Source organism: Euprymna scolopes, chromosome 40, assembly GCF_053919585.1.
Source record: "Euprymna scolopes isolate OS-2025 chromosome 40, ASM5391958v1, whole genome shotgun sequence".
Taxonomy (NCBI): domain Eukaryota; kingdom Metazoa; phylum Mollusca; class Cephalopoda; order Sepiida; family Sepiolidae; genus Euprymna; species Euprymna scolopes.
This window is the reverse complement of record NC_136521.1, coordinates 15,025,237-15,097,325: the sequence shown is the minus strand read 5'-3', so window position 1 is coordinate 15,097,325 and position 72,089 is coordinate 15,025,237. Positions and strand designations below refer to the sequence as shown.

Below are 72,089 nucleotides of genomic sequence, written 5' to 3'. Positions count from 1 at the left end.
GCAAACCGTTTGGAATAGCGATACTTCATCTGGGCTAAATTATTGTACTTTTTTTTATTGCATTAGTTATTGGCACGGATATATTTTATTTCAGAATATACTTATTCCAGCTAAGATAAGTTTTAAGACGATTTTTATAACCCAAGAAAGGATATGTAAACCATGTTAGCATTTACACTCATACTGAATTCTCTCTCTTGATTTGTTTCAAAAATAAATATATATATATATATATATATATATATATATATATATATATATATATATATATATATATATATACCGAATTGTGTATCTCGTCTGATTTTAAGTCAGACGCAAATAGCATTTAAGTTTTAAAAAATAACTTAGCATCCGACTTGCTAATTTTAATTTGCTCTTATTGAACCGTGTGGAGAAATATAGAAGAAGCTAACTTCCTTTTTACTAAATCTCAGGAAATATTCGAGATATGAATAAGAGATTGAACCATCTTGCTGAAACCAAATCTAAGCGACGGGATTAGTGTCTGAAACTCATTCTTGCACACAAAGAATTTCGCTCCCTGTTGATCCAACTCGCTCGACTATCTCAACTGTAAACTACACAGAGGGTTTTGAGCATCGCTTTTCGTCATATACAAATGTAGATAGCTCTGATTGGTTGAATTGTAATCATGTTTAATAGGGACATTTAGAATTACTTTAATAGTTAAAAGTAATATCGAAGTATGTGATTACTGTGCTGCGTTTCAGTTGTTGTAGTTAGATATGTGTTTTACAGGTGGTAGGATCATATATTGAAGCTCAGTCGAGCATTTGTGATTAAAATAAGAGTAAAGCAGAGATAGACTTATGAAATCTCTTCTTTAAGAAAGCGGAAGTCTGGCGGACATAAGCTCATCGTCCATCGTCCACTAGATTTCGAAGTCAGTATTGTATGCTGTCAATGCAGAAAAAGGATCCTCTTAGTAGACTCCTCCCGAGATTTGGTGAGAGTACTCCATTAGGTGAGACACATTATTTGACCTACATTATCGCTTAACTCTAAAACTATATTACTACTGTTATTACTATTACAACTATACTACAACTACAACAATAATTAATTAATGAATTATTCTATAATGTTTTATTAGGCCAAGCTTTTGTGGGTCCAGGAGGATAAATGATCACTCAGTCAGACAGATTTTAACCTTCTAGCATACTATTTAGATCAGAATACATTAAATAGTTCAATAAGAAGCGCCAATATATATTTAAAGAATATATTTTAAAAATTGCAACAATTCTTAAGCTCACAATATATAACACTACATGGGATCTTTTCGTTCAAACTTCCACAACTAAACATTCACAAAGCACCTAAATTGGAACAAATGCATTTTAGGCAGCTGTTAAAAAAGATGGGCTCCCTCCACTGTGCTAGAAAATTACTCACATCAGAGAGTATTTTTTTAGCTCTACAAATCCACCATTCGCTATTCATGGAGTTTTGCAGTCACATCTGTGCTGATGCATCTACACTAATCTTTCACTTCTAGGGTTTAAAAATATCTCCAACCTAATAGGGTTCAACCATGTCCCAACCCTTGTCACATTGTTCGATGTTGCAGTCGTGTGCCTGTTTTACAAGTATTTTAATAGAATGTGCTCTAATGAACGCCTAGCACTGGTACTCCATCGATGAAAATACCCTTGACTATCCCGACAAGTGGCAAAATCTCACCCCTTAACTGTGGAGTTCCCTAAATACCAGAAAGCCTTATAGTCTAGTTGTACCCTTTTTCGCACTGCAAGAATTTTAAATTCCCTTCCGGCCTTATGTAAAAATTTAAGCGTGAGCAGACATCTCCCTGTTCAACTCCCTACATACGGGATGGAATGATAAAAGTGTCGCCCTAAAGAAAATAGCACTACAGTTTTATTTTAAAAAGTTATTTAAAAAATCAATTCAGGTAACTTGATTATGTAGTAGAGCTGACATCTATTCAATGTAGCCGCCTTCAGCCTCAATCATCGCCTAGATACGAGTCCAGAACTGGAAGACTGCCTTTTCCACAAGCGCCGGCGGAAGCTCGGCGAATAGTCGGCGGGTGTTGGTGATCAGGCTGGCTTTGGTGTTGTTAGAGGTCATGTTGGTGATGTTCTCGATTTATGAGCAAACAAAGTAGTCCAGCAGGTTCAGGTCGAGGAAGTAAGGGGTCAGTAAGAGAAGCTGTAGCACTCCGCCTGAAGCCAAGCCTTTGTCTCTTTGGGCTTGTGAGTCGGCGTCAAGTCCTGCTGCCACACCCAGGGTCTGCCAGCAACCACCTAATTGCGACGGGTGATCACCATACTCTTCGGCACATCCATGTACACTTTGGTGTTGACTTTCAAGCCGACTTCGATGTTGTGAGGTGGCATGATGTGGCTCTACTTAAAACCACACCAAAGACCAAACTGAAAACTTTGTTTTCATCACCCTGTGCACGTCCTTGTTATTCGTGGCAATCTAGCGATGTACTTTGAGGGTGCTGGTAATGGTCCTGTTGTCATAACTTGGATTGGTAGAGAGCATGAGTTGTGCAGCGGCGCCTTTCCGATTTCGCCCGTTGAACATTGTGTTACTTTCAGACATGATGGAAGGCTCCTATTGCTCTTAGGATTTGTACACAACTGGCCAACTAGTAGATGGTCTGCAACAAAAAAGAAAACCGTTTTTTATCAAACGGAAATGGAATTATGTCGTCTTTTCTAGAGCTACAAATTTATTGTACATCCTGTAGTGTCTTCATAGATACGATTTCAAATAGTAGCATCTTAAACCTAAGTGGCAATATGTCTTGTTTGGGGTTAATAAGAGTAAAAAGAAAAAGAAAAGAAATATTTCTTTCAACGCCTTTCATTCATTTTTTTCATTTTCATTTTCTTTCAGACATGCCCAGCTTAACCGTTCCTGTCTTGGATATCGATGGCAAAAACAAGATGCCTGAAACCATGGCCATTGCAAGATTTTTGGCTCGCGAATTTGGTAAGACAATCTGTGATGAACATCATTTTAATATACAACGCTATCTTTTTCAATTTTTGAGATGAGGATTGATAATTCATATTATTTCGATTTCTCCGACGACTGTTCTTATCTAGAGTGTTGAAGATCTGTAACATAGCACGGATACGCGTATACAAACGCATGCGAAATGACGTCACTGGTAAGGAAAAATAATGACTTTAAAATCGAAATCACGTTAGAGACGGGAATAACGTTCGAGATCACATGGGGGATATCAGAGTCGTAACAATGAGGAAATAAATGTCATTGTTACAAAGAAAAAAATGAGTTGAAATTCTTTTCTTTTATTTGTGCATTTTGCGACTGAACATACAACGTGTTGGTTCCCGGACAACGTTGCACATCACTTTACGACTAGTTTAGCTGCTTATTATAAATTCTCTTAAAGATCCTATCTTTATATTTAAAAAGAATGATAAAAAAATGTTTTATATAAATAAACTGGAAACTCTTCCGTTTTTCATATTCATCAAATATCGATCCGAAAGATATAATGCTATATATGTCTAATTTTGAAAGTTAGACTGGCTTAGTTTATATATATATATATATATATATATATATATATATATATATATATATATATATGATGGACTCTCCTGTCGATTTCGACGTATGAGCTTCCGCCACTAAGTTGTTTATTGTGGTGAAGGCTTTGTGTAGAACTAACCGTTTTTTGGTATTATTAACTATGTACGTGCCACAGGACAGAATATACATTACACCGCAGGTTTTTACATCAGAATTTTTTTCTCCTATATGCATGTCTTAACGAAGACTGGGGTGCATCTCTCCCAGTTAATCAACCAGATACCAAACTGGGGATTTCTACGACTCGGCGCAGTACATACAGCACCTAGCTTGAAAAATCAATTTAACATTAACATTAACTAATGGTCAGATATTCACGAATTTTTCGATACGTATTAATCTTTAGATAATTTTTATTTTTAAAATATTGTTTTCACAAGATGTATGAGAGTATTTTCGTACGTGGTCCGATATTATATTCAAATGAAATATATTATCTCTATATTAATAAAGTAGCCAAAGAAATTCCCTTCTGGACAAAAGTATCGTGTGTTTGGAACAATAGATGTCACATACAAATTCAATACGTCTAGGCTCATAGCCACTATCTTCTGTAGCTTTTGCACACCATTTTAGACACATTCAGTCCTGATAAAAAATACAAATTTTAATCCATCACAATCGCAACATCTTTAGAGAAAGGATTTCCTATTTTTCTCTCTGCCACTTGTCACCAGGACGAATTCTACGCGTTCCACAGATTCTGTGATTACACCAACCGTAACTAGCTCATACATACATACATAGATCTAATATAATCTTTCCAATTTTCGATTCATAAATGATATAGGCTCTCTCGCCAAATTCCGTAAATTCTGATTAGCTGAGCTCTGAAAAGTCTTATATTCTGGAATCCAGTTCTTCGCTTTATAAACAAACATTTACTAACTTGAAATATGGCGTCATTATTTCGCCCGGCGTCAATGCATAGGTCATTACAATATACACCATCTTCAGAATGTTATATATATATATATATATATATATATATATTGTGTTTTTTCTTGGTAAAATGGAAGAATACAGTTAGTACAGAATCTGCGTGTTGTGTTTCAGCGATTATATTTTCTAATGCCGGAAGTTTTGTAAGAAACGTGTTATTTTTTCTCATGAAGATATTCTATAATCTATTGACTTGCAAAGAAAAAAATTATCAAAAATAATTAAATTTTAAATGAGTACGATAAGTTTAATTCCATTCTTTTCGAAATGTTTAGTTTCAAACAGAATTTTGGGAAAAGGCATCATAATTTTTAAAAACATTTTAATATAAAAATGTTGCCAATTGCGTATTAGGGAAGTCGATATCTATTTTATAAATATATATATTAGACTAGAACCCCGGGATACGGCATTAAAAATTAGTAACAAAATAGAGTACAGTAACCGTAAGACGAGGTAAATACTGTAAACATCGTATTCCACATCGTAACCTGAATAACCGTATCCCGGGACCAACGTATCCCGGCGTTCTTCTGCATTGTAAAGGTATGATTTATTTGTCATTACTGTCTACGTTTATTAGCGGCTTTTAAACACATAAAATATGGGAACCCATTACAGATTAGTCGTTTCAATTCACATATTTATTGTATGATAAAAACTTAGCCAAGTGGTCAAACAAATATTTTTAAATCATAAATTTAATGAATACATTTGCGTAAATCTAACAAGAAAATAGCAAAAATACGTTATTTCAATTATTCATATTTACCGTTTTTTTACGGGGGAGTCAGTACATATCAAGACCCGAAGGCCATTCGAGGTTAAGGGTTAATGAATGTAAGGTGGTAGAGTCGTAATCGTGAATGGTGTGAATTGGGTAGAATTTGATTTGAAGACTACCATATTGTATTCCACTGGGAAGCATGCCAGCGGAACAGTGTTCCACAGGCGGGTGATTCTGGGAAATAAGCTTTATTCATGGAATTCGAGCTTAGATTTAGACACAGATAGAGTGCGTGAAATCGTATATAGTGGTTGCAGCTAGACGAGTGTATTTTCTGAAAGTTTGGCAAGGGAGGCATTGATTGAAGTTTAGTCGAACACTTGCTTTTGATCACTCCTCAATACTGAATGTAAGCACAAACTAATGACGTCACAAATTTTGCGCAGAGAATTGGAGGTGCCTAGTGTCCTGTATAATCATAATATGCCTTTGGTTAACGTGATTAAAATAGTACATGCTTCTCATTTCAGGGTTGTACGGTAAAACCAACATGGACATGTTCAGGATTGACTACATCTGCGACTGTCTCTATGAAATCATGCACGATTACATGAGGTACTTCCACGAAAAGGACGGACGTTTCAGAGTGAGTCAGGTATTTTGTAATGTTTTCTCTACATTGTTGATTAACTTCTTTCAACATTTGTATTATTTGGATTTGGATTATTCCGACTACTGTTCTCATCTTGGGTCGAATTTTCACAACGTTTCGGTTGACGTAACCCCCACTTTCTTTGTCGCACTTATAAATCTATCTATCAGAGTGGGAAATCTGCACAGAATTTCGAACGCAATCCTTTATTGTACCCACCTGAAAACAGAAAAAAGAAAGGCATTATAAAATCTCTTAAATAACATATTTGAAGCTAAAACAAAAATAATTCGAATATCATTTAACTTTTCAAAAACTTATTTTGTAAAAGAAAAAAATGACACTTCTAACAATTACTTAAATCAAAAACTAACATCGATATGTGTTATATTACTTCTATTGATCGGACTACTGTTCTCATCTTGAGTGCTATTTGTGCAACGTTTTGGTCGGATGGTCCTTCGGCCATCTTCAGGCATGTTGGTTGTTGCTTGGAAAAGAAAACCGAAAAGTTACTAGCTCCGTAGATATTTTCGGTTTCTTTGAGTTAGTCTACATTTTATGGTTTTAGTTTCGAATTTGTGAAAAAGTTGGTTAACAAAGGCGAGGCAAAATTTTAAGGGTGTACAATGTTTTTTTTATACTCAGAAACTCTTAAGTGCTATTAAAATCTAGGTTTAGTCTGCTTAGTCATATTGCTTTTTTAGCATATGTGCTGCCTCCTTGAGTCGCCTGAATCTCCACCTAGCATCCTTGTCAATTATTTTGACGTCGTACCATAAAGGGAAGTGAGTCCCTTTTCCGTCCATATGTGATCAGACTTTTCGACCTCTCCCTGTGTCACGGTTTTACGGTGTTTTTCTAGCCTTACCTTTATGGGGCGAATAGTCTCAACTTCGTACAGTTTCCCGCATTTGTATGAAATCTTATATAAACAGTTTTTTTTTTTTTTTGTCAAGAGACTTTCAGTCGGGGGCTTGATTTTTACTAGGTGATTTTGGAGAGTCGAATCACTCCTGAATATTGTTCTGATGTCATATGGATTGCATATGTTTTTAATCTTTTCAGACAGGCTCTTTATGTATGGTGTGTACACTGTGGAAATTTTGGGGTATTGTCTTTTAGTGTTTTCTCTGGGTTTTCTGGAGCCAATGGAACGCTCTCAGAGTAGTCATTTTTGCGAAGGTTTATTCTAAGGTTGTACCAGCATGTGTTGTCGTCGCAACATATTGTTCTGGCACAGTGCTGTAAGTTCCGGACGATTCCTTTTTTTATGTTAAATGAGTGGTGTGAGTTGAAATAATTTAAAAAAGTAAAATCCCGCTAAATAAAAAAAACTCGAAACCAAGGACAGTTAATCCCATACTAACACCCACCAGTAATAGCTATTGTCAATATAAGCAACCGACAGCTACCCCCTTGAAAAATCAGTACTAAACAAAGGTTTCAATTTCGCCACAACCATCCAGCGTGTTCATACTTAGACATAATAGCCCCAATAGAATAAGAATCTACCCAAGAAACAAGGCATGAACTAAGATAGAAAGTGAGATAAGCACTAGAAAAAGCAAAGCCCCCAAAGTTCAACCTCTCAAAAGGAGTAATTATTAGCCATAAGGTCGCTATGTAAACAATCAGCCCTGCTCTCAAAACTTCAGAACTTTAATAGATATAATTTTTTCAATTATATACACATATATAAATAATAAAGTAACATTTCGAAGAGAAACCTTTATTTAATCTACAGGGAAGAAAGATTCCCGCGTTCGACAAGAGATGCTTGAATAAGGCCGATGGCTACATCGACTGAAACTTTGTGAAAACAAAACATCGCTTACTTGCCTTAAATCTCTGTTAATGCGTTCAGAGGAAATATGTCTTCGCTCTAAAAGTTTTCATAGCCGGAATAAGTATATTCAAAATATATTATAATCAAAAATAGTGGAAGGAAAAATAACAATAGGCTAGTCGGAATAAAGTATCGATATGCTTTTATGGTCTTATTTGGAAAATTTGATAGAATGCCGTTATATGATAGATAATGTGCACTTGAAAAATATTTTTACTAGCTTTTGTTCAGAGATATACCTGAAGAAGGTCGGAGATTACATCAAATAGTAAATAGCACCCACAATGAGAACAGTAGTCTGAATAAACTCAATAATACACGTTTGTTATTTAAATATTCAAGGAAAACGTTTAAATTAAGGCGAACTTTTTAATTCAATGATTGCATAAAAAGAGAAAAAAAAACGTTAGATCAGGGTGGGAAAATTTTTCCGTGTAAGGGTCACATTAAAAAAAGACATATTTTAATAGGCTGCATAGTATATTTTCCAATAGTATTGATATCTAAAACAGACAAAATAAAAGGATTTAAAGGGAAAAAAATTCAATGAATTTTCATTTATTAACATTTTAAATTATTATAGAAGATTCACACGGAACGCAGTTATTTGAAAGACACAGTAAGTCAGTTTAACTGTATACTTTGAAGAGACACAATGTTTATTAATATGTATTTTAAGTAGGAGCTTCACATGAAACACGTTTGAAAAACAAAAAAAAACTTGTTTTAAAATAAAGGCAATTATAAGTAACTGTGTTTAAAGAATTTTTTTTTTAATTTATTAATTGGGCTGTGACAACAGCATATTCTTTTCATTGTGTTGACTCTTGCGTATATATCTGTCAATATATTATATGTTTTTTTTATATAGACTGGTGTGTTTCTCAGTTGATTCACTGTGTCTTACTGTGTCGGATATATACTTAAGTCAAAAGAATGAAAAGAATATTCTGTTGTCACAGCACTATTATTAATTTATTTATTTGTTTTTTTCTCTTTTTTGTCATTACTCTTCCGATTTGAAAGAAAAGGCTTATAAATGTTAAATGTAATTCTTGATATTTCTTCCCAAATTTATTAATCGAATCTTACCCCTTTTTTTTTCAAGTTTCTACCTTTTTTTTCTACGTTGGTACGTTTGTCGTTTAATGAATCGAGACGTCGCGTTTAACCAATTGTGAAGGTGAACATTGACGAACAAAAAGATTTTTGCGTTTTATGAATGCCATCTTTAAAGATCGTTTTATATTCCTATTCTTCAAATCCTGCATTTGGTGTCGGATATATACTTAAGAATTAAAAGAATGAAAAGAATATTCTGTTGTCACAGCCCTAGTTATTTATTAATATTTTAGAATAGAAACTTCAAAGGATACAAATATAAAGTAACTCAAAAGACAAAAATGAATTTATATATTAAGGAAGAAACGTCACATGAAGCGCATTTGTTTGAAAACAAAGTAACTTAATTTAAAGAGGAAAAAAATTTTTATTGATATTTTAAAGCAGTAACTTTACATGAACATATTTATTTGAAAAACAAAATTTTTCCTATCATGGTGTCAGTACAAAATATCGGTAAAATAGAATTTTGATTCCACAAATAAAAAGCCAACATCAAACGAAAGAAGAAGGTTTACTCTTGGTTCCAATATATTTTTTATCTTAAAGCAAAATTAAACAAATAAGATACAAACTGGTAAAAAAAAAAAGCGAAAATTCAGTCATTTTTAAGAATTTCACTCAAATTTCAGACTGTTGCCGGTACCTACAGAGAATAGCCATTTTGTCCGTCCTGTACCTCTCAGCCGTAAAAAGTGTATATTCAGTACTTGGAGGGCCACATGCGGCCCGCCGGCTGTAGTTTGCCAATCCCTGCGTTAGATTGTGATTTTGTACAATCGTAATACAAACGAAATGTAAAACGGAATTGTTTTGTTTTTGTTTCTTTTTTTTTTCAGACTGGAACCAGCGGAAATGCAAATCCGAACAATATGACCGTAAGTTGACAAATATATTTAAAATTTGAAATATTAAAGCAAAACCGTTGGAAACCATACCCTGCAAATATATTTTTGTATCATTTAAATCTGTAAAGTCTCTTGTTGCTGTTGTTGTTGTTGTTGTTGTTGCCGTTGCTGTCGTTGTTGTTGTTGTTGTTGTTGCTGTTGTTGTTACCGTTGTTGTCGCCGTTGTTGTTGTTGTTGTTATTGCTGTTGTTGTGGCCGTTATTGCTGTTGTTATTGTTGCTGTTGTTACTGTTGTTGTTGTTGTCGCCGTTGTTGTCGCCGTTGTTGTCGCCGTTGTTGTTGTTGTTGTTGTTGTTGTTGCCGTTGTTGCCGTTGTTGCCGTTGTTGTTGTTGTTGTTGTTGTTGTTACCGTTGTTGTTGTTGTTGTTACCGTTGTTGTTGCCAAACATCATTCATTCATTTCGTATGAATCAAATGATTACTGTTGGCATTCGTTTCCCCGATATCTTTCTGTTACGTTATGCTGTAGTTCTTTAGTTTTTAACCGTATCATCTATTTAATCTGTTAATAGAGTTTCAATTTCTTGACCAATGTATATAAGACAATTAGTTGTTTCACAAAAAAACACTTGACGTAAGTTTATAAAAAAGGAATGAGAATTTATTTTCTGTTCAATTCTTTCTCAATGTGCGATGGAGAGAGATGAGGCGTGGTGGAGTGATGTGGGTGATACACAATGACAACTGGTCGTCTTGGTGCCCTTCTTTCTGACTGATATCTTTTTTGGCTGTCATTTGTTTTTATTTACAAAGGCTTTAGATTGGAATTTCACTTTTCCATGCCGCGTTCCACTAACCTTTATTAAATTCGTCCAAGGCCAATTTTCAATATGACTGTTTTCAAAACTTGTCAGTTGAAGAATGTTGATTTCAAAGTTTCTGCACTCTTCTTTCAATTGTTATGAATTTTGATGACATTTCTTGGTTTGAAGATTTCCACAGTATTTGCGTGTGCGCATCCAGCTCCATTTGCGTGTGAACACGACCAGCGTTAATTTTGGTGTTGCCCGGAATACTATTCAACATTTATAATTAGAGTTCTGCATAAAAAACATCGGATATTTACTGGAGAGACTACACGAAGATAGTTGACATCTCTAAGTGAAAGTGTGGAGCAAACTGGATTCGAACTTGGCACACCTAAGTTGTCAGTCACTGTCGTTAACCACAGTTAGTTACCTGTTGTCCTTTTTGTGGAGAGTAGGAAGTTGAGCTTTGTTTACTTTCGTCAACCTCGTAACTCTAACTTCTTTTACTTTGTTTCTTTAGTCCTCACATTCCATGAGTGAGGTTTCTTTTACTTTGTTTCTTTAGTCCTCACATTCCATGAGTGAGGTTTCTGACAAAGGGGAATGAATCGCTGTTTTCTGCGTCGAAAATCTATCTACCTCACACTTATGTAAGGCTGTTTTATTCATTATAAAGTTGTATTTTTATCTCTTTACATCAAGTGACTTCATGCTTTGTCTCAAGCGATTTCCATTAAAAAAATCTGCAAATTTTCAAAATTAGGAAAACAGTCAATATTCAGGAATGAGACACGTGTATAAGCATTAATTAAAAAGAAATTCATGACTATTTTTTGAAGAATTATTAATATTTAAAATTTCAAATATAAAACATATTTAAAATTCCAAATACAACAGTTTAAAAAAGAATGATTATCAATTTTTTAATTTGATTTTGAATACTTACTGCAGTTTCATGGATTTCCAATTTTTTAAGTCTATTACTACTAGATCATGTTGTCTGAAGATATTGGTTTCCTGGTCTAAAATGCCACGGATATTGATGTTATAGTTTTTGTTTCTTTGCGAAACACCATTTTGTTCTCTAAAATTAGAGACAATTTTCTTTTACAAAACAATCAAACCAAACACCATGAATAAATATATGAAAATATACAAAACTTGAAACTTAATGACTTTTTCAAAAATGACTGGATTCGGCACTAAATAACCCGAAAATGGTTTATATGCCATAAAACAAAACAACCAAACCAAACACCATGATTAAATGTTTAAAGTTATAAATAATTTGAAGCATAAAATTTTTATTAATTTATTTATTGCGGACTATTATCCTCATTTTTCTTAGATGTTGTTTCACGACGTTTCGGCCAACTATTTCTCTGGCCATCGTCAGGTGGGAACCACGATGGCATAGGAACTCCGAATCTTCTACTTGCATTCTCAGCAATTACTGCCATCCATAGTTGTTGTCGTTTCACCACGTTTCGGTCAAGTAAGCCTCTGGCCGGCTTTGGGGCCCGTGGCGCAGTGGATAGAGGCGTTGAATCTCTACGGTTCCAGGTGAGAATTTTCTGAAGATAGCGGTTTCAATCCTACCCAAAGCCGGCCAGAAGCTTAACTGGCCAAAACGTGATGGAATATATTACAAACTCCATTCTAAAAATCAATCGCAATGAGAAATGTGTTTAAAAAATTGGAAGACAGAGAAAGACATTGTACCTGTGCAAGGAACGTACTAGGTTTAAATCGGATTTTCAAGTTAAATTCAAATATTTACTGTATCTTTTCTTTAATAACTTGTTAGATGAAAGTATAGAATAGTCTTATTAGTCCGCGTAAAGAATTTCTTTTCAAAAAATAACGTTATTGTTTCAGTATGGTCCATAAACTGCGAAAGTAGCGAAATATTGTTTTAAATTATTCTGTTATCTTTTCCAGCAGCCAGGCTACGTCGGGGAGCTCGGCTAGCAATAATTAATGCTAAATGCTACATTGTATAACACTAATGACGTTTATTTTTAGGTGGAACTGCATCGTTGCTATATGGACACATGTCGTCGTGTGTTGCCCTTCCTCGAGAGGACCCTGGAATCACGTAACAACGGCAACCAATATTTCATGGGTGACCAGGTTAGTATACCGTATTATTTGGATTATTCGGACTATTGCTCTCACCTTAAGTGTTATTCTCACAACATTTCAGCCAATAAAACTTTCGACCTTCTTTGGGTGTTTGAAGGGAAGAATTAATACAGAATTTCAAACAGAACCCTTTATTTAATTCACGGAGGTAGTATGCTCTTGTTCCGGTAGAAGTCTTAAGCAATTCGCAGTTACATACTTAGTATTGATCGCATTAGGGATTGAATTTTCAGCGTGTGAAACACAATACTGTGCGGTTGCTTCCCAGCCCGTGGTCGTTTTCAAGGCTAATGTAAATAAGTTTTCGCTGAGCCATCCTCTTAAGTAATTAAACCGTAACCAATGCCCACTATTACCAAACATCAATGCATTGTCTCTTCGTCTACTTGCTACTCGTTAACCCTTATCCTCGAGTGGCATCTGGCCTTGGTAAACGATGATCAACAAGTAAAATAAAAAAAATTAAAGATAAAAGAATGTCATTTAGACATGAATTACATTTAATACTTGATTCGTTAGACCACGTGACTTTGCGGATAAAATGAGATTAGTACTTCGATAAATCCAAATTGTCAATCCTTATAAAAAAAAAAATCAAATACTTTTCTGTTAATATATTTTGTTTTCCACTGATTACCGCGCATTGTCTTTTTTTCAGGCCCCTTACAGGATCATAACTATATCATTGAATGTTATAAAGAGTTAAACTTTATTTTGATGCCATTCTTAAAACTGCCTGTAAACTAACTCCAAATATTGACCTCCATTGACCAGTCCTTTTGTCCCTATCACTGCCACCCCTTGATTAACAATCCTAGTTTAGCTTTCTTTTGTGTGCCTTACTTAACAACTTTCTACACATTTGTTTGCTGATAAACTTATTTCCTTTTTCTTTTGTTGTATTTCCTTTTTTTTTTTTTTTTTTTTGCTAAATGTTTTTTTAATCTTTCTTACACATCTTAACACTTGGAGGGGGTGGAGACGTCGATAGCAGCACAAATAGATAAAAATTTGAAGAAAAATTTCTCATATTATCTTTAATTACTATTTTTCTATCTCTGTCACCATTCACGTTTTTCTGCATTGCTTATACTATTTATTATTATTTAATTACATTATTTATGATTATTTAATTACATTATTTATTATTATTTAATTACATTATTTATTATTGTTTATTTACATTATTTATCCCTAATGCTTCCAGCAAACTACTATACCTTTTTCATATTTTATTTTAAATACAGATCATGTTGTGCGATGTGATGTGCTACGCGTTCCTTGAAAATTCCTTCAATGAAAACCAGGCTATGTTCACCAGTTATCCGAAGTTGATGGGACTGAGGACCAAGGTTGCTGCCCACCCGAAAATTAGTGCCTACCTGAAGAAACGTCCCACTTCCAATTGGTAGAAATGGGAATTATCTCCAAAATTGAAAAACAAACATTGATTCATTACGGATTGAACCTACGACCACAAAGCTTGCTTACTGACAAATATGCATACATTTTAACGAGCTAAAAATACCCAACGTGTTTTGTCAATAAATATTAGCTGAATTTAAACAAATTATTGTTTGACTTTTTTTTCTGATTTTTTTTTTAATTATGATTAATGATCATACACGCACCGTCAAGGATGACGGGAAAATACCCTGACGCTGAAACTTCTTAGCATATACAAGGTGTCCAAAAATATACAGGGTGTCCAAAAATATACAAGATGTCTAAAAATATACAGGGTGTCTAAAAATATACAGGGTGTTCAAAAATGTACAAGGTGTTTAAAAATATACAAGGTGTCTAAAGATATACAGGGTGTCTAAAAATATACAAGGTGTTCAAAAATGTACCAGGTTTTAAAAAATATACAGGGTGTCTAAAAATATACAAGGTGTCCAAAAATATACAGGGTGTCTAAAATATACAAGGTGTCTAAAAAATATACAGGGGGTATAAAAATATACAAGGTGTCTAAAAATATACAGGGTGTCCAAAAATATACAATGTTTCTAAAAATATACAAGGTGTCTAAAAATATACAGGGTGTCCAAAAATGTACAAGGTGTTTGAAAACATACAGGGTGTCTAAAAATATACAAGGTGTCTAAAAATATACAGGGTGTCCAAAAATATACAGGGTGTCTAAAAATATACAGGGTGTCTAAAAATATACAGGGTGTCTAAAAATATACAGAGTGTCTAAAATATACAGGGTGTCTAAAAATATACAGGGTGTCCAAAAATATACAGGGGGGTCCAAAAATATACAGGGTGTCTAAAAATATACAAGGTGTCTAAAAATATACAGGGTGTCTAAAAATATACAGGGTGTCCAAAAATATACAGGGTGTCTAAAAATATACAGGGTGTCCAAAAATGTGCTAGGTGTTTAAAAACATACAGGGTATCTAAAAATATACAGGGGGTATAAAAATATAGAGGGTGTCTAAAAATATACAGGGTGTACAAAAATATACAGGGTGTCTAAAAATATGCAGGGTGTCTAAAAATATACAAGGTGTCTAAAAATATACAGGGTGTCCAAAAATGTACAGATGTCAAAAAGATATGCAGGGTGTCTAAAAATATACAAGGTGTCTAAAAATATACAGGGTGTCTAAAAATATACAGGGTGTCCAAAAATGTACAGATGTCAAAAATATGCAGGGTGTCTAAAAATATACAGGGTGTCTAAAAATATACAGGTTGTCTAAAAATATACAGGGTGTCCAAAAATATACAGGGTGTCTAAAAATATGCAGGGTGTCTAAAAATATACAATGTTTCTAAAAATATACAGGGTGTCAAAAAATATACAGGGTGTCCAAAAATATACAGGGTGTCTAAAAATATGCAGGGTGTCTAAAAATATACAAGGTGTCCAAAAATATACAGGGTGTCAAAAAATATGCAGGGTGTCTAAAAATATACAATGTTTCTAAAAATATACAGGGTGTCTAAAAATATACAGGGTGTCCAAAAATATACAGGGTGTCTAAAAATATACAGGGTGTCCAAAAATATACAGGGTGTCAAAAAATATGCAGGGTGTCTAAAAATATACAATGTTTCTAAAAATATACAGGGTGTCTAAAAATATACAGGGTGTCTAAAAATATACAAGGTGTCTAAAAATATACAAGGTGTCTAAAAATATACAAGGTGTCTAAAAATATACAAGGTTTCTAAAATATACAAGGTGTCTAAAAATATACAAGGTGTCTAAAAATATACAAGGTGTCTACAAAGTCACTGAATTATTTTTCTTTCTATTTCAGATATATTACAGATAATACTTTGGAAATAAATCATGGATATGCATAGCATCGAACAATGTATTTAAGTTGTGAATTGTTTTATCAAACTCAAGCAATGTTTTGGCGACAATATCTCTCGCTATTGCAATGTCAAATGGCCACCACGTTCCCCAAACTTGACTAGCCGCGACTTTTTCTTGTGGGAATATCTTAAAAAAAGAGTCTATGTTAACAAACCCCAAAATCTGCAAGAATTGAAGGAAAGCATCAAGCACGTAATAAGAGAATTAAATCGCAATTCAGAGATTCTGCAATTTGTCATGAATAATGTTTTGGAAAGAGCATACATATGCGAAGCTGAAAATGGGCAACATTTAAAAGATATTGTTTTTCATAAATAAAGATTGTTGGAATTTTGCATTTTTTTTTTTTAAATTTTCCAATGTCTTAGTAAGACTCTAGTTAAAATCACAGAAAGATATCATCAAAAATAAAGAATCTATTTCAGTTCAATACAATTCAGTGACTTTTTGGATACGCTATACTCATCGAATCTTTTTGGAGTTCATATACAACGTGGTGCAAAAGTCGCTGATTTTTTTTGTTGTACTTATAGCTGGAAAATCGGAACATAATATAGAGAAAATATGAAAGATTTATTTGCATAGGTAAAAAATGATTACAGCAGATTTTACTCATGAAAAATCACATCTTTTAGATGATGTCCATTTTGCGCTTGGCACATGTCTGTCCTTCCAAACAAAGTGTTCATGACTCTATGAAGAATCTGCGGGTTTGGGTTTTTAATTCTTCAATTTGATTTCTGATGCTCTCTTTCAATTCCTGAATATTTTTAGGCTTATTTACATACACTTCTCTTAAGAATAGTTCCATAAAAAGAAGTCTGGATTGATAAGTCTGGCGAACTAGCTTGCCAATTTACATTGCTGTAGTGAGAGATGATCCGCTTTCGAAAGGACTGCTTCAGTAACTGCATGCTTTCTATTGTCGGATGAGCAGTTGCTTCATTTTGCTGGAACCACAAATCCTCTATCTTGACTGGCAGGACTCAAAAAAGTTTGAATCGTGGCCCGATAGCGTTCCTATCTGTAACAGCATTCCGATTTCTGTCCTCAAAAGAATAAAGTCTGATTATTTCATCTGCTATCGTGGCACATCATACATTGCATTTTATGGAATGTAATTCCGTTTGAATCAATACTCTCAGATTTTCAAATATCCCAAACGAAAATTTTGCTTGTTTGTGAAGATGAAAATGAGCTTTAACAGGCATGATCAATTTGCCTACAAAATCTGCATAATCCTGGGACAATTCTTGGGATTTTTTATAGCGAAAATTGAAGTCTGCGATCATAATCCTCTTGATTCAACTGCTGAACCATTTGTACTTTATAACGGAAAAGTTTCAGGTGGTGGAGAAGTCTTTAAAAGGACCTTCGTGATATCGCAAGTTGTTGAGAACGTCTTTGAATTGAGATTGAACGCTTTTTCTTCGACATTCTCTTCCATACTCTGCTTGTTCTCATTGGTTGTTTGTGCGATGCCTACCGGCTCATCAAAGGTAACTCACTCATTCTTGGTTTGCAAAATTTCCAATCATATTCCTAATTACGTTTTCACTTGGTGCAATTCTTATTTGAACATGACGTCGTTGTGTTTTAATAATTTATCTCTGATTTTGATCAAATAATTTTACCACTTCAGTCCACTGTGGGATTCTCCATAATGAATTTTCAAAATCTATGTAATCTCACGTAGCTTTCGTCTACGATCGGCCAAAATAAGTTTGTGAACGTATTCTAAAACTAGCTTGGGTGTGCGGCGTTGCCAGGGTGTTTAGAGGTGTGTCTTGTGCAATTTTTTTTCCTAATTGTAGTATGCAGGCAGGATTGAGCCTGTGACGTGAAGGCGGAAAAGAAAGTGGAGGTGTGTGTAAGGATGCTGGTTGAGCAAAAAAATAGGGGGGGGGAATTGCGAGCGCAAAAAAAAATAGGAGTAGTAAGCAAGCTCGAACCCGTAACGCGCCAGAGGGAAAAGAGGGAAAAAAAAGTTTTACCGATGTTCTTACCGCGGTTTTGACGTTACGGGCGGTCGAAATAACGTCTTTTATGCAACGTCGTGGAAGCAAGGGCTGAATGACTTGCAAAAAATATAAGCGAAAAAACCGACCCTCCATGTAGAAAACTGCCCGGCTTAGGGTGAAGGAATTAATGATTTGGACCAATTTTTCGATATTTGTCATCAGAATGATGCCGATTTGGGGAAAATTCGTCGCCTCTGTCGAAAGTTTTTCCGAGACATACAAACAAAAAAACATACAAACATATATACCTTCATACATACATACGATCATACATACATACATTTAAACAGACAGGTGAAATTTATATATTTTTGCTAGACATACATACATACATACATACATTTAAACAGATAGGTGAGATTTATATATTTTGCGAGACCCGGTGATGATTGCAACGTCTTGTCAGACGAGTGCCACTCCCCCAGGCACTGAAAGTCCATAAGCCGAAAATGACTTTAGTCCTGCTGGCAAAATTCACACGCTCAAACAGACATGACACTGAAGACGGTCACTAGTATACATGCATATATATATACATGCACGCATACATATATACACATACATACACACACACATACATATAACACACATTTATGCATGCATGCATACACAATACATAATACACATACATATACATACATAAATATACACAAGTCAATGCCATACATATATATAAATGCAAATATACATATATACACATGCGCACATACATATCTGTAAACATACACACATATATACATACAAAATGCATAATACACATACATACATATACATACACACACGCATACATACACATATACACACATATAAATACACACATATACAAATATATACACATATACATACATATACACATATGTACACATATGCACATATATATATACATACACTTACCTACATATACATACACATACATAAATATACACTCATACACAAACATGCACATACAGACATACACATATACATGCATACATATACATACACACATGCATATATATACATACACATGCATATATGAAGATACACATACATGCATATATAGACATACATACAAACAATATATATACGTATATACATACACACACATACATATATACATCCATATACACATATACATACATATACACATAGATATACACACATATACATACACCTGTACATGAACATACATATACCTATACATACATATATACATATAATGATGGCAGATCAATTATTACATGCTTCCAGCGTTTCAGGCCTACACGTGTCACAATTTTTCCATGGCTAAGGGAGTATCTATACACAGATGATTTTACAGAGTTTTAGCTTTGTACGACAGCTAAATCTCTCTCTTGGTTCAAAATGTTGACATCCAGCAACAAGCAAGAGCAAGATAGCCAGCGACAAGTCAAACTGCAGACCAGCTTAATGCGGGTACTGGTCTCCCGCTTTATGTTTTTTTCTTTTCTAAATCTAAGATTTGCTTCTCCTAGAGGGGTTGCCTTCGCCACGGCTTACGGGAGCCCTCTCCACCCCTCATACACATGATAATACACACATGCTTACATACAGATGTACACCAACATACGTATGCATGCACACACACATGAAACCATAATCATGTAGAGGCACACATATACACACACACACATACATATGCCTATACATACGTACACACACATATACATGTAAAATACACATGAAGGAACATTCCAAAAGTAATACATAATAAGTGATCAGCGGCTTGGCCGTTTTTGTCCGCTTTCCTTCCTGATCTTTTTCCGCCTTCCTTTTTTTTTAAATAAAAAGTTTGTTTTAGATTCACACTTATGCAGTACATGATAATGATGATGATGATGATGGTGTTGACAAATTCACACATAATTTTCCAAATAACTCAACGTATGAATCGACGAAAAACAACAGTCCAATTGATATGAAATTGCAGACGCTTGGATTTTTTTTTAAATAAAAAGTTTGTTTTAGACTCACACATATGCAGTACATGATAATGATGACGACGACGACGACGACAACGATGATGATGATGATGATGACAAATTAACACATAATTTTCCAAATAACTCAACGTACGAATCGACGAAAACAACAGTCCAATTGATATGAAATTACAGACGCTTGGATTTATTTTTTGTTTTTGTTTTTAAATAAAAAGTTTGTTTTAGACTCACATATATGCAGTAACATAATAATGATGATGATGTTGACAAATTCACATTTAATTTTCCAAATAACTCAACGTACGAATCGACGAAAAACAACAGATTGCGAGACATACATACATACATACATTTAAACAGACAGGTGAGATTTATATATTTTTGCGAGAAATACATACATACATACATACATACATACATACATACATTTAAATAGACACGTGAGATTTATATCATAGATGTATTCCGGGACAGCTGCTGAATTTGGACGATCCAAGAGTTCTCCTTTATTTGGATTGTTACGACCATGTTTAAATCATACTCAATCGTGGAACATATAGATGTCGTTACTAATAAAATATTTATGACTTATCTATAAAGTACTAACCTTCAAATAAAATGTCTAAAAATTACAGTATAATCGGATTATTAATTTACAAATTAGTTATTTAAGCTAAGCTATTGAGGAAAATTTTCAAGCAATGTAAAACTCTGAAATCTATTATGTACATCTATAGAAGTGGGAAATTGTGTGTAAGGACGCTTCTCAACCTATATACTCAACGAATTTTTAATCTTATTTGGTATATAGGATATTCAGACACGTGGAAAACTTTTTAATCTGTTTTCATCTGGAAAAAAAGGGGTGCTAAGGGGTAAAAATTGAAAAATAGGTACGTGGCGGTTGTCGGATTTTTAACTGTTTGTCAACTGTTTCACAACCGCGCATGCGTGAATACTTTACATTACAGATTACGTATGTTAAGAATAGGTAGTTTGAAAACACCGTTTGAAGAACGTGTCACGCTGGTCTAATGGTTATCGTATTTGACTCATTGTTTTAAGATCTTGGTTTCAATCTCAGCTCGAGTATTTTTCCTTATTTTTTTTTTTTTTTTGCTTAAAGAGGTGAACGGTTTAGAAAAAAAAAACATAATACTTGCATGCACATGTCTCAGTTTCTTTTGGGGGGATGTATTAATTAAAATATAATATTTGTGCGTATTCTATGACCGGGAGGCCTGCTAGTATGATAAAATATTGCTTTCTGATGGTGAAACATACTGTTCAAGCAAAGTAATGGCTTAATAATAACTAACAAAACCCGTTGACATTCAATAGAATAAAAATATATTAAATCAACAAATAAGTTTAAAAAGCTGATATTTTATAGAGATAACGCAATTGTTTTTGACAGATAAAACAATAATACGCAACAAATATTAGTTTATTTTCATTTTTGTGAATATACTGTCAAGTGTATTTAAATATAGAACTGACTTAAATGAGATAAGTAATATTGTGATACATAGTTCAATACAAATAAAATCTCATTATAAGAGACACTTTTTTATTTACTCCTTTAGTCCAGCACTACTAGGAACACAATGTTTTTTTGCCCTGTTGCTTTCGAATGTCCCTTTTTTACATAACGTTTCATTGACTTTTTTATTCGATGAAGAATCACTCCACGTCGAACTTACTACGAGTTTCTTTCTCACACCATTACAACAATAATCATATATTATTAGAATGATATCCGAAAATGAGGCTACATCAAAGGAATTCAGTCTAATATTTTTGTCCAAGGTTGAAGCTTGGCCTTTTTTCAAGCTAAATTATAGGAATTTGGCTATTTTTTTAAAGCAGTTTGCCTTCCAAAATTGTAGTTGGCCTTTTTCAAAGCGTAACGTAGGTATAACGTAGTCGTTAATATGTAGAGACCCTACACGTTGTAGATTCTGATGCAAAGGAGACAAATACAAAGAATGAGAAGGAAGTTAAACTCGCTGTTTCACGTTTAAATAACAGACATTCATTTCTACCAATTTAACGTGATCGTGATCTTCACACGATCCTTAATATTATCTATACACACGTTCTTCTTTTTATAATCTTTTCCTTTTTCCTTGCTGTCACGTCACTTTGCACACAGCTCTATCATTTGCATACAGTTGCCATATACGCGTGCGCACTCCGATAGGGTGGGGACTAACTAAGGAAAGAATAAGTATTGTATACTGGGAGTATATATATATATATATATATATATATATATATATATATATATATATATATATAGTCATCCACATACAGTACTGTTTCGCTGTATCACAGCACATCAGTGCGGCTAGACTAGACCCGATCCCTAGCCTGAGATAAAACCTACAACCATCTAGTTAGTAGTCGGCAGTTCTGATGGTAGTGAATCTGATGATTAGAAAAAGAAGACTAATATAGGGGTAAATAAACGTGTTCTTTTTCTGAGAGGTTTCGGCCTATGTAACCTACAGACCTCTTCAATAATATCATATCGAACTCAGGAACCTGAAGAGAAACCTTTATTTGATCCATCGAAAGGGGGCGAAGCGTGCCATTACCCCATCTACAATAACCTGTTAGAAGTAAATAATATGCAATTGTATTCCGGTAATGGTGAATAAAAGGAGAGGCTAGCTTTCAAACACACCGGAAGTTGGCATTGGCGTCTCTAAATTCAGGTATGGAAACACAGAGTCGATAAAATTTCCAAATATATTTTATGTTTATTTTTTTCACCCCATTATAATAAAAATATATAAAAATACGTAAAAAAAATTTATCAATTATTTTTTAATCGCAGGCATAAATATATATATATATATATATATATATATATATATATATATATATATATATATATATATATATATATAACATATTAACTTAATTAAACATAGTTTAAACTGAAAAAAATATGACACATTCATAGTTTTTTTCATGTTTCTGTAAATAAATATATTTTTAAAATAGCTAAATAGTTTGACAAAATATATAATATATTAACTTAAGTAAACATAGTTATTTTAAAAGATATACGATTAAAAAATTAAAAATAATTTATTAAAAAAAGTTTACGTACTTTATATATTTTTATTCGAAAGGCGTGAAAAAAATTAAACATAAAATATAATGTAAAATTGTATCGATTCTGTGCTTCCATACTTCAATTGAGAGATGCGGGTGCTCGAAAGTTAGGATCTACCTTTATTCCTAATGTGGCCTGTACTGAGGATTGGCCCGTGGCGTAACGGATGAAGTACTAAGTGAAATTCAGTTATAAGTGACACTGTTCTGAAAGTTGAGGGTTCAATCTTCAGTGCGGGTAATACTGAGAATACAATGGAGAGTTGTTTAAGACTTCTACTCGGTTGTGGCTGACAGAACGAAGGCCCCGTAGATTAAATAGATAGTTCTATTCCAAATTTCGTGCAGATTCCCGAGTTTGGCGACCAAGATTCTCAAGTTCAACAAGATACGCCTAAATAAGGTCAGAGGTTACATCAATCGAAACGTTGTGACAATAACATTAATGAGAACAAAAAATGAAAAGAAAAAGTTAAAATCTTGTCTTTTTTTTGCACTCTGTCCGAGAGGAATAGGGTTAGAGTTCGTGGCAGCAATACTCAATGAATGAACAAATGGTGTCTCAGCAGAAGTATATGATACTAACATGTTTTCTAGCCTGGTAAACGGAGACTACCTTCTTCACCGACTCGGTAACCAGTATTATTATTTATACTTTAATTTCATTCCTGATTTCATGAATTGTGCCATAATTTACAAATGCATTTCTGTACACACCAAAAACACATATGTAAATTAGATGGTAAAAAATAAATTTATCTCTATCATTCGGAATGAACTCTAACCCTATTCCTGTCGGACAGAGTGCAAAAAAAAAAGACAAGATTTTAACTTTTTTTTTTTCATTTTCTTCCTTTGAAGATAGCAATGCTGGGTATGGGGTAGCCAAACCAGCTGCCAACATTTCCCTGCTTTTTATTAAAACCAACCGAGAGCTCTTTTTAGTATCCCTGTTGTTTCCTAAGTGCAATTGTCTGGATTTCTTTTGCACTTGGTTCACCAGGAATATTAGTTAGATAGGACTTCAGGTTCTTCTTCATAAGCCCCGTGGCACCTATGATAACTGGTATGGTTGATATCTCCCTAAGATTCCAGTTTCTTTTCATCTCATACATGAGACCTTGATATTTGGTCTGTTTTTCTCTTTCAGCTCTGGTCAGACCTCCATTCGGGACACTCACTTCAACCAAGGTTGCCACTCTCTCTGACTTATTCTATAGAACTATGTCAGGTTGCAAAGCAGCATTTTCAAGGTAGGTGGCTGTAGGGATTACATGGTCGTAATGTATGGTATATAAGTCATTTCCAACTGTTCTTTCAGGTTGATGTTCTCAGGACTTGCTGCTAGACCATAATAGGTTCCGTAATATCTACAACGCTCCATTCCCTGTCGCATCATCGTAGTATTGTATCCCTGTGTTTGTTTGACAAGTAATTCTACGAAACTTGCTCTGATGAACCTACTGCCCCCAACCCATTCGACATGTAGCAAAATTGCATCTTTCCCCGAAGATATAACTTGTGCCGATGAATTTTCTACTCTAAAGGCTGTTATTTCCTCAGACTGCTTGCCTTTGGAATTTCCTTTCATGCTTCCTGTTTCCTCGGTCTGATTATTGTACTGAAATATAAATGTAATGTGAACAAATATCTATTTTGTATAACTCCATACTTAGAATACCCATTGTATTATATTTGGCCTCCTTATCACAGCAAGCTCTTACGCTTCAGTGACAGATGTCTTGTTTTGGGTGTTTTTTAACGAGCTAAGTTACAGCTTATCAATGCCTATAGGCCACCCGAGGATAAGACTTAAGATATGTGTGTGTTTGTTGAGACACAACACTGGTGATAGGTAATGGTAGAAATGTTGGTGAATTTTATTATTATAAAGGCGGGTTCAACAAGAACTTTAAATCGGACTTGAAGGGGACTATGTCGTAGTCATCTGGCAAGCAGACTCACGGTATTGTCTTCCACAGACAAGCAGTTCTAGAAAAGAACCTCTGCTCATGAAATGTTTGCTTAGTTTTAGGTACAAATAGAGAGTAGAGGAAATTATTGGTAGTGGTTGTAACTAGACGAGTGTTTGTTGGGAATGCTGTATAGGGGGATCATAGATTGAAGCCCAGTCGAGCATCTTCCATGGAAATCACGATACAAAAGTAAAAACAAAAATAAAGCAATAAAATAGATACACATTAGATACTACATTATGTGCGTTTTAAATGTCAGTTTTTTTTTCAGTTGAACATAATACACAGGGGAAGTAACTCGTGTATTTAAAATGAATTAATCCTGAGTTGCTTCCCTTACATCGTTTCTGTTTAAGTGTTTGATTATCTAAAATATTTTAGAATAACACATAATAATTTAACTAGCGGTGAAGGACGAATTTAGGTTAAAATGGCACGGTAAAAATGGCACGGTAAAAATGGCAAGAGTGGATAAATAAGAAAAAAATAGCACGAGAGAAAGATATAGATGAAAATCTCATAATCAGTTTCTCCAAATCTTGAATACAATAAGTGCAAGTGCGCGTGTACAAGCGGCGCCCGGCGGCGGTACTAACTCCACTACACTTATATTTTATTTATTTATTTATTTATTTATTTATTTATTTATTTATTTTGCTTTCTTTCAATTTTTTTCAGCAGATTATTATCGAATAGACATTAATCTATTAGATTATGAAAGAAAATGTTAAAAATACGTGAATATTTCAATATATTTAAGGTGCTTAGTTTCTAATGCAACGTTTTAGTAAATAGATCACATAACCACTTGACGTTTTCAAGCAAAATTTTACGAATTTAGCATTGGGAGGGGGGTAAGCAGTTTGGTTCCTTTTTTTTTTTTTTTTTTTTGGTAAGCAGTTTGGCTCCTTTTTCTTTTTTTTTTTTTTTGGTCAGCAGTTTGGCTCCTTTTTCCTTTTTTTTTTTTTTTTGTAAGCAGTTTGGCTCCTTTTTCTTTTTTTTTAGTAAGCAGTTTGGCTCCTTTTTCTTTTTTTTTGGTCAGCAGTTTGGCTCCTTTTTCCTTTTTTTTTTTTTTTGGTAAGCAGTTTGGCTCCTTTTTCTTTTTTTTTGGTAAGCAGTTTGGCTCCTTTTTCTTTTTTTTTTGGTAAGCAGTTTGGCTCCTTTTTTTTTTTTTTTTGGTAAGCAGTTTGGCTCCTTTTTCTTTTTTTTTTGGTAAGCAGTTTGGCTCCTTTTTGTTTTTTTGTTTTTTTTGGTAAGCAGTTTGGCTCCTTTTTCTTTTTTTTTTGGTAAGCAGTTTGGCTCCTTTTTTTGGTAAGCAGTTTGGCTCCTTTTTTTGGTAAGCAGTTTGGCTCCTTTTTTGGTAAGCAGTTTGGCTCCTTTTTTTGGTAAGCAGTTTGGCTCCTTTTTTTATTGGTAAGCAGTTTGGCTCCTTTTTTTTTGGTAAGCAGTTTGGCTCCTTTTTTTGTAAGCAGTTTGGCTCCTTTTTTTATTGGTAAGCAGTTTGGCTCCTTTTTTTTGGTAAGCAGTTTGGCTCCTTTTTTTGGTAAGCAGTTTGGCTCCTTTTTTTGGTAAGCAGTTTGCCTCGTTTTTTTGGTAAGCAGTTAGGCTCCTTTTTTTATTGGTAAGCAGTTTGGCTCCTTTTTTTGGTAAGCAGTTTGGCTCCTTTTTTGGTAAGCAGTTTGGCTCCTTTTTTTTGGTTAGCAGTTTGGCTCCTTTTTTTTTGGTAAGCAGTTTGGCTCCTTTTTTTTGGTAAGCAGTTTGGCTCCTTTTTGGGGGGGAGCAGTTTGGCTCCTTTTTTTTTTTTTTTTTTTTTTTTCGTTTGAATTTTGCCCTTTTCCGATGATTTTATGTGCGTATTTATATTTTCTTCAAGTTTCGCCACCTGACATTTACAAAGATTTTGGCCGGGGGATTTTTTTTTTTTTTTTTTTTTTTTTGTCAAATTTTACAAATATTTAAATATTGACCCCCCCCCCCTCATTTTTATGATTATCTGTTAGATTAGTGTCCATTCGATAATAATCCACTGAAAATGAAAAAAAATTTTTTTTTTTTATAACGAATAAGAAATATATAGAGGTGGAGAGTACCGCTCGTAAATGTGAACAAAAAAAAAAACGAATTAAAAAGTTTGTCGCATTAAAAATAAATTATATTTACATTTAAAAGCAGCTGAGGATAATTTTCCGTCAGGGTCAAAGTCAAAAGAGGCTAAATAATTTTTTTAATGATTTAGCCCCCCCCTCCCCCGTTTACTGTGATATGTTGCTGATCCGATCTAGTTCTAGGATGACCACCACTTTATCTTCATTCTTTAAGAAGGGGTGAGTTTATTGCTAATCGACCGACGCATCGCTACCGGGGAATACTGATGCGGCTGCCTGGGCATTTTTTCAGACCAGAGTTCTTCTTCTCTGGAGCGCCGGCTTTTTAATCCCCTTTTTTTCCGAACCTTGTATCATACCTTTCCGCCGTGGGAGGGAGATAAATGTCGAGAAAGCTTTGCTAACCCCCACCCATCAACAAAAATGAGATTCTACATTTTGTAGGTGATTATGTGTAATCCTCCCCCAACAAGGGTGGGGTTTTATTTATTTATTTATTTATTTATTTATTTATTTATTTTTAGAATTTAACGTGTGTGATTCGTTTAACATATAAATTTAATCTAAAATAATACCATTTTTTCGTAACTGTCATTTCTTAGAGCAGTTATTTAAATTTTTATCACTAATCTTAAGTTCTACTGGCAATATCGTCTTGAAAGTAAAACGCACATAGAAAAAAGAAAAGAAAGAGAAAATGATTAACACTCCTGAAACGTTATAATGCTAAATTGAGCAGCACCTATTATTGCCTGCTATTGCCCACCAATAGAGAATTTGTTTGTTTTTTTTTTTTTTGTCTGTCGTGAATATTTATAAAATGAAAATCACCTTTTATGATTAAAATATTTGCAGATTTTACAATCTTTTTACAATTTTACCTTTTTATTTTATTTTATTTTATTACTACCTCCGGTCAGAAATAGTTGGTGCAGAATTAAAACTGTCCGCATTTTAGGTTTTGTCACACACCATTTCAATGTTTTAGTGCGTAACTGTTAGTACTTTAGAGCGTGCTTAATTGAAAAGGAACAGTTTTCGTTCTAAAAGTCATTTAGAGTTTAATCTATGCACATTACTTTGTTGACTGCAATATAATCTATTTTTTAAAAATACCCGCAGTGGCTATATAAATATGGAACATGTAGTTGATGCCAATGTGGAAGGTAAAAACAGAAGTGATAAGAGAGAATTGACAAATTCAAGACGAACAGCAGTTCTGCAAGCGTTGCTACAAAGATCTAAAGGGCGCATCCTAGAACGAGGTGCAATCAAAGATGTTGTCACAAAATTCGATATAGGAAGAAATACTGTAGGCAGAATTTGGTCACGAACACTAAACATTTCGTCCGATATATCGGTGCAAATGGATTCTTTGAGTCGTAAGTTTCTCTGTGGCCGAAAAAAGTACTATAGTTCACAGTTGGCAAAAATAAACACCATTCCCTTGAGAAAAAGAACCACTTTGAGGTCTGCTGCTCAAGCATGTGGAATACCTAAGACAATGTTGATTGCAAGAATGAAAGATGGCGACATTCGGGCACATTCAAATGCTGTAAAACCGCTTCTCACGATAGAAAACATGAAATGTCGCGTTGATTTTTGCCGTTCGCAGTTGGATTTAAATCGAGGAACTTTTAGAGAAATGTTTGATGACATACATATTGATGAGAAATGGTTTTACATGACGCAAAATGCAAGGAAATTTTATTTAGACAAATACGAACATGACCCTTTAAGAACCACTAGAAGCAAGCGTTTCATTACAAAGGTAATGTTTCTTGCTGCCGTGGCTTGACCTCGTTGGGATCCACATCGCAAATGTTACTTTGACGGGAAGATTGGAATTTGGCCATTTGTCAAACAAGAGGCGGCTAAACGCAACAGCAGAAACAGACCTGTGGAACAATATTAAGTAAAGTCATCGATACAATCACGAAAATTCAGATTCGTGAATTCCTTGTTGAAAAGGTTCTTGTTCCCACACGGAACAAATTGCCAAGTGGATCCATTGCACAACGAATCATAATTCAACAAAACAATGCTAATCCATACGTACATCCAATGGACCCGGTGTTCACACAAGAATCGGAGCGATTAAGGCTGAACATTGAAATGGTTAACCAGCCTACAAACAGTCCGGATCTGAATGTGCTTGACCTAGGTTACTTCAATACAATACAATCCATTCAACACCAAAAAGGCTCCAAAAAATATTGATGAATTAATTGAAGCAGTTGAAACCAACTTTCAAGAATTAGAAAAATCAAAGTTTAACAAAATTTTCCTGACATTGCAGGAGACAATAGAACAAATCATTTTGGTTGATGGTGGCAACAATTTCAGGCTTCAGCATATGCCAAAAGCACAGCTAGAAAGAAAAGGAAAACTTTCCACTTCAATTTTGATATCAGAATTGAAAAGTAAATTAACAAAATTGAATAAATAGATGGTTTAGCTTTTTACATTATTTTTTTGTATATTTATTTAATCATACATTTTAAGAATGTACGTACAACCAATTGTCAATTTAATTCAGAATAATTATTTGGTTAATTTCCTTTCGAAAGTACTGCCTTATAAAACTTGAAACTTGTATGCACCAAGTATTTCCGAGCAAACTGAAAATTTTTGTGCACCAACTATTTCCGACCGGAGATAGTATTATTTTTTTAACTTTTCAAAATAGAATTGACATTAAAGTGGTTGGGAACACGATTAAAAATTGTGACGATAATAATTATTTTGAAGATTATGACATTATGAACATTGTTGTGTTAAAATAATTAAGTTTTACAAAGTAAAAAAAAAATTATACTGTTTTGCGAAAACCCGATCATGAGCAATATAAAAAAAAAAAAAACTTGAACAAAACTGAGTAAATTATGAAAAATAATTTATTTCAAAAATTAAGAATTTAAAATATTTTCATAAATATTTAATTTAAATTATTTTTTATATGTGAGTAAAAGTGTTTCCTTCGTTTCAACGAATTACATTGCGCTTTTTACCCATATCCGTTCAATCGCTCCGCCATCTTGGAAGTCTGTCAATTATACTAAAATATTTACTTATTTAAAGTTTGTTTGTTTTTTCTTCGGATTTCATGCATAATACTGTGTTGATACTAATACTCCAAAGTGTTTATCATATGATAACCGTAGAAAATGAAAACTAATTTTTCGCTAATAAATATTTTTATTGCATTCTATTCCCGACGCGAATCTCAACTTTTTTTTTTTTTTTTACATTTTCACCCCAAACAAGGAACATTGCCACTGTGGTGTAGGGGGCTACTATCAGAGGCCGCAACTACTGGGGCACTATCTTGGGATTTGGGCAGCAAGATGTCGGTTCACGTTACACTTGAACTTCTGCATGTCAGTACAGTTGGGGACGTATGGCCCTGGAATGGAATGCCAGAGTCTAGCGGTTCTGTGGAAGAAACTATTGGAGTAGAAAGATCTTTTACATCTAGGGATCTCTACTGTGTGGGGGTGGGATTTAGCTGCCTGCCAGGTTTGTCGAGGGTGTCTACATCGTGGGCGCACCAGTGTCTGCAGTTCATCAGAGCATTCACCATTAAAATACTTGTAGAACAGGCAGAGGGATGCAACGTTTTGTCGATGGGACATAGGCTGAAGCTTAGATGCCAGTTTAGGGCCTATCAAATTGGCGACTCTATTTTGAACCTTGTCTAGGAGCGAGAGACTAGCAGCAGATGCACCAGCACAAATGTGACAGCAACACTCCATACATGGACGAATGGTGGCCTTATAGAGGTACAGGATACTTTCAGGTGTCAGTAGTTTTCTAGCACGGTAGAGAGAGCCTACCTTCTTCGCAGCGGCCCTGGCAATGTTTTCAATATAGTTGTTCCAACTCATGTTTCCTGCGAACGTTAGGCCAAGCAGTTTGAAAGATGTACTCTCAAATAGGGAGTCACTGGCCATTGCTAGTGGTGGCAGAGAAGGTTTCTTGTAATTATTGAAGGAAACCAGTTTAGTATTGGCAGCATTGAATGTGACCATCCATTTTGTCCCCATTCCACTACAGATCGGAGGTCATCCTCTAGTGTTTTTGCCATTTCTTTAGATATGTGTTCATTTGTTTTCCTTTCATGCCTGTTATAGAGTGTGGTGTCATCAGCATATATACCCATCTCAGAGGTAGTTTTGTCGGGGAGGTCATTAATGAATATTAGGAACAATAGACGTCCAAGGATAGAACCCTGAGGTACTACCGCATTTATATCATATTGTTTAGATGTACGACCGTCGAGGATAACCTGGATTTTTCTCTTATCTAAGAAGGATTTAATTATGTTAAGTATTCTACCAGTGATACCGTATGATTTAATTTTCCTGAGGAGACCCTCATGCCATACCCTGTCAAAAGCCTTAGATATATCTAGAGCTATCGCTCTACCCTCTCCCGCTTTGTCCAGTGAGTGGTATATACGTTCAGAGATTACAGTGAGGATGTCTGCTGTGGAACGGGCTTGTCTAAAGCCATATTGTTTGTCAGTCAGAAGTTTAGCATCTGTAAGGTGACTGACTAGAGCATGGTTAATTATAGTCTCAAATATTTTGGCGAAAAGTGGGAGGAGGCTAATGGGGCGATAATTTGCTGGGTCATTTCTTTCACCAGAATTCTTGAATACTGGTACCATAGAAGCAGTTTTCCAACAGCCCGGAAAGCATGATTCATTAAGGCATTTGTTGTAGAGTTTGGAGAGAACTGGAGCTACTTCGGCTGGGCACTTTTTTAATAGCATAGCTGGGATGAGATCGGGTCCATATGCTTTTGAAGTATCAAGGATTTTTATGATAGCATGCACCCGAGCAAGGGTGATTTATAGATCGTCTAGCGTGGCATCTGTCCGCAAAGGAAAGTTAGGTAGGAGGTGGTTGGAAGGGTCCAGTGTGGAGTTTGAGGCAAACCGGCTGGTAAGCATATTAGCCTTGTCGGTTGCTGAGCAAACAACCTCATGATTGTTGGATAGTAGGGGAATTGTTGATTGCTCATTATTTACTACACTGTTGTAGATTTTCCAGAAGTCACGAGTTCCTAATTTTGGTGCTTCGGTACGTTTTTTAGTGGTTTCAGTAAATTTTCTCTTAGTTATCGCTATTTCTTTCTTAACGTTTACCTTAAATATAGCATCTGTTCTAAAAATATACATTATTTCTTTTGTCCTTGATCAATGAAAAAAAATATTTCTAAAGAGAGGAAATTTTCATTTTTTCCCCAATCTAGTGCCATTTTGGGACAGCTGAATTTAGGGAAGTAAGTAGTCGTCGTCGTCGGCATGCATTCGTGGCCGATCCTCAATTCTTCAAAGACACTGAAGGAACAGGATTATTTGAGATCATCAGCAGAGCAGCTATCAGAGCTAAAAACTACCTTGGACACGATTCAACTTTCAGAAAAACAAACTCCAACAACTGTGTTGACGCTGCTACTAACAATCATGCTAATAAGACTATGGAAACGGATCAGAGAGAGAATACGTCGGATGGCGGACCGAGTAGCGGTTGGCAGGGAACGTCCATCAACGGAAGCCTCCCACTAGAGGGGGGAATGGGTTCAGAGAGGTAATCATCAAAATGCGATTAAAAAACATGATGATGACCACGGACATGAACAGCATGCAGGGTAGTTTCATGAAAATGGGAAGCGGCGATTGTGGGGGGAACTTCGCGCAGTGTGGAAAAGCATGGGATGTACGATAGACAACATCATATGCGGCGAATGGTTAACCAAAAAACAACGAGGAAGTGTTTTTACCAAACAGAAAACCCTACATATATGCATCGACAATAAACAAAATAGATACATATTGTTTTATATATATATATATATATATATATATATATATATATATATATATATATATATATATATATATATATTGGCTGAAGAGAGCTCGATAAGGATACCTTAAACGGGCCTTATTATCGGGCTTGAAACCGACGGTACCAATGACCTGTCTCAACTAACAACTTTCTGTACACAAAATATATATATATATATATATATATATATATATATATATATATATATATATATATTTAAATAAATGTTTAGATGTACAGAATTTATATATAGTTTTAAAAATAATAGGCGAAGTTTTACGAAAACAAAAGCACAAGAACAAATATTTGAAAAATTTTTGTAGCCGGGGGCTGGTCGACCGATAGGTTTTGTGCAAGACGCAAGCTCCCCAAACAGAAGGTCTTTAGGGATTCGTCTATCATCCATCCGGCTTTACAATAAATTATATGGACCGACTATATTACAGATGGAGTTCTTAAGCAGTAGTGAAAGCGATAGCTCTAGAGAAAGGGAGGTACACTATTCTTAAAACAAACACAAAGGAGTAAGCCTATTGGCTTTGTACGGCTATGTTCTGGTTATTTAATGCCGAATCTAGTTATTTGGAGGAACGATTTTTAATGGAATATATTTGTTTTTTTTTTTTAGTCAGATTCTATTTAACCCATAGTTGGGACCCTTACAGGTACTACCACTCCGGGTCAGAGTGGACCTGGGAGCAATGGCAATTAAATGGTGGCTCCACACTCCCCAAGGCCCACAAGGTGAGGTCTCACCATCGGATATAGTTTTAGGTCATATCCAGGACCACAGCTATATTCCAATGAGGAAATCTCGAGATATATATATATATATATATATATATATATATATATATATATATATATATATATCCTCTACTACAATATACAATAAACTTTGTGTGTGGCTGTGTGCGTCAGTGTGAGTTCGTTTCCAAGAATTCTGGTGAAGGAACTGACCCACTAAATTAGCATCCTCCCGCTTTTCGCCAAATATATTTGAGTCCTTAGTTAATCAAGCCCTAGTCCAGCACCTAACAGCTGCTAAACTCCTGACTGACAAACAATATGGATTCAGCCAAGCCCGTTCAACAGCAGATATCTTAATTGTAGTTTCTGAACGTATATACCGTTCATTGGACAAAACAGGGGAGGGTAGAGCGGTAGCCCTTGATATATCTAAGGCTTTTGACAGGGTAAGGCACGATGGTCTTCTAAGGAAAATTAGATCATATGGAATCACTGGAAGAATTCATAATGTAATTAAATCCTTCTTAAGTAAGAGAAAAGTCCAAGCTGTCCTCGACGGTCGTATATCTAAACAATATGACATAAATGCGGTAGTACCTCAGGGTTCTATCCTTGGACCTCTATTATTCCTGATATTCATAAATGACCTCCCTGATAAAATTGTTTCGGAGATGGGTATATTTGCCGATGACACCACTCTCTATAACAGATATGATGGGAAAACAAATGAACACATATCTAAGGAAATGGCAGAAACACTAGAGGATGACCTCCAATCTGTAGTGGAATGAAGACAAAAATGGATGGTCACATTCAATGCTGCTAAAACTAAGCTTGTTTCCTTCAATGACTACAGGAAACCTTCTCTACCACCAATAGAAATATTCAAGAACACATTGCCTGAAAGTACTTTTAAACTCCTCGGCGTAACGTTTACAGGGAATATGGACTGGAATAGATACATTGAGAGCATTGCCAAGGCTGCTGCAAGGAAGGTTGGCTCCCTCTACCGTGCCAGAAAACTACTTACGTCTGACAGTATCCTGTACCTCTATTAGGCCACCATTGGCCCATGTATGGGAGTACTGTTGTAACATCTGGGCTGGTGCATCTGCTGCTTGCCTCTCGCTCCTGGACAGGGTTCAAAAGAGAGTCGCCAACCTGATAGGTCCTGAAGTGTCATCTAGGCTTCAGCCTCTGTCCCATCGACGAGATGTTGCATCTCTCTGCCTGTTCTACAAATACTTCAATGGTGAATGCTCTGACGAACTGCAAACACTTGTACCTCCCCGACGTAACTACCCCCGACAAACCCGACAAGCTACTAAGTCTCATCCCTTTACAGTAGATATCTCTAGGTGCAAGAAAGCCTTTTACTCCAATAGTTTCTTCCCCAGAACTGCAGGTCTTTGGAACTCCCTTCCAGGATTCTGCTTTCCCGACTGTACTGATATGCAGAAGTTCAAGTGTAATGTGAACAAACATCTTTCTACTCATCTCCCTTCATAATGCCCCTGCTAATTAAGTCCCTGATAGTAGCCCCCTGCTTCAAAGTTGCACTGTGTCTTGTTTGGGGTGAAAATTGAATTTAAAAAAAAAATCGAAAATGGCACGGCCGATTTTTATTAAATTTAATATGAAGGTACTTTATGTGCTGGCGGTGTTATTAGATAGATTTTTCATTGGAATGTCTTCGATAAGTATTAATAATCGGTAATCGAAATAATCCGACGAAAGAAGAAACAAACGATTTGGAGCAAAGTTAAAACTTTACACAGCCTTACGTGACGAATGCATTAGAGAAATTTTATTACCACACAAGCCGAAAGGCCTGACATGTAAAATCAACAGTAGGTTCTTTGATATGACAGGCGCGCGTTCGAAATAAATATATATATATAGTGTGTGTGTGAGAGAGAGAGAGAGAGAGAGAGAGAGAGAGAGAGAGATCTACTATTATATAAAAGGAAATTTTTGTGTGTGAGAGAGTTCGTTCCCTATGTACTCGATAATGGCAGGGTTGATTTTTATGAAATTTCACAAAAAGGTACTTTATGTGCCTGGCAGTGTTCTTAGATAGGGTTTGTATCGGAATGTCTTTGATAAGTATTAATAATCGATAATTGAAATAATCAGCTGAAAGAAGAAACAGGCAATAATGACAAGCATCTTACAGTCTTACATCACAAGTGCATTTGAAAAGATTTCATACCACACAAGCTGAAAGGTTTAATGTATAAAATCAACAGTAGTGTGTTTCATATGACAGCGGCACGCGCAAAGGGAATGTTTCTGTTTAAAGCACGATTGCACTATGATTCTTGACTTTTTCATTTTAAATTTAAATTAAAGCAATTATCACTGCACAAGCAGTAAAGCCAGGCATACAAAATCAACAGTAGGTTCTTTGATATGTCCGAGGCGTGTTCGAGATAGATGTTTCTTTTTAGAGCGCAAGTGAACCATGATAATTAACTTTTGCATTTTAAATTTTAATTCAAGTCATTATATATAAAAAAGAATTTTATAAAATCAACAGTAAGTTCTCTACAGTGCAATGTAGCCTACAATGTATTTTATACTATGTTACTACAGTGAAGTATGTGAAGCTTTATCCAGGTACACCGCGATTGGTCCCTAACTATAACAGACAATGAATCGATTTAATTGAAAAATGGGCGATTTTATCGATTTCGATGACAATAAAAATATGGGAGTGTGAAACATTCGTCGGTCGATCATCCTTCAATTCCATGCAACGTCAGTTCACCCGGCTAATATATATATATATATATATATATATATATATATATATATATATATATATATATATATATATTATAAGGGCCGCTTTAGGTATCGATATCAAGCTCTCTTCAGCCAATACTCATCTAAGAGATGAGTCCTAATTATCGGGTTTGAAACCGACGGTACCAATGACTTGTCTCATCTAAAAACGTCTGTAAACAAAATATAAATACGCTCTTATTTTCGGATTTTCCTTATAATTGAGCACTTTGCTGGATTTCTTTAAAAAAAACTATATATATATATATATATATATAGTAGAAATAGTAATTAATAAAAACTGAAGAAAGTGCTCAATACTGTTGTAGAGCAAATATGCGTATTACCGTATCTTTCTGTTAAGTTACATTATTATTTCAGCTACCCGTCCGTTTTTGGTTTTTTTTTTGCCATCTGTAGCTTCCTCAGACTTTCTGTAAAAGTCTGAGGAAGCAACAGACGGCCAAAAAACGGCCAGGTAGCTGAAAGAATAATGTAACTTAACAGAAAGATACGGTAATAAAAAATAAAACGCATATATATATATATATATATATATATATATATATAGAGAGAGAGAGAGAGAGAGAGAGAGAGAGAGAGAAATAACTTTATTATGCAATCATTTACATATCAGAAGCGAATTCTGACCTACAAAAATGCATGAGCAGCCCCGTCGACATTCTTGTGGTAGGAGTACCTTAAGCAATTTGCAATAAAGTAAATATAAAGCTTTGGAAGGCGGACTTCATAGAGGTAAACAAGACCATACTTCAGTCCGACAGCGACAAATAAAAAGCACACATTAGTTCGAGATAGAATTACCTGGGTACGAAACCGAGTCAACGAATTTATAATACGCACACAGCATTACCGGCTACTTATCGTTCAAACAAGCGCTGCACGTTAAATTGCATATAAACGTAGACAAGTCCAATTACTGTGTAGTTTCATTAATTACAATGCACGATTTTCTTATATGTTTACTGTTTGCTGCACTGGTATTTTTTTTTTTAAATGACGGTCCGGCTTCAAACCGCCGACCCAGATGTGTCATATGCAATTTCTTTTGCTATTACACCGTATCAATCCGCAAATTGTAACAATTATTCGACGTGCAACTGCAAATTTAATTCTCCCGAAAAGCTTGCACCGATTAGAACACGTTGACGGGCAACTAGTTAATTGCGCTGAGTCACGGATCTTTGTATAAAAAAGGCCGGGCCTGTTTTCTTTTTTCATACCTGCTGTAGACGCAATCACATAAGATTTTACGACAGCAAGCAGAACCCAAACACGCAACCATGCCTTCGTATACTCTGTACTACTTCAATGGCCGTGGCAGGGCTGAGATTCTTCGCATGATCTTCAACGCCGCCGGAGTCCAATTTACGGACAAGAGGTTCGAATTTAACGAATGGGACAAATACAGGACAGGTAAGTGATATATTTGTTTAGAAGAATATCAGGGATACCTGGCGTTTTCTGTAATTAAATGTAGAACCTTATGATATTTTGCGCTCAGAATATAATACCGTATATTACATTGAGGACATTGCCAAGTTTGCTGCAAGAGCTATGACAACAGCATATTCTTTTCATTGTTTTGACTCTCGAGTATATATCCAACATAGTTAGACACAATTAATCAACCACAAAGTACATCACTCTACATAAAACATATAAGATATCAATGGATATATACCTGAGAATCAAAGCAAGAAAAAGAATATGCTGTTGTCATAGCACTATATATCACTCTACTTTGAAAGAAAATTACTCAGGCTGGAGAGTATCCTATATTTCTACAAAGCCACCACTCGCCCATAAATGGAGTATTCTTGCAACATGTGGACTGGTGTATCTAATGCTTATAGACAGGCTCCTAAAAAGAGTCTCAAATAAAATAGGTCCGGCACTATCGGCCAATACGTATCCTCTCTATTATCACCGCCATGCCGCATCATTATGTTTTACAGGTACTTTAACGGACTTAGCTTTGATAAACTCATAACACTTGCGCTCCTTCGACATACATAGTCCCGACTAACTCGGCAAACAGCAAAATCCCATCCCGTCACTGTTGAAATCATTAGATGTCAAAAACCGTTCTACTCTAACAGTTTCTCCGCCCCACCCCGGACTCCTAAATTTTGGAATTCCCTTCCTGATTCCTGCTTTCCTGACTGTACAAACATACAGAAATTTTAATGTAACGTAAATAGACATCTCGGTGCTCAACTTCCCACAGTCCTCTGCAAAACACGATGTCAAATAGTATCTCCTTCCAAGTGAAAATACGTTTTGGTTACGATTTAAAAAAAAAAAAACGATTTTTGGCCGATGTAACCTCCGACTTTCTTTTTTTGCTTTTCACATATACTCAGTATTAGACTAAAAGTATTTCGGTAAGGACATTTATTGAACTAATTTTATAGAAATGTGATAGAATGTTGTCCCATCTTTGGTCTGCTGTATAACAGTTTAATTTCTTCTCACTGGTCTTAATGCTATATAATGAAAGGTAAAGTCTGGGAAGGCAGACATCGTAGAAGTCTACAGGACCATACAGTATTCCCTCGAATATCACGGTAGGTAATGATGGAGATCACCTGTGATATTCAAAAATCCTTGAAATAGGACAAAACCATGATTTGTTACCTTATTTAATTGTTTACAGGTTGTTTAAAACAACCACTATAATGTTTATAACCTACCCTTTAATATATACATATAAAAAGATTGTAACACTTTTAGATTGTACAGTACACTATTACAGTTCAGTACTGTACAGAAATTGATTCACGGTGGAAATCCGCGATATTATTAAATTGAAAACCCGTCAAGTAGCGAATCCGTGATAATCGAACCGCGAAGTAGCGAGGGGTTACTGTACTTCAAACCGACTGCAACAAAGCCATTGTCAAACTAGAAAAAAATATATTTCTTTGTATTAGTTTTTTTTTTTTTTTTTCAGACTACTATTCTCATCTGGAGTGTTATCTTCACAACATTTTGGCCGATGTAACCTCCGACTTTCTTCAGATGCATATTTTGAGATAAGGATTAATAGGTTTTATTTAGAATATTAAGAATAGGTTTTATTTAGAATATTAAGGATACTATTCTCACATTCATTGTTATTCTCACAATGTTTCGGTTGATAAAACCTCCGACCATCTTCAGGTGTATCAATATTTCTGTTGAATGCGGAAATCTGCACAGAATTTCGCACGGAACCATTTCTTTAAACCACGAGGGTAGCATGTTCTCGTTCCCCCAGCAAGGACCGGGTTTCTTAAATAAGAACCCGTTGTGTAACGGATAAAGTACTGTGTTAAAGGTTTAAGGTTCAATCCTCTGCGTAGGCGATACGAACAAAGAACAATTCGCATTACTGAAGACCTCTAACTATGACATTTACGTTCAGAGAACAATACTGGACTAAAATTTCTATTCGTGTTATTTTACATTTTGTAATGTTCAATTCTGTGGATGGGGTTCAAATATATCTTCATGTGATCAGTGTTTGGTAAAAAGTGTGTAAGAAATGGCATTTGTTAAAATATGTATTTTTTTTTAATTTGATAATTTTTTATCATACATCTTTCGTTTGCTGTGTGTTTCTGTTTTGGTTATAATCGTATATCTTCACTCTGAACTTGGTGTCAGTTCATCGTACTGAGGATAAGACCTGATATCAATACAAACACTTATTGTCTCAGAAACTATCGTACACAAGATTATATAATTATTATTTCATGTATATCTAATATAATTATATTATTACGTATATACTTATTATTTCCATGTATTTACATGAACTGTTATTAGCAGATATAACATTTTAGTTATCGATTTTCAGTATTTACGTATTCCACCGTGTTGCACAGTTTCCGGTACATGGCTAGAGCTACATAGTAAGCTATGAAAAATATAGAATAATTAAAACAGAATCTCCAGCATTTCACCCCCGTAGGAAAGTGTCAGGCATTTTAGCCTGAGGATTCCCTCTGAGAATGAGACGGGAAAGATCTTGTATAGCTTAATTGCCATATATTTTCATAACTTACTATATATATATATATATATATATATATATATATATATATATATATATATATGGTAAGAATGGAGTTTTGAAAATATGTATGGCAATTAAGTTACACAAAATTTCTGTGTTAATATCCTCGTGAGGATTCGCCAGGCTGAAATAAATCCACAAAATAGATACATAATTGTTTATGTTGATATGATATATATATATATATATATATATATATATATATATATATATATATATATATATATATATATATACTAGCAAAAGTACCCGTCATTGACTGGGTTCAAAAACAGCCTAAAGAAAATGGACTCTGATTTATGAAAGTATGATAGGTTATGAAAAGGAAGGGTTGTAAAGAGATAGCTTCGAATTTGGGGGTATCAAAACCAAAGCAAAATATGATGAAAGTAAAAAAATAATAAATAAACTTCATAATTTATTATACCATACCTGTTTACACTGGAACACTTATCGCAATATTCAGTGGATCTATATTAAAAAACCTTGTTAAACTTTGTGACATATTTCCATTCTATGGAGGTCAGGCGCGAACGAACACCCCATAATTTTATTATACCATATTTCTTCAAACTGAAACATAATTATCAAAGTATACTTACGCAGATAGATATGAAAAGTCTTTATTAAAGTGTGTCCCTATTTCCATTCTATGGAGGCCAGGCGCGAACGCAGACCCCACAATTTTTTTATACCATCCCTATTTAAGTTAAAACATACTTATCAAAGTATTCTTATGAACATCTATATCAAAAACACTTGTAAACGTTTTTTTTTTTAATTTTTAAATTTTTTATTTCCATACTTTGTGGACCAGGCGATAATGCAGACCCCACAATTTTAATGAACCACCGTTCTGCCAGATCAAACATACCCATTCCTGTGTCTCGATACATCTTCTATCATTATGTAATCAGTTTTTTAAAATAGTCAACCATATTGGAGCCTATTCGTGACCAGACACCCACGCACACAGACATTCAGCTTTATATATATATATATATATATATATATATATATATATATATATATATATATATACATACTAAGTTTTTCCCCCAACTATCCTGACTATATCAATATCAAAACAGTTTGTGCATATTTTATTTTCTGATAAAACCTTCTATGTTGTAATACCGTTCAATACCTCCGTTCAGTCTCGAAAGACAAAGGATACCCCCAGTAGGGGCAGCTGCGCGTGTAATTGTGGGGCAAGGGTTGCGCAATCACCAACCACGCCTCTTTTGAATCGGCACTGTTTGAGTTCAGTGGCAAAGAGAAGTCCAGGACTACTGGAAACAGTGGTGAGATAAGCAGAGAGCACATACCGCACCTGGAAGTCCCAAATGGTCACCCATTTATTACGGACGAGGTTAAAACGTTGCTTAACTTCAATGATTCAGCGAGAACCGGTATGTGAACGTGATTATGCCGCATACATCATAGTTAATTATAAATTCCAAAAAAACAACTTAAGATGTTCTTAATTTGCATATTTATTGTAGAAAACAGGTGCTAATTAATTAATGTTATGTAATATATAGTTGGAATTTGGCATTTCTCTCTCTCTCTCTCTCTCTCTCTCTCTCTCTCTATATATATATATATATATATATATATATATATATATATATATATATATATATATATAGCGAAACATCAGATGTCGCTAACTTATCGAGAACAGATGCTATACTTTGATCTTAGCCAAAAGGTAAATTAATTTAGACAAAAATTAAAGATTTCAATAAAAATCCGAATTAATTATTGCTTTATTAGACATGACGTCATATTTGTTTTTTAATGAAGAGAACGATAGAACGTTCTTTTGACATTAAAAAGCTTTTGCTTTGCAATCATTCAATAGTTTTAATCCTGGTTTAAATTTACCCTGGTTTCAAGATTTTATTTAGAAAAATCTATAATATAAAAGGTTATATATCTGTCAGTCTGTCTAAAAGTCTCAGAGAAGCGCTGGAGGCCTCAAATTATTGGATTTTTGGTGGGCCGTTCTTTTATTGGTCTTTAGCCTATTAAAGTTGTTTTTAAATGAGTCAAAAATTGAAAAAAATCGTTAAACATTTTGTACATTTATCTTAGTTTATTTTTAATTTTTAATCAGTTTATATGTGTGCCACGTTGGTGCAGTGGTAACGTTACTATCTTTGAATGCTACGGTTTCAGTTTTGGTGGCACCTACATACTTTTTTTATTTTTGATGTCACGACTCTATAATAATATATTCGAAATCTGGACAAATTAAAATATCATATTTAAGCGTATTTTACACTCGGGCAAAGCTAGGCGCCCCCTCCCCCGCTAGTAAATATATATTTATAATGATGAAGAATGATACGACCTAAAAAAACAAGAAAGTTATTTTCAAAACTAAAAAAATGTTTATGAAACAGTAATTTTCTTCTAACCCTTTATTAAGTGTCACATCGCCCATTGTATTCCGGTCAACCGAAAAAAGTAGGTTAGTCTCTAAGTGAGAATGGTAGCTAAGAGAGAGATAAAAATTAAAAAAAAAAAAACTCAAGATGAAATATGCACTCCTGCATTTATATCACACTGTTTAGATGTACGATCGCCGAGGACAACATGGATTTTTCTCTTATCTAAGAAGGATTTAATTATGTTAAGTATTCTACCAGTGATACCGTATGATCTAATTTTCCTGAGGAGACCCTTATGCCATACCTTGTCAAAAGTCTTAGATATATCTAGAGCTATCGCTCTGCCCTCTCCCGCTTTGTCCAGTGAATGGTATATACGTTCAGAGATTACAGTGAGGATGTCAGCTGTGGAACGGGCTTGTCTAAATCCATATTGTTTGTCAGTCAGAAGTTTAGCATCTGTAAGGTGCCGGACTAGAGCATGGTTAATTTATGTCTCAAATATTTTGGCGAAAAGTGGGAGGAGGCTAATGGGGCGATAATTTGCTGGGTAAGTTCTTTCGCCAGAATTCTTGAATACTGGTCCCACAGAAGCAGTTTTCCAACAGCCCGGAAAGCATGGGAAATATGAGAACTAAGCATTTTTGGGGGCCCTCTTGTAAGACCCCAACAAAAAACAACATGACCAGGATTCACTCATTCTACTAGTTGTTTTCTTAGTTTGAAAAAGTTGTGGGTTTTATAGAGATCAGAACCGCGCATGCTATTCTTATGCAGGGGATATAAGCTCGTACTCGACTCCTCGACGGATGCGTAACTAGTGCCGTTCATCCACGCCTATTGAAATCCATGTAATATCATATTTTCCAATCGCATTCGATCGTCACTTTAAACTTATTGTAACGTACACGTTTACACACGAGACCCACACGTTGTATGCAACCTCCGTCGCAAAGGAACATGAGATAAGTAATAACTTGACAGCTTTTTTTTTGTAACAACGAAATTTATTTCCTAATTCTCCCGTCACGCGTGACTTCTCGGTACGACTGTGACGTCACCCACGTTTCTAACGTTATCATCCTCTCTAACTGCCTCTTTCTCCTTTTTATAGTTTGTCTTTTTCCTTGCCGTTACGTCATTTCGCACACGGCTCGGAATTAGCATCTAGCCGCCATACGCACTCCGTTACATCATGTTTAAACAACCAGATTCCGATCGTAAACAGGCCCAACCCCACAAACTGAATAAGTCACGTCACTTATCTTGCTATGGCTAGGACAACCAGATTTTTTTTTCTTCATAGACCACAACGGTGCTGATAACGGATGCTGTATCAAGAATCAATAGCTGCTCAGCGCCGATATGAGCCTCTATTTCTTTGACATACTCCTATACTCGCCAAACCTTGCTGCCAGTGGAGAAAGTATGTTCAGCCGTTTCTTCTTCGTGGTCCTCACAGCGTTTGCATAAATGATCCACAGTTAAACCATATCTACGTAGTTGGACATAGAATGACACTCCGTTCTTCGTTCCGAAACCAATGGACAGGTCAGAGAATACTCAGTGTTGTTGAGATAAACCTGGCCCGGCGTCCAACTCCACAGTAAGCGGACCTCCTCCTCTGACTACCCCAACGTTTTCGCAAGTCGAGCAAACGCGGAACTCACCACTAATTCTTGATATAGTTATCCCTAGGTCGTGCAATGGCCACGGTCCCCAGAAATGTTTTAAACGCGATTTGGCATTCTGGGTTACAACGGAGATGCACGGGTATATGATATTATACACCCGTGACGGTTAGAGTATTAACACTTTTTTTTTAATCAATATACACATATCAGGAAATTACAGTGGATGTTCCGCACATTTGAGAGTCTGAAAGTAAATTCAAGGCATTTCCATGAATCGTGGCGATGAAGACGCTCCCATAAAATCAAAACAATTCTCAGTTTTCGATGCGTTGCGTCATTAACTGTTACAACGACCATCAACAGTTTCCCGCACCCTCTATCTGTGCCTAAATCTAAACGTTAATTCCACGAACAAAGCTTCTTTTCTAGAACTGTCCACCAATGAAACTCTTTTCCGCTGGCTGTTTACTTGCTGACTACAACATGGTCGTTTTCATGTCCAAAGTAAACAAATTTCTTTTTAAATAATTCATTTCTATCACATTTTCATCACTAACTATTAATACGCTGTAATTCCGGTGACCGCTGTACATTCATTAATCCTTATCCTCCTGGGTCTTCTGTCCTTGATAAGTGGTTACTCTCGTGTAAAAAAAATAGGATGTTGAGAAATCCTTGTGTTGTGTGGCCAATCGCTCGATTTATCTACAAGGAGATTGGTTGGAACACACATCTACCGAGAAGATAAGCATATTTTCATTTCTTGCCGTCCTCCGTAAACACTGCTGCATGTCCGGAATGTCGTCACAATTCGCATCCCATAAATGACTTATTATTTACAAAAGAGAAATACCGTTAGGCTATCGAGCTGTTTGCCATTCCCTTCGTTGAAGCCACTTCGTTCGAGGATCGACATAAAGTCACTGATATCTATGGCTCGTTGGATGCTGTCATTGAGAGCTCGGTGTTTAAGGAATGTACCGGGACTCAGTATACATGAAAAAGTGTTAAATTGATACAAGTCGATCTGCTGACCACGAGGTCACCTATGGATGCTACACATTCTCTAACCATTGTGAATCTGCGGCAATTGTCGTTAACTAGTTTGATGTTTTCCGTAATAGTATCAATCTACATTTATGCATACTTAGATGTTTTGTCTAGCACTGGCGCTTCTCTTTACCGTTGCAATTTCATCTAGTAGCTGTTATACAAATAAAGATTATTTTCGCACAGGAAAGACATAAGGAGATGTTCGCTGAGAGGTTTTGAAGGTTTTGTTTTTGGAGATAACTGACTCCGGGGAGAGAAAGGGGGGTTAGGCCGGTGTAATATTTCGCACATAGCGATTATCGAAGTTTTCTATATTTTTTATAAAATGCCTCGGGACATTCATGGAATACTCGCATTATTCGATGTCTCCCTATTCGCTTCCACAGAGAGATTAATTTGAAAACTTTTCTTTTCGCTCGGAAAACATGACGTCATTTGTAATCTTGGCCTTTGTTTTATTAACTGATCTGACATGTTCGTTTGTTTTCATATCAGATCTTAGCCATCGTTGATTCACCCCTAGGATTGATTCTGTTTTATAGATTTAGGTTATAGTCATGCACTTAGTGTGATCCTTGCAAAATCCACACTAGTTTACTTAATCGCCGTTATCAAAAATAATGGGAGCAATAATCGGAAAAAATAAGGAAGAGCTACGAAAGTAATCACAACGTTCACTTATAGTTCATAGCTTTGCTCTATAATTGTGTGAATAAACCTTCATTATCATATATCTATTAAAAAAGGGCTCCCTAAATCCTTGACGAGCTATGGTTACACACGAAGGAGTGCCTGCGCATGAAAGTTTTATTAGCAGCAGGTGCGCAATCTCCAACCACACCTCTTCTGAGTCGACGTTGTTAAATAGTAGTGGCAAGTAAAGTGTATGTATAGGACGACTAGAAACAAATGCCAAGATAAGCGGAGAACACATACAGTGACTAGAATTCACCAAATGGTCACCCATCTAGAACTAACTAGGCTCGTCATTGCTTAACTTCGGTGATCTGATGAGAACCGGTGTGTGAACGCAATTATGCCGTATATTTATATATCTATACTATTGTATAAAAGGAACTTTGTGTGTCTGTGAGTTCATTCACTATGGACTCGAAAACGGCTGGGTCGATTTTTATGAAATTTTACCCGAATGTACTTTACGTGACTGGCAGTGTTCTTAGATAAGTTTTGTATCGGAACGTCTTCAATAAGTATTGATAATCGATAATCGAAATAATCTTATGAAAGAAAGAAGAAGCGATATTGACTTAAGTTAACATCTTACACAGCCTAAGATCACAAGTGCGTTTTAAAAGTTTTAGAAGCACACAAGCCGATAGGTCCAATATATAAAATCAACAGTAGGTTCTTTGATATGACAGGAGCCCGTCCAAAGTGAATGATTTTGTTTAAAAGCACGATTTCACAATGATACTTGATTTTTCAATTTTTAACTTAAATGCAAGCCATTATGACAGCACAACCAGTAATATCAGGAACATAAAATCAATGAGTTGGCAATGAAGGTTTAGAGAACAATTGAACCATGATACTTGACTTTTGCATTTAAAACTTTATTTTAAGCCATTATATATATAAAAAAAAATAATAATCAGCAGTAGGTTCTCTACAGTGCAATGTATACTACAATATATCGCGAAGTTAGTCACTGCGAGAAGCATGTAAAGTTTTCTTCAGATGCTTCGCAATGGATCCCCTAATTAGAGCAGGCAATCAATCGATTTTATTGAAAAATGGGCTATTTCCTCGATTTCGATGACAATAAAAATATGGGAGTTTGAAACATTTGTTGATCATCATTCAATCCCAGGCAACACCAGTGCACCCTGCTAGTATTCTATAATTATTAGGGCTATGAAAACAGCATGTTATTTTCCTTATCGGGTATATATCCATTGCTATCTGATATGTTTTTATGTAGAGTGGTGTGGTTCGCAGGTGATTAATTGTGTCTAAGTGAGTCGGATATATACTCGAGAGTCAAAACAATGAAAATAATATACTGCTGTCATAGCTGTAATAACTACATTATTAAAGGCGAACAATTTCCTCTTTTCAGTAAAGCATTGAATTTCTCGAGTGTTACGAAGCCACGCCCCCTTCTCTTTCAAAATACAAATGCACAAATATATAATAATGCAAGCTTGAAAAAAATGGTTTCTGAATTTCGACTTAATTTAAATTTATTTTTTGATAATAATATTTTTTTTTATTAAAGATATAAACTTTCAGATTGAATATTTCTGGAATAAGTACAAATACCCACATAATGATTTACAATCATTATCAAATTATATCATTTATTTTTTACTCTTTCTATGGGATTCAATAATCCGATTTAGGTAAACGTACAAAAAAGATACCAAATTTTTAAGATGAAAAAATCATTTTCTGTTCATGAGAAGAAAAAAAAACACTTGTATTTTTTAAATGCAGACGACAACTTTTAGACAATTCTTCTGAAATAATACATTTCGTATTGTCAAATTATCAAACATTCGTTTAGACTATTAATGAAAAACAAATTTTAAATCGTTCTTCTTTTTTAAATATGTTTTACTTATATTAGCGTTTTCAAATTTCCAAAGGTAAAAAAGGAGAATTAAATAAAATGCAGTTAAGTTCGTAAAATAAAAACGTGAAAATAAAACGTATTTCCTAATAAATTGTATTAAAAACGTGCTTTAGTGATAATACTTTTAGGATACGAAAAGCAATAAAAATGCTACTGTTAAAAGCACTGTTAATATGGAATGAAATTTTAAATTTAAAAGCCCAAACAAGTGCAGAATTTTTTTTTAAAATATACATGTTTACACGCGGGACTAGCGTCTCTACTGGATCAGACATTTAATCTCTACACTTCGGCAACACCAGAGGTAAAACATGGTAGCAGCATAATCATCGCCATAATAGTACCCAAAAAGAAGATTTTATTATGAATCGAAACATCGAATTTTTTAATAAATAAATATGTTTATATATATTTTCTTAAATCTGCTCTTGTTTGGTCTTTAACCCCGTTAAATTTTGAATTTTAACGAAAGTTTTTTCTTTCCCTTTGTAATAATTATCCTTAAATTGAAGCATTATAATCTTGCTTCTCCTCACTTTAAAAATAGATGATTAAATTCGTTAACGAAGATGTGTGTGCTTCTTTAAAGCATCTATATACATTCAAAAATTAATCATTGATTAACGATTGTTTTTTTAGCCAGAGAAACTAGTTCCCATAATTTGAGCTAGAAATATTGTCAACATTAAACTTATTCTGTTTAATGCCTAAAAAGTGTATTTTAAAGTCGAATTATTTTTTAAAGGACGTTATAAGGTGTATATATATATATATATATATATATATATATATATGTGTGTGTGTGTGTGTGTGTGTGTATGTGTGTGTATATATATGTATGCGTGTGTACGTGTCTATATATATATATATATATATATTTGTGTATATATATGTATGTGTATGTGTGTATATATATGTGTGTGCATATATGTGTGTATATATATGTGTATGTGTGTATATATATATGTGTATGTGTGTATATATATGTGTGTGTATATATATGTGTGTGTGTGTATATATGTGTGCGTGTGTATATATTATATTGTGTATATATATATATATATATATATATATATATATATATATATATATATATAAATGAACGTGTCTCTGAGTGTGGCTGTGTGTGTGTCTGGATACATTTCCCTACGCAATAACTCTGTTAATTTTATGTCTACAGACTCAAAATTTGATATACAGGGTACTGAGATTTGGGACAATCTTTGTGATTGGTTTTCGGCCAGACATTTAGCTGTTAAGGCGTCAAAGTTCTACGATTTGACCTTTGAAAACTCTACCAAACTCCTCCGATAATTATGGGTCTAAACACTTGAAATTTTAGATATAAGCTCCTTGGACATGGATCTTACTTAATAACTGTATTAGAGCCCAAAACAATAAATTTTAAAGGGTCATAATAGGAGTCAAAGTTAAAAAAATTGACCGTTTTTCTGTTATTTTTTTTGGGGGGGGGGGCTCAACATACACCTCCAAACACCCGGGCAACGCTGACCTGAAATGCTAGTATATATATAAAAGCAAGCTAAAAGTGTGAAACATGGGGGCGTTTTCTACTGTCCAAGGGATATGTAAACCACATGAAGTCACACAAAAGAGACCCTTATGCGTTCTTACCTCCACGGCCTGAAGAGACAATCTGGGTGATGTGTGGTAGAAAGTACAAGTCTGCTGCTGGTCTAAAGAGTGGTTCAGTTAACCTGGTGCCGACACTCGACTTCATGTGTTATCTTTGCTTCAGGCCATGTACGTTAGCTGCTAGTTAGTACACTTAGGGGAGCGGGAAACAGGGATGGAATTAACAGTTCTAGGTAACAAAAAAAAAATCTTTAGAGTAGAAGGCTTTTCTGCTTCTAGGCATCTAAACAATGAAGGGGGTGATGGTTTAGGGTTTGTCAGGGTATGTACATCGTGGAATCACAAGTACAATGAGTTCATCAGAACACATTCTCTTGAAGTACTTAAATACAACATTGCGGCGATGGGACAGATGTTGGAGACTAGCCGACAGTAGGGGGGCCATTACATTGAAGCCTTTTTTGAACGCTGTCTAAAAGTAAAAGACTAGTGGTAGATGCACTAGCCCAAATGTGGCAACAATAGTCTATGCATGGACAATGGTTGCGTTGTACATATAGAGGATGCCCCCAAGTGTGCGTAATTTTTTATCACGGCAAATCGATACCACCTTATTTACATCAGCCTTAGCTATGGTACCGATGTATTTGTTCTTATTCACGTTGTCTGCGAATGTTAAGCCGAGGAGTTTTAACGATAACTCCTCAAGTAGAGTGTTATTAGTAGGACTATGACAACATTGTTTTGACTCTCGACTATATATCCGACGCAGTTAGATACAGTTAATCAACCGAAAACCGCATCACTCTATATAAAAGCATATAATCTATCAACGAATACACACTCGATAGTTAAAACAATGAAAAGAATATGCTGTTGTCCTATCCCTAGTTATAGTCATCGCTACGGTTGTGAAAACAGAATATTCCTTTTATTGTTTTGACTCTTGAGTATATATCCATAAATATCTTATATGTTTTTATGTAAACTGATGTGGTTCTCGGTTGATTGACTGTGTCTTACTGTGTCGGATATATACTCGAGAGTCAAAAGAATAAAAGAATACGCTGTTGTCATAGCCCTAGTTAACTAACTTAACTCCTTTATTCAGATATCCGTTACCTTCTTTATGGATCCCTCTTGAACAAGATTAGCAGTGTATGATGTGGCATAATCATGTTAAGGAGTAATGCCCAACACCTTTAAATGTTAACCTGGATCAAAAGAATCGATTGTTTCTTCAACAGATTTAGATAAAGAGGTTCGTTAGTGAAGATGAGCGAAGTTTTTTCATCTGCTGATTTTACAGCAATACAAATTATTACAAAAGTTGGTGTTTTGGTGTTTTTTAATAATTCGCTCATGAAATGAGATGTCTTCTTTAATCACTACATTTTATCTTTTTTAGATATGCCCAGCTTCTCTGTTCCTGTCTTGGAGATTGATGGCAAAAACAAGATGCCCGAAACCATGGCTATTGCTAGGTATTTGGCTCGCGAATATGGTAAGTAATATTCTTCTCTCTCTTTTTCTCTCTCTCCCCCTGTCTTTCTCTCCACACACAGACACATAAACACACAGATATATAATATATATATATATATTTAATTATTATAGTAAAAAAAATAATTATATATATATAAGAGCAAACAGTTAATAAAACATGTTAAAACACTTTGAAAAAGAGTTAAAAACATATTTAATCTGAAAAGGAAACACTTGATAAGTGGATAGTCCTTAATCCGCGGAGTTTCGAAGAAATACTTTCCTTCTCATCAGAGGGTAGGAATTAGCAAAATGCGGGATTGGATTTTGCATACAAAAGTATTTGATGAAACTGCAAATAAGTCAAAGATCTTACTTGATAATATAAAGTGAAGCTGAGGGAATATGGTGAAGAAAAAGGTGATTTCACGTGAATGGATAGTCTGCTGAAAGGTAAATAATCCAATGACGGTAAAATGCAAAAATATAACTCCAAGAAAGTTAATTGAATTTCCATTTGCACAAGTAAAATCCAAGGAAACCATGTAATTGGAACATGGTCAAATATATATATATATATATATATATATATATATATATATATATATATATATATATATATATATATGTACAGATTGTAATAAATATAAACAGTAATTCAATGTGTGATAATCAAAGTCACGTTGACGCGATAATTACATAGATACGTGAAGCTGTCAAATACTATTGTGCATATAGACTTTAATATGATTATGGATGATGAAAAATATTAAAAAAAAGTCCATTACGGAAACAAATTAGAGTGGAACGATAAAATTGCCGCCCACAAACAGACAACATGATTCAATTTCCGTTTGATGAAAACCGGTTTTCTTTTTTTTTATTGCAGACCATCTACTGGTTAGTCAGTTGTGCACAAATCCAAGAGTGATAGGAGCCCGAAAGTGTCTGAAAGTGACACAATGTTCAACAAGCGAGGTCGGAGATGCGTCGGTGTACAACTCATGATCATTACTGATCCAAGTTATGACAACGGGACCATTACCAGCAGCCTCAAAATGCAAATCCAGACGGTTTAACGCTTGAGGGCACAGGTCAATGAAGTTTGCGACCACGGTTATGGCCTTTGGTGTGGTTTCAAGTGGGGTCACATCATGCCACTTCATATCTTCGAAGTAGGCTGGAAAGAAAACACCAAATTGTACCTGGATGTGATGAAGAATGTGGTGATCGCTTAGTGCAATCAGTGGTCGCTTGCAGAAACTGGATGTGGTAGCAGAACTGGGCGCCGACCCACAAGTCCAGAGACCCAAGCTTGGCTTCAGAAGGAGTGATTTTACTTTGTACCCTCCTCTCACTGGCTCCCACCCTCCCTGACCTGACCTCGCTTAAATACTTCGTTAGTTATACGCCAACAACATTACTAATATCACCTCCCACAACACCAAAGCCAGTCTGATCGCCACTACCCGCCGAGTATTCGCCAAGCTCCTGCCGGCGGTGATGGAAAAGGCATGCTCTAATTCCGGACCCGTATCAAAGCGGTGATTGATGGTGAAGCCGGCTACATTAAATAGATGTCAGTTCTACTACATAATAAAGTTACCCGAATTTTTTAATAAAAGTTTAAAAATAAAGTAGTATTTTTTTCTTTAGGGCGACAAATTTATCGTTGCGCCTTGCCATATGATTATGGACGACAAAAATAAAAAAAATGCCCATTGCAGAAACGAATTACAAATATATTGTTGCCTCACAACTGTGCTGGTAGTTATTATTTTGTTTCTTTAACTACAGGTTTCTATGGCAAAAACAACATGGACATGTTCAGAGTTGACTACATCTGCGACTGTCTCTACGAAATCATGCACGATTACATGAGGTACTTCCACGAAAAGAACGGACGCTTTAGGGTGAGCCGATTCCTTTGAATATGTTTTAATTTCACATTATATTGCTCTACCATTAGTAAATTACAATAAACTGGAAAAAAAGGACAAGATATTCTAGTAAAAAATATAATCAATTTATAACTTTAAATATTGCAATATTAAGAATTGATTATATAATGTTATAAATTGAATTTTAAAAAATTATTAATGGTGCAATATTTTTTACTAGAATATCTTGTCCTTTACTTTCCAGTTTTAACAGCTAGTCCTTTACTTTTCCATGTTTAAGCTTAACCATATTACTTTTCATGCTCGTATTTTTCTATTGTAATCCATGATTTTTCCCGGCTTCCAGTAAATTCACTTGTCCTTTGTTTAATTTCAGTCTTATTTTTTTGCCCCTATAAATATAACATACACATTTGTAATAACAATATACGGCACTCGCCTGCTTCAATAAAATCTCCCCAATTATCTCCCTTTCATTCTTTCATTCTGTCTGTTTTACATGTTACTTCTCTTTTCGCTACAGCAGAGAATTAGTAGCAACAGTAGTCGTTGAAGCGACGTGGTTGCTATGGAACCAACTCATAAAAAACGTCGCTTACATCCTTACGTTTTTTTACGAAACTGAACACCAGTAAATTCATCAACACTTTTGTTTTACTGAACGAAAGTTGAACTTTTTTTTCACAAATAGCGGAAAATGTTATCTATAAACTGTAATAATTGTTTGAAGTTTGGTCGGAAAATTAGTGAGCGGTGAAGCTTTAAAGCAGTTCTAAATGACTACAACTGCCACTTAACCATATGCATTCAAACACTAGCGTGTTTGAATGATAATGACTAATACGTTTATGGATTTTTGAGATGATGATTGGTTATTCGTATTATTTGGAATCTTTGTGCTACTGTTTTCATCTTAAATGTCATTTTACAACGTTTCGGTTGATGTAAGCTTCGACCTTCTTCAGGTGTATCTTGGCAAACTTGGAGAATTTAAGAGGGATTTCGAACCGAACCCTATATTTACTTAACGGCAGTAGCATGCTTTAGTTCTGTCAGCCATGACTGAAGAAGGTCGGAGGTTACATCGACCGAAACGTTGTGAATGACACTCAAGATGAGAACAGTAATCTGAAGAGTCTTAATAATACGAATATGTTATGTTATCTAGAAGAGTGTCCCTTCGAACGTAATATAACTTAGTACTTTATCACACATGCATATTTGTAATACCGTTGTTTTACATTGAACTTGTAATTTCCATGTTTTTAAATTTTCACACTTTCGCACCGATTTTCCACGGCTAAAACCAAAATATAAAGTTTTGCACGGGTTTTAATAGCCTATATATGAAGACTGATGTCTATATACGAAAGATTCAAAGAGAAGTTGGGTAGGCAAATTTTTAAACAAATATATATATATATATATATATATATATATATATATATATATATATATGAATATATATATATAGAATAAAGTTAGTGCTTACTATAAGCTTTTTACATAAATATTTACAGAAATATTACGCAAGTATAAATCATGGAGAAATCCAAAAGAAATAATAGGAATTAATCCAAATGAATGTTTAAAAGAATATGCAAGTTAGGCACATCTTTTGCAGATGAATGCAATTCCATATTATATGACAATGTTGTAGGTTTTTATATAAATATACATACACAAAACATCTAAGCCAGAGGAATATATATATATATATATATATATATATATATATGTGTGTGTGTGTGTGTGTGTGTTTGTGTGTGTATATATATATATATGTGTATATATATGATATGTATATATATGTATATATGTATATATATATATATATGTGTGTGTTTATGTATATATATATGTATATATATGTATATATGTATATATATGTATATATATGTATGTATATATATATGTATGTATATGTATATATAAATGCATATATTTAATTATATATATATGTAATTATATATATATATATATATGTATATATAATTATATATATATGTATATATATATGTATATATATAATTATATATATATATGTAATTATATATATATGTATATATATATAATTATATATATGTATATATATATAATTATGTATATATATGTATATATATGCATGTATATATATGTATGTATATGTATATATATATGCATATATTTAATTATATATATATGTAATTATATATATATATATATGTATATATAATTATATATATATGTATATATATATGTATATATATAATTATATATATATATGTAATTATATATATATGTATATATATATAATTATATATATGTATATATATAATTATATATATAATTATATATATATAATTATATATATATATAATTATACATATATATATATTTTTACTTATACATATATATATAATTATAAATATATATATTTATAATTATGCATATATTTTAGAATAATGTAACGTAATAAATCTACTGGTATGCAAATCCAGTGATTATCCGTCTTACAAAATATTATTGGCTGTAATATTTTATAAAGACAATCCCAGCTAAAGCAAAATTGCTCAATATACAAGATAGAGCAAATAAATCATAATTTAGTAATTTAAATTTTATGATGTGAAATTGTTAAATTTCAAATCTAGAATTTTATTATATGCAAAACAAAGAATACATTTAAATAAGTGTATTTCCTTAACTTATAGGTTTCCGATGTTTACTAATTTCCTCAGACGAAAACATATCAGCAACTATATAAATGCAAAACATAGAAAATCATAATTTAAAGTTTATTTAACCATTTCACATGAGGAAATTTAAATGACTAAATTATGATATATATAACTATTAATATATATATACTTATATATATATATATGTATTTATAATTATACATATATATATATTTATATTTATATATATAATTATCCATGTATATAAATATATATATAATTATATATATAATTATATATATGTATATAATTATACATATATATAATGTTACAGATATATATAATTATAAGTATAATTATATATATAATTATAATTATTTATATAATTATATATATACTTATATATTTTTATGTCTATATATACATATATATAAATATATATATATAAATATACAAATAAATATATATATATGTGTATGTATGTATGTATGTATAAAGTTTCTACTGCCATAGAGAAAATATATATACATATACGCGTTTCGTATTATCTTTGTATATATCAACGCACATATAAATAAATATATGTACATAAATATATATAAATTCGGATATATATATGTGTGTGTGTGTGTGTGTGTGTGTGTGTGTGTGTGTGTGTGTGTGTGTGTGTGTGTGTGTGTGTGTGTGGTTTATACTGGGTAAGTCATAGGGAAACGGATGTTTTTAAGTGAAACAAAACAAATAACATCAAACTAAACGGCATCTTAAGCAGGTTTAAAGACGACCTTCCTCACTCCCTATTCCTTATCAAGGAGACCGAGGAGCGTTCTGAAAACATCCGTTCCTCCGTGACTCACCTTATATAAAAAGATTTCCATAATATATACATTTTGGGGGATGGAAGAGAAAGATGCTCGAATTTGAAAAAGATACATCTGAAAGGGGTCCAAGGTTACATCAACCGAAACGGAAACACAAGTCGAGAAGACTTATCCAAATGATATTAATTTCACAAATTAAAGTCATTTCAAAATTTCGAAACGTTTAAGAATTTCTAGATTAATCGAGCAATTTTATGAATCTTTTAGAAGGTTACTCTAAACGTACAAACTTTTTCTTCTTTTTTTTACAGAATGGCAATGGAAATTCTGATAATATGGCTGTGAGTAATATTCGTTTGTTTTTATTTGTATTTTGTATATCTTAACGAATCGACACTTCAAGGCCATCTTTTATAATATAAATCTCACCTGTCTGTTTAAATACATGTATGTATGTGTGTTTGTATGTTTGTATGTGCGTCTAGAACTTTCAGATTTTCACAAGATTTGTATCATTTTGAAGCTCGATTTTTCGGACGCCAAATATGGAAAAATGTGCTACGAATATGAATTCTTCCCCCCTCTACTGGACACTTTTCAACAAGGAGAGGTTGCTTTTTTCGTCGATATTTTCGAAAGTGATCCCCTCTTTTCGTTTGATTAGCCTTAATTTAAACCTTCGCCACTTCCGGTTTGGCGATGGACGCAACGGCAAAGACCCCACTTTTTTAATTTTCGTTTTTCACGTACTTTTCCTCCTTCTCAGTACGGGTTCGAGCTTGCCTGCCTATCACCACTTTTTTCTTTTGTTCAACACACATTTCCAAAAACCCGGGCAATGCCGGGCAATGCCGGGCAATGCCGGGCACCCAGGCTACTTAGATAATTAGTATTCATGTGATTGTCAATTAGATGTAGAACTGTGAGACATTTGGATTAAAATTGCAGGATTTTTTTTATGGACATTGCCACAGACAAGGCGTGAAGCCACTTGATGTAAGGGAGCTAACAAGAACAGAAGATACTTCTCGCAAAGACAGGAGATGCATATTAGCCTTAGTCTTGAACTGACCAATGCTATATGTAGTAGTAAAAACAGTCAGCAGGGAAAAAGCTTTACATCTCTGCAATTCTTAGGAAGGTTCTACTGAAATGAGATGTATTGCAATGCTATATCAAAATAATGAATTGATAGAGACCACGAAAAAAAAAAACTAGTCAAACAAGCTGGACCAAAATCAGAGAATAGATCAGACGATTCTGAATAACGCATGATATAATTGTATTAATAGAAAACTAGCGAGACCTCTGGAAATTCCACAGCGACATATTTCATATGTAAAATATTGCTGAGCTGGGCATTCTGTGGACATTTTTTTTTTTTTTTTACAAAGGTGTCACCACTCATCAAGGCCTGAGGGCCACTCAAGGATAAGGGTTAATGAGTGTACAATGGTCAAGGGGAACATGTCAATCATCAACAGTGAAAATTTGATAAATTAGATTACTTAAGGAGATGGCTCATCAAGAATTTGTTCACGTTGGACTTGAAGACAACCATTGGAATCGGAAATTTAGTACGGAATCAGCAATGGTATCAGAATTGGGAAAAATATTGGAATCATCACCAATATATATATATATATATATATATATATATATATATATATATATATATATCACACATATATGTATATATATATATGTATGTATATATGTATACATATGTGCATTATTGTGTACACATAGGTATATTTATATGTATAAAAAAAAGGAGAACGGCCACCTAAAACCACTAACCTAGTTCTAAAACAGATCCTTTGTTTGATAAAATGCATGCCCATTGGCTGATAGGAAGGGGCGCGGTGGATACTAGAAAGCTGATTGGCCAACTAGAAATCCTTATCATATATAAAAACAAGAAGCAACGACAGAGTTCGCGCATAAGCCTGACGAATCCTATAGTTGGATGAAACGCAGAATATTCAGTGTAGCTTAATCGCCATATATATTTTATAAATTACTAACTAGCTCTACCTACGTATTGAGCACTTTTGAAGTAAATATTTAAAGTTTACACATAAATCCATACTTTCGTATATTAAATTTATGTGAATAAATGAAGTAGTTATATATATATATATATATATATATATATATATATATATATATATATATATATATATATATATAGTGGCACATAATACTTGGAAGGGGTTTATACAAAGTTTGTTTACAAGATGGTAGACAAAACACATTTACTTTTTCCTTTTGGTGGAATGACGACAGATAAAGACAACAGTTTACAAATATAGATGATTCTTTATTCATGCCAAGTGGATGATTGGTTATGGTCAGGGATTCAAACCTTCTCAATTACATGGTCTCTTCTACCCCACTTTGCTCCCACTAAGTCGCTATCCTACTCTCCTCTCCAACCCTGTCTGAATCTGTTTAATTTCCAACCCAGTCTCAATTTTTTTTTGATGATCTCAGAGGCGTGGTCAAACAATGTGACTCCCTCACGTTTGAAATTACACGTGCGCTTTGCACGTGCATCTACACGCCTCTGGTAAACAAAGAAATTCCTAAACTGAATCGTATCGTTTTTAACTTATTTTGCAAATCATTATTTTTAAACTCGTATTGTCCATTCTTTTAACTGACATATTAAATATCCAGTTATTTCTAAAAGAATAAACAATTGACTGCATTCCTAAATTAAATGTCTATTATCTTTTTAACACTTGCCTTCTGGGTTCGATTCTAACGTTTTCTAAATATTATTTTCAAACTTATCTATTTTTCTATTGTTAACTATTTTTCGCGTGTCAACGGAGCCTGCGATCCGGGGCAGGAGTGAGGAACAGGTTCCGGCCCATCCGCACCGTCCATAAAAGATGTTATAGGCGAGTTATTTATATTCAACAGCCTTGATTTTATCGTAGTTTTCTATTAGTTATAATAAACGCAGAACATGAAAGAGGTTTCCATCAGTTTGGGTGCCAAGCGATGCTATAAGAGATAAACCGTGGTTTCAACAGAATTGGGCGATGTAAATAATAATTTAAATTTTTTGGGTGTACATTAGTGATCGTCTCATTAGTACGAAGTTTAATCCGGAACGGCTTTCACACTCACCAAGGCTTTATCCCCAGATGTCTACTTCAAACATAGTTTCTATAAAAACAATCTCCGGAAATTTTTTTCCTTAATCGTTACAAGCATTTTAAACGGACGCAACAAAAAGAGAAGGTTATTAAATTAATTTTAACAAGTGTTCGTCTGGGCAAGTGTGTAAAAATATCAGAGACTTACAGTTGAGTATGTCGAGTTTTTCATAAAAACAATCATTTTTTATTCATTTTGTTTTTTTTTCTTCTTCTTCTTCTTCTTCTTCTTCTTCTTATTATTATTATTATTATTATTATTATTATTATTATTATATTATGGGACTCCGGATATATTGGGAGGTCTGTAAGAAGGTTGGGGTGAAGTGTGCCTGATGAAGTGAGAACAAGTGAGGATCGCAAGGTAGAGGTATGGTGGGACAAAAGTGTCATAACGACCAAACAATTGGAACATAATCGTCCGGATTTGGTCGTCATTGACAAGGTCTCAAAAACTGTCAGATTGTAGACTTCTCAGTACCCTGGCACAGGAATGTGAGAGAGAAGAACGAGAAGTGGAGCAATTATGCTCCATTGGCTTTGGATGTAAGGCGTATACACGGGGTTAAAACACAAATAAGCTCGATCGTAGTAGGTTCGCTAGGAGTAGTATCAAGTCGTCTGGAAGGACAATTAAAAAACTACGAATCCCCAATGTTTTAGGCGGCCGTCAGACTTCTGCTATTGTAGGTACCACTAACATCCTTATGAAAACCCTTGATCTTTGAAGCTCCTTGTTTGGAGCCGGGATTGAGGGAAATCCTTTGGAAATTAATTCAATCCCTTTCCAGGGAAACGTTGATAAACGAAATCAGAATTATTATTATTATTATTATTATTATTATTATTATTATTATTATTATTATTATTATTATTATTATATTGGCTCACAAGGAGCTTTCACACAGATCATCAAAGATGTATCTTTGAAAATAGACTGTGGTGTTCCCAAGAAGCTGAGTGACAAGTCTCCCTAAATTTACAGTACTCTCCACCTCTTTCGATAGTATTTGAAAATAAATTTGCATTATCACAACAACTGCAACAACTGCTTACCATTGATTTCTCGTTGGCAGCAGCTATTGGTCTTCACTGGAATTTTAGTGGCAATAAGCCTACCCAATGTCCCAGTTCTCTTCGTATTATCCAGTGGAGATCTGGTCAGTGCTCTCTTCTCGGTCTTTCCTTCCTTATTCTACTTGGTCGTTTGGTCTCACAATTTTTAGTGTATCTTTGTTGTTGTTGTTGTTGTTGTTGTTGTTATTATTATTATTATTATTATTATTATTATTATTATTATTATTATTCACTAACTAGGAGATTTCACGCATGTTTACATCAAAGAAAAATTTGCGGCGTTCCCTGAAGTCTGAGTGTCATAACTCTCCTTTGATTTACTTCTTTCGATAATATTTGCCAGTAAATTTGCGTTATTGGAACAGCCGTTTACTATTGATTACTCCTTAATAGTGAGCAATAATTGCCATTGGAATTTGAGTAGCTTAATGATGATTATTATTATATAATAATAATAATAATAATAATAATAATAATTATTATTATTATTATTATTATTATTATTATTATTATTATTATTATTATTGCTGTTGTGGTGGTGGTTATTATTACTAGTACTATTACTACTATTATTATTGTTATTATTATATTATTATATTATTAATTTGGTTATTATTAATATATTATATTATTATTAAGTTATTTTATTATTATCATCATCATGTTTATTATGTTTATTATTATTATTATTATTATTATTATTATTATTATTATATTCACTAACTAGGAGATTTCACGCATGTTAACATCAAAGATTTCTCTGTTAGAACAATATGTTTGTTTTTAACATAGCGGTGAAGATTAAAACATTTTATGTACCAAAAACAGTGTTTCATGAAACTATTTTAGTTCAAACAATGTTGTAATAAAAATAATTTATTTAGAAAAAGGAACTGTCATTTAATATATATATATATATATATATATTAGATTTAATGTTTTTATAAAAATATTTTATGTAGAAAACCAGTTTTGTTTCGTTAATAGCATGTCGCATAGTTCGAGGTTCTATAGCATATGCATCTGGGCTTTTGTTTACACGTAGCAGCAATTAGTAGTAGTAACAATAATATTTTAATTAACGAACACATCAGCGTCTCTCTTTCTCTCTCTCTCTATCTCTCTCTTTCTCTTTCTTTCTCTCTCTCTCTCTCTCTCTCTCTCTCTCTCAATAAACACATGTAAAGAAAAATAAACAATGAATAAAAACTAATAAGTGCTCAAGTTTTGTCCCCGCCGGTCGAGAAATTTGTGTTATCCTTTTTTATTACGGAATAACGTAAAATCAATCATTTCTTAACAACTTTTGAAAGATAAAACGCTAAATTTTATCGAATTAAAAACAAATATAGTGGTGAGAACTCGCTATTAGAATGCTGCCTGGGGCGTTCGTAAATGTGTATTTTGTAATTAATGTATATTCCGGAATTAAATCTCAACCAATCAAATTTGGTGGAAAGCATGACACACAAAAGAACACACACGCTATCGTATTTATATATAGATTTTCATTATTATTAGTATCATTATTATCATTATCATTATTATCATTATCATTACTATCATTATTATTATGATCATTATTATCATTATTATTATCATTATTATTATTATCGTTATTATTTTCATTATTATTGTTATCATTATTATTATCATTGGTATTATTATTATTATTATTATTATTATTATTATTATTGCCTTGTCGTAACTTCAATTTATCTTTAGTATCATTATTATCATTATCATTATTATCATTATCATCATCATTATTATTATGATCATTATTATCATTATGATTATCATTATTATTATTATTATTATTATCATTATTATTATTATTATCATTATTATTTTATTATTATTGTTATCATTATTATTATCAGCGGTATTATTATTATTATTATTATTATTATTATTATTATTATTATTATTATTATTATTATTATTATTGCCTTGTCGTAACTTCAATTTATCTTTTTTGTTGTTTTTGTGATTCAGGAAGAGATGCTCCGTAATTATAAGGAAACTTGCCGCAGGATCCTCCCCTTCTTGGAGAGAACTTTGGAGATGCGCAACAATGGAAGTCACTTCTTCATGGGAGATCAGGTAAATACATTATATCAATATAATATCGATTTTAATTTATATATGGTGCAATTACTACGGCTATGACAAGAGAATATTATTTTCCTTATTTTGACTCTCGAGTGATAATATCAATTAATATCTTATATGTCTTTAGAATAGAGTGATGTGGTTCTCGATTGATTAACTGTGTCTAACTGTGTCGGGTATATACTCGAAAGGCAAAACAATCATTTCTCTCTGATAGGTTCATAAGATTAGTGGTTGATGCGCAGAAATCAGAAGCTCTCAGTATTAATTCTGGATTCCCTCAGGGGCCCATCCCGGGATCAACTCTCTTCCTGATCTACATTAATGATCACATCCTTACATCAGTCGTAGACATTTATGCTGACGACACTACAATCTATGGTAGCACATCAATGACCGTAAACGACCAAGTTCACTCTTATTCTCTCTCAATCTTTTACAATTGGGAAAGAGGTGACTGGTTACTTTTAATGTATCTAAAACCAAGCTTCTATCTCTACACCATCTACGCTCTAATGCCAATCTGGCATCGGTTGAAATGAATGGCTCTCGTCTTGGGGAGGCTTCATGTTTCGACAAGCTTCTGGGGTTGACCTTTACTTCCGGTATATCAAATCCTTTGCCAAGCTCCCTGGAAAAATGGTGGAATCCTTCTACCGCTCCAGTAGATACCTTACTACTGATGTAATTCTCTACCTATATACACGCCAGGTAAGGCCACCGATGGAGTACTGTTACCACATCTGGGCAGGAACTGCTAGAAGCAGCTTATCCTGCCTTGACAGAGTTCAAAATAGATTTTGTAGTCTAGTTGGGGGTGCCCTTTTCTCCTTTCTGCAACCTCTTTCCCACAGAAGAGACGTTGCGAGTCTGTTTCTGCTTTATCGTTATTTTCATGGCAAGTGCTCGTCTGAGCTTCAATATATGATTCCCCCTCGTCAAACTTTCACTAAAGACACTCGTCTAGCGAAAACCTCTATCAGTAACTTCCCACACTCTTTATGTGTGCCTAAACCTAAATGTTGATTCCACGAACAAAGTTTCTTTCTTAGAACTGCACACCTGTGGAACACTCTTCCGATTGCCCGCTTTCCAGCTGACTACAATTTGATTGTCTTCAAGTCCAACGTAAACAATTTCTTGATGAACCGTCCCCCTAAGTAATCCTATTGACAACATTCCCACTACTTATTACGCTATAATCACAGGCCCTAATGTATACCCATTAACCCTTATCCTTGAGTAGCCTTCGGGCCTTGATAAGTGGTGCTCCTGTGTAAAGAAAGAAATTTCGATGTTTATTTGAGGGAGTAATAAAACTACATACCATAAGCACATTCATATTGCATTGCGATAATACGCCCTTTTTCAAGGGATATTTTCTTTTCGTAAAAAGAACCGATCGTCCATCCTGCTTCTCAATCCAAACAGCATATCAAATTACATAATCAGATATACTTTTTTTTATTATTATTTCCTTGCAGATGATGCTGTGCGACATGATGTTCTACTGTTTCCTTGAATCTCCGATGATGGAAGATCAGACTCTGCTGCAGAACTATCCCAAACTGAATGCCATGTGGAAACGCGTTGCCGCACACCCCAAGATCAGCGGCTACCTGAAGAAACGATCCAGCACCAACTGGTAGATGGTTTTGTCCCTCATTTGAAACCGGAGGAATTTATCAGCGAGATCGTGGTCAAGTGTATTTATCATATTGAATTTGGATCGCCGATTTATCCATGGGTTTCAGTTTCTTGGTTCCCACCGAGAAAAAGAAGCAACCCATGTGAATTGACTGATAGAAACATTTGAGACAGGAAAATTCGTTTTTTGGATAAAAAGTTTGAATAAATCCAGCTTTTAATAGCAATTTGTATTCATAGTTGTTTATTTTCGTCTGTCTGTTTCTCGCTCTCTTTCTAGTTACGCGTGTGCACGCATACACACATACACACATACACACATACACACATACACACATACACGCATACACACATACACACATACACACATACACACATACACACATACAGTCAAAAGAAGCTTTGAGTAAAAAAAAAAAATAAAAAATGTAAAAAAAAAGAAAAAATGTAAAAAAAAAAGAAAACTTCCCGAAAAAAAACTAGATTTAACCTATCGCAGACTTAGCACCTACATAATCCGACTTTTAAAAAGTTTATAATTACAAAAGAGAATTCAACTATATAAGGATGAAAAAAAAGGTGTTTACTAGAATTGTTAAATGGAAATATACTTAGCACTTGCATGAGCCGATTTCTTAAAAGTCTATAATTATAAAGAAGAGAGAGAGAGAGATGGAAAGAGAGAGAGATAGAGAGAGAGAGAGAACCAGTTGGAATCAGATGCCACACGCAATGCCGTATCAAAAACGTGTTCTTATATATTTGTGTGTGTCTATATATAATGATTGCAACGTCTTGTCAAACGAGTGCCACTCCCTCAGACACTTAATGTCCACAAACCCAAAAATGACTTCCTTTTTATTTTTTAGTCCTACCGGTGAATTCACACGCTCAGGCAGGCATGACACCGAATACGGTCATTGAGATCAATTATTACATTCTTCCAGCATTTCAAGCCTCCACGTGTCACAACTTTTCCATCACCACAGGACCACTTTTATAGACAAATGCCTGAGTGAGTATCTATACACAGATGATGTTACAGAGCCTTAGCCTTGTACGACAGCTAAGTCTCTCTCTAGGTTCAAACTGTTGAGATCCAACAACAAGCAAGAGCAAGATAGTCAGCAATTAAAGTTAAACTGCAGACCAACTTAATGCGGGTACTGGTCTCCCGCTTTATGCTTTTTTACATCAGAGATTTGCTTCTCTTTAAAAGGTTGCCTTCACCACGGCTTAGTAGGCCGTTGACCCCGAAAAAGGGTTCATTCGCTCTTTGGAAGGTCTTGTTTTTAATCCTTCAGGGAGACTACCACCCTCCTCACCAACAAGTCTGGTGGGGATACCAGTTTAGTCGCTGGTGACCTGACCATGAGGCAGGTAGTACTGGGTTACATGGTACCAGTAGCATATAACATGAAGCTTTGAGTAATAAAATGTAAAAATTAAAATAAAGAATGCAGTTTGAATTAAACTAAATTAAAACTGACGTTTCTAAATTTTTGAAATGAGGATTAGTTATTCGTATTATTTTTATTCATCGGACTACTGTTCTCATCTTTAGTGTGATTTCCACAACGTTTCGCTCGATGTAACCTCCGACCTTCTTCAGGTATATCGTGTCGAACTCGTGGTGCAAAGACCCGTGGCGCAGTGGTAAGAGAACTTGGAAAAATCAATTGTAAAAAGTGACCTTCTTCTGAAGGTTGAAGGTTCAATCCTCAGTGTGGGTGATCGAAAAATACAATTGCGAATTACTTATAACCTCTATCCAGTCATAGCTGATGGAACATGGAAGAAAATAAAGGGTTCCGCTCGAAATTCCGTCCAAATTCCCGAATTCGACAGAAACATTCGACAAAATACACCTGAAGAAGATCGGAGGTTACATCGACCGAAACGTTGTAAGAATCAAACTCAAGATGAGAACATTAGTCCGATGAATCAAAATAATATAAATTTAACCTATCGCAGACTTAGCATCTGCATAACCCGACTTTTAAAAAGTTTACAATTGCGATTGGCAATTTAACTATGTAAGGGAGGAAAAAATAACCTTAACTAAAATTGTTAGATAAAAACAAACTTAGCTATACATATACGCTTAGCTATACATATACGCTTAGCAATACATATACACTTAGAAATACATATACACTTAGCAATACATATACACTTAGAAATACATATACACTTAGAAATACATATACACTTAGCAATACATATACAATTAGAAATACATATACACTTAGCAATACATATACACTTAGCAATACATGTACAGTTAGCAATACATATACAATTAGAAATACATATACACTTAGCAATACATATACACTTAGCAATACATGTACAGTTAGCAATACATATACACTTAGCAATACATGTACAGTTAGCAATACATATACACTTAGCAAGATACAGTGTAACACGGATATAAGAAAAACGGAATAAGAGAGATTTTCTCTGGTTTCAAATTAGAGCGTGTGATAATGTACAGTATAAACCAGATATAAAGAACCCGGATATAAGTGTAACTCGGATATAAGATAGTTACTGGTCCCGGAGAAACCCGGGTTACACTGTACATATATACTTAGCAATATATATATATATATATATATATATATATATATATATATATATATATATCAGCAAACAGTTAATAAAATATGCTAAAAAACATTTTGAAATGAGTTAAAAAATATATTTAATCTGAAAAGGAAACACTAGATAAATTGATAGCCCTTAATCCGCGGAGTTTCGAAGAAATACTTTCCTTCTCATCAGAGGGTAGGAATTAGCAAAATGCGGGATCGGATTTTGCATGCAGAAGTATTTGATGAAACAACAAGTAAGTCAAAGATCTTACTTGAAAACAAAAAAAGTGAAGCAGAAGGAATATGGTGAAGAAAAAGGTGATTACACGTGAATGGATAGTCTGGTGGAAGATAAAAAAACCAGTGACGGTAAAATCCAAATGTAAAACTTCCAGAAAGTTAAAAGAATTTCTATTTGAGATAATTTTATAAATATTTCTTTAATATTTATAATATACTTTAATTTTACCATCTTGGATCATTTTGGTAAATTTAATTGTAATTTTTATTATATATATATATATATATATATATATATGAACAGTCTATCATATATATATATATACATCATATATATGAATATAAACAAACTATCACACACATATATATATATATATATATATATATATATATATATATATATATATATATATATATATATATATATATATATATATATATATATACTTCAGAATAAAATGTGGATTACTCAAAATACAGTTTTGATCATTTTACCACACTGCTTTCAAAGACATTCACTTCGGATTTTACCGTTCAATTTGGATGTAAACTTTTTATATCCTTTTCTTTAACTTCCCTTACTCTGACTTTTAATTACTCAACCAATTTTTAATTGAGATTTTCCACGTCTCACTGACTTTAGCAAATAAGGTGTAAACAATTATAACTATTTGCTAATATTTTCTCATCTGAAGAGATAGTAGACATCGAAATCCTATAGGATAAGGAGCTAAAATATTTCTAATGTATTCTTTGTCTTACATAGAATAATAAAGTCGTTGGATCTAAAACTCAAACATTTTACGTCATATTTTTTTAAATTCATTAAATGACTAAAATTTTACACACACACACACACACACACACACACACACACACACATATATATATATATATATATATATATATATATATATATATATATATATATATAATTACAAAAAGCTTCTTTTTTTCATTACATTCGTTTTTATTTATCCAATTTTTCTCGTTTGTTTTTGGCGGGAATCGAAAATGTTTATATAACTCTCATATTAATTTTGAACGCTTGCCTCTGGTACAGCGTCAGTAGCAGTATCAGAATTTTTGTAGGAATTTTTGACACCCCTAACACGAAACTGCGAATACAATATAAAAATCTCGTAATTTCTCTGTTAAAAGTGGGTTATTTATTTTCTTTATGGATTATACTTCCAAAATAAACTATTACAGTTGTTTTAAAAGTAATAAAAATATTTTTTTTTTTTTTTTAAAACAGTAATGAATTTTCCGAACTCAATATTTTTCAATTTTTAAACTCAATATTTTTAAATTTTTAAATTTTAAAAATCTATCAAAATTTTTCTATTGATTCTATTTTTACGATATTTTCAGGGTCAATGTGAAATTTTATGTTCTTTCCAATAAACCGAATATAATATTTTAGACAAACGTTTTTTTTAAATTCACGCCTCCCCATTTTCACGCCCCCCCATTTTCACGCCCCCCCCCCCATTTTGAAATGTCTATTAAAAAGTAAATAATTAATTTATGTTTAATAGGTTTATATATCACAAATTGAAGAGAAAAGGTCAATAAATAATATATTCAAATTTAAAACAAAAAAAAAAAATCAGTTTTTTAGAAATTTACCTGTAAAGTCCGAAGTTTAAAACCTTATTTTATAAGAACACATTTTTTCTTTTTGTCTTTTTTTTTTTTTTTAATGAAACCTTGGTCCTTGCTCCTTTAATTGAAAAAAAAAATTAGGGCTTGAATTACATTTTTCGAGGAGTTATAAGCTTAGAAAGATAGGGGGTCGAATAATTTACGCCTCTCATTTTGAAATGTCTATTAAAAAGTAAATAATTAATTTATGTTTAATAGGTTTATATATCACAAATTGAAGAGAAAAGGTCAATAAATAATATATTCAAATTTAAAACAAAAAAAAAAATCAGTTTTTTAGAAATTTACCTGTAAAGTCCGAAGTTTAAAACCTTTTTAAAAAAAAAAACACATTGTTTTTTTTGTTTTTTTTTTTAAATAAAACCTTGGTCCTTACTCCTTTAATTGAAAAAAAAAATTAGGGCTTGAATTACATTTTTCGAGGAGTTATAAGCTTGGAAAGATGGGGTGGAATTATTCACTATTTTCACGAAATTTCTGACACTGCTACAGCGTCAGGCATCGTCAGGAAAAAAGAAGACACAATGGGAGGAGAGAGACGTTTAGAGTGGACAAGATTTAGTAGCAGCACAGTACTATCACATTGCTGGGTTCCGGTATGATAGGCCGCCAGCAAGACAGAAATTGGAAAGGGTCAGTAACTTGGACGTATGGAGAGAGAAGGGTAGGTGGGTTAGGGTTACGATAAGCGATTTAAAGCAGCTTGTGTGAAAAGTAATCGCATTAATTGTAGGCTATAGGGTTTTTAAATGGAGGGCCACGACACGGTCTATATATATATATATATATATATATATATATATATATATATATATATATATATATATATTCATTATCTATTATAAAAAAAAAATGCAGACGACTAGTCTCGTAATCAAAAACAACATTTCGCAGACAAATAAATTGTTAGAAAAAAAAACAATGTAGTTTACCAATTTAACTGCTCACTAGGAGGGTGTATCTCTAATGCGAAAATAATATTAGTAGATTAAAAATACTTGGAGCATTATATATTAAGACAAAGAAGCCTCAGATAAATAGCGTTAATTACAAGTACAGTCGATTGGTAGCTGGATTCTTTGTAAAGTTAAATTAAGGTCCATGAGGGGGAGTAGTGATGCAAACTTTACTAGTAATCTACAGGAATTCCTCTGGTAGCGAGGAATCAAGGACAGTTATTTTGGGAATACCATTTATTGGATACGTTTTTTTATGTTTGATTAAAATACATGTAAAATGTAAAAAAAAATCAAAACTTTTCATTACAGAAATGTTAACATTTTATTTTAAAAAATATCTATGAAGTCTATTTTTTATGAATGTAAAAGTGTGTTAAGAAATTCAAATAAACAAAGACAATTATTTGAATGAATATCATGTATTAGATACGTTTTTTTAATGATGTCTGATTAAAATACACGAGAAATGTAAAAAAAAAAACATTTGGTTAAATAAATATAAAATTATAATATTACTAAAGATCTAAAAAGTTTATTATTAATGGACGTAAAAGTTTGCTGAAAAGTTCGAATAAAGCTCGTAAAATTGAATAAAAAAAAAACAACAACTCGCTTTTTATTAAAAATAAAACTAACATTGCCGGGGACGTTTTTTTTTTTTTTTTTTCGCATACACCGCTATGTTCATAAACTCGGAGAACAACGGGGGTGCCGAAGTAAAATAAGGCCAAACACACACACACACACACACACACACATATATACATATATATATATAAATACATAGACATATATATATATATATATATATATATATATATAGTGTATGTGTGTGTATTTAGGCAGCATTTCCAATTTAAACAAACATTATTAAAGAGAACAAAGAGCTTCCGTTTTATTTTTCCATTTTTTTTTTTTTAATATATTTTTGTGTTGGAGTCGGAATTATTGATATCGGTTCCATAAGTTTTACCCGTAATGTTTTCACCGGCTTGGACCTGCATGCTAAACGAGGGTAGGGGGAACTCTTGTGGGAGATAGACGGAGAGTGAACAGTTATAGAAATAGCAGATAGGTGTCAGCGGTTGCTACATCCGTTAAGGGGAATGGGTGAGTCAGCAACTGGGATCGCATTCTCTTTATGTTTTCTTGTTCTCTTTCATAATATTATCATATGAGTATATATATATATATATATATATATATATATATATATATATATATATGTGTGTGTGTGTGTGTGTGTGTGTGTGTGTATCTATATATACAGAGAGAGATAGAGATATATAGATAGATAGATAGATAGATAGATAGATAGATAGATAGATAGATACAATCTGGATTCAGCCGCTCTGATTAATCGTGGACGACGAAACACGTGTCAGTAGATAATTATATTTTAGAACCAATATATATGCCGCTCCCCATGTGGGGGTACTAAATTGGTTAAAGGGAAAATTATTCCAACTCGCATGTAGGTAGAAAATGCCCTTTCATAAATAATTGAATTCATTAAAAACGTATCGCAAAAACAGGGACAGATGGTATATATATATATATATATATATATATATATATATATATATATATAGAGAGAGAGAGAGAGAGAGAGAGAGAGAGAAAGAGAGAGAGAGAGAAAGAGTAAGAGAGAGAGGCAGAGAGAGAGAGAAAGGTAGATAGATACATACAGACACACACACACATATATATACAAATTAGATTACCTTGCATATACAGCATAATCACGTCCAAACCCC

General features: G+C 33.8%; 2 protein-coding genes across 3 annotated transcripts in view; both read left to right on the top strand.

Moving 5' to 3' along the window:
- Positions 1-14,279, top strand: part of LOC145265722 (S-crystallin SL20-1-like) — a 15,715-nt gene extending 1,436 nt beyond the window's left edge. The window contains exons 2-6 of one of the 2 annotated variants that reach the window (XM_080121778.1): positions 2,896-2,991; positions 5,824-5,939; positions 9,756-9,794; positions 12,599-12,706; positions 13,966-14,279. In XM_080121778.1, coding sequence (XP_079977904.1) covers positions 2,896-2,991; positions 5,824-5,939; positions 9,756-9,794; positions 12,599-12,706; positions 13,966-14,130 — 524 coding nt within the window. In that variant the 3' untranslated portion in view covers positions 14,131-14,279. Of the gene's footprint in view, positions 1-2,895; positions 2,992-5,823; positions 5,949-9,755; positions 9,795-12,598; positions 12,707-13,965 lie in introns of both variants that reach the window. The other variant, XM_080121777.1, reaches the window with a different exon arrangement.
- A 23,527-nt stretch (positions 14,280-37,806) lies between these two features.
- On the top strand, positions 37,807-65,092 carry LOC145265721 (S-crystallin SL20-1-like). Its single transcript, XM_080121776.1, has 6 exons — positions 37,807-38,064; positions 51,398-51,493; positions 53,272-53,387; positions 57,168-57,197; positions 63,102-63,209; positions 64,703-65,092. Exons 1-6 carry the CDS (start codon positions 37,932-37,934, stop codon positions 64,865-64,867), a joined length of 648 nt encoding a protein of 215 aa, XP_079977902.1. The 5' UTR covers positions 37,807-37,931; the 3' UTR covers positions 64,868-65,092.
- The last annotated feature ends 6,997 nt before the right edge of the window (positions 65,093-72,089 follow it).

Coding starts and splice junctions, on each gene's coding strand:
- LOC145265721 (XM_080121776.1), top strand. CDS start 37,932: ATGCCTTCGTATACTCTGTACTACTTCAATGGCCGTGGCAGGGCTGAG. Junction 51,494..53,271: donor GTATTTGGCTCGCGAATATG/GTAAGTAATATT, acceptor CTTTAACTACAG/GTTTCTATGGCAAAAACAAC. Junction 57,198..63,101: donor GAAATTCTGATAATATGGCT/GTGAGTAATATT, acceptor TTTGTGATTCAG/GAAGAGATGCTCCGTAATTA.